The sequence below is a fragment of the Bos indicus x Bos taurus genome, chromosome 11 (genome assembly GCF_003369695.1).
Source record: "Bos indicus x Bos taurus breed Angus x Brahman F1 hybrid chromosome 11, Bos_hybrid_MaternalHap_v2.0, whole genome shotgun sequence".
Lineage (NCBI taxonomy): Eukaryota > Metazoa > Chordata > Mammalia > Artiodactyla > Bovidae > Bos > Bos indicus x Bos taurus.
The window spans coordinates 44,676,670-44,748,758 of NC_040086.1; the positions used below are offsets into that span (position 1 = coordinate 44,676,670).

Below are 72,089 nucleotides of genomic sequence, written 5' to 3' on the forward strand. Positions count from 1 at the left end.
AGTGAAGAGACACCGAATGTTTGTGTAGACTGTCAGGGTCTATTTTACAGCTGTATGGAGACAGATGTGGCCCGTCTGCACTTGGCCATCTGAAAGAGGACCCTGAGGCTTTGCAGAGCCTCCTGATCTCCTGGAAGCAAACACTCCACATTCTGCTCCTCGGCACCCCCAGGGCCTTGCTCAAATTTCTCCAAATGCACAGAGTGTGTGGTGCCAGGTCCTGACTATTTACCTTTGTGATGAACCCTTAATGCAAATGGCAAGCCATCCCTAGGGCGGCTGGCATTCGTGCCCGCACTGAGTGGGCTGGCAGCAGTGTGTGAAACGCTGATGTCAATGGCCATTAATGCAAATGAAAATGAACATTTTTCATCAGAGTCTTACAGCATGCCTGCAGGTGGGCCAACCACGGGGCCACCTGTTTACAGAAACACGCTGCTAATCAGTCAGTAAAAGCCCGCAAATAGCTGTGATTCGCCATTAGATTAGTCTCAATTAGTAAAGCTAATGTGTGCAGAAATATCGAACATTTTATTTTAATGGAAAGCATCCTGCTGGGTGAAGAATATGGTTTCTATCTGAAGCCCCTATCTCTAGCACAGGCTGTGGATTCCCTCTCTTGAAAGGTTAATCACAGGTTTATTGTAATCAAAGCACCGATGTTGGATTTTTTTTTTTTTTTGATTTCTTACGAATCATTAAAAAACTTGATACTCATTTCTCCAGCGATGAAGCTCCATTAGGAAGGGAGTGACCTAGTTTGTGAGTTAGCATTTTATCTTTTCTCCTGTTGGAGCGACAAAAAGAAAGCTGCTGCCTTGTGAATGTTTTCTATCATCTGAATAGTTTTCATACAAATAAAATGGAAAATACAACCAGGCACGGCGGGGGTGGACTCATGCTCCTGCGCCCTTGTTCCTGTACGCTTGGCTCTGTTTTATTACTGCACCTGCGGCCTGATTTCTGGGGTGGAGGAGCCCCGTGTAACAGAATGCCAGAAGAATTTCAGTTCCCTGTGATTTTAGATGCCAGCTTTGTTCTCTTGAAAATAAACTGAAAGAACTACAACCAGGTAATGAGAAAATACGTTTTATTTATTGGCAGATGTTTCTATGTTGACATTTACAGGGATTTCGGTTTTCAGCCATCACTGAAGCTCACAGATTCAGTGACTGGTGATTTCGGATCTTCCCAAAGATCATTGCAGTGGGAGGTGGACAGGTGGAGGTGACAGGTGGAAACATGTGTGCAGCATGCAACCAGCTACCTGGGCTAGTCCCTGGGATCACAAAGAGGTGGACACGATGAAGTGCCTATCACTTTCACTTTTCATACAACCATCAACAAAGAAGATTCCACCAGGAATCAAGTTCAAGGGAACAGCAAATAAAAAAACATCAAGATAAATGTCATAAATCAAAGATAACCATGTATTCTCATCCATCATGCTACAGAAATAATGATGACTCCTGGTTGTTTATCAACAAAAGATATAAAAATTAAAAAAAAAAAAGTCAGATGCTGGAGCTCAGGAGGGAGTGGAACAGAAAAGGGAGAAAAGGGACAAGGGTTAGCTCAGGGCTTCTGGACATATTGTTAAAGCAAGTGTCATAGTCCAGGTGCGGGTTGGAAAAGAATTTCCAGACGTGAGACAGAATGAGAGGGCAATAAAGTTTATTAGAGTGGGAGACACTGTTAGAACAGCCGGCCAGCTCAAGGGAGAGCTGACATTGAACAGGGGTCCTTAGTCCACTTTTATACCCAGGGTACAAGGAGTGGGATAGGGGTCTTGCAAGTCATTTGCTGATTGGATGAGGCATGTATACTGGGTGGGGGAAGAGTACAGCAAATACCTTCTCCCTATGGGGTAGGAGGGGAGACAGGTTATACTGTTCCATTAATAGTTACAACATGGGGGAGGGAAGGACGATAAGGGTTTGGTTTTTCCTTTCTTGCATTCCAAGACCCTCCTTGGTTTTATCTGCTCTTTCTTCCTTGGGTTACCACAGCAAGTCTGTGCGCCCTATACACCGTGGGGCCAAACTGAGGCCAAACCCAACACTGAAATGTTGGGTGCATGGAGCAGAGAAAGATTTGTTGCATGCGAGGAGACTAGTGGCTCAAGCCCTAAAAAGCCCTGAAGTACCTGAAGGGTTTCTGCAAAGCATTTTTAAAAGCAGGTCAGGGGAGGGGTCTCAGGGTGGGTGATCAGCTCATGCATAACCCTCTGATTGGCTGATGGGGAGGCAGCAGGTGGTGTTACAGGGTGAACATCAACAGTCCTTAGGTTCCAGGAGGCCTGGGGCTGTGTGCTCAGGTCAAGTAGTTAACATCTTCCATTTGTAGGAGGAGAGGGGTTTCTTATCTGCAAAACAACTCAGGAAATGAGCATCAAATACTGTCATCCAGGTGCTTCAGAGAGGAGCTGCAGCAGAGGATGTGGGATGTAGGGGAAGGCCCTTGTGGCATCCTGCTCAGTTACAGTGTTAGACCCCAATCCAGTGCCCTTTGTAGACAGACTCACATTTCAGTTGTGTCTCTGATTCCTTCTCTGTTGGAACCACTCATTCTGGAGGAATGGAGTCCGTGTTCATAGACATGCTCCAGGGAATGCAGTGGGCAATATTGACATGTGACTGTGGGCCCACGTTCACGATTTCCTGGTTCTTACCAGGGTCCCCAAACTCACAGGTTGAGGCCATAATGGCCAGTGTGCTGGTGTTGAGAGGGGGCTTGGGAAGAGCACAGGTTCTTAGTGAATCTAGAGACAGTGAACAACTTTTATTAATATGATTATTTATTATACACAATTATCTGAGAGTACAGAGAAGGCAATGGCAACCCACTCCAGTACTGTTGCCTGGAAAATCCCATGGATGGAGGAGCCTGGTAGGCTGCAGTCCATGGGGTCGCGAAGAGTCAGACACGACTGAAGCAACTTAGCAGCAGCAGCATCTGAGGGTAACTCTTTGAAGCCAAGACCTTCCTCTCATCATCCCTCTTCTCTTTGGATCATCAATAACAGACAGAGCTTTCTGTCTGAGTTCTTAGCCCAGGGCCCCCAGCCTTACTCTGCTGCTGCAGCTCAGCTCTTCCATTTCCAAAGCCACATTTGGATTTTTAAAGGCCCAGAATTTTGGCACAACTTTTTAGCCTTGGCCTTCATGCTGAAACAGCACATGGCCAAATTGTTTATCCAAATGCCAACCTTTCCCTCCATCTGTCTGGGAACCACTCTCCTACTTGGAGATTGCAAACACTATGCAAACTTACATGAAATAAAATCACACCTCCAAAATAATTAATTCCACATTTTATCTGTAGATGTACATAATATTTTCTCATTAAAAAAATAGGCTTATTTTTACAGGTAGCTCCCAGAGAAAACTCATCCCATAATTTCACTTTCTGTTTTGTATGCTAGTTTTCTAGTCCATAGAGTAGAAAATGGAAACAGCAACACAACCAAGTGTCTTTCCCCTCAGTCTGCCTAGTACATTTGGGGTCAGCAAGTGTCAAAGATAGCTAGTATATGCTGAAAGGTGATTATCTTGTAGACTGTCTCTACAAAATATGCCCTGTAGTAGAAACTCCCTTTTGAAGAGAGTCCCCCCCCACTTTTTTTTTTTGCTGCCCTGGGAAAGCAGAATTCAGGATGTAACCCAGGGAAGCAGCGGGCTCTTTCCCTGAGAGCTCAGCTTCTCTGCTCTGGACTCCCCAGAGATGAGCTGCTGCTCTGGGTTAATGCAGCCCTAGTTTCGCTCTGTCCTGCTCTACTGCCCTGCCGTGGGCAGTTCTCACCCAGGGGTTTGGCCTCCATCCTGGGAAGCTACACAGGAGGAGAAGTAAGTCCATGTGATGGTACTGCCACTTATGTGTCTGTCCCCAGGCAGGCATTCAGCCTCTGTAAGTGATGAGCTTATTAAGGGTTTGCTCTTTCAAAGGGCCCCCAGGGACAGCTCTGTCTCTCTGCTATCTCTGCTCAGAATGTGACAGACAGCTCCCCCGCCTTCCCCTCCTCCCACTCAGCCAAGCTTCTGGCTGTGCCAGCTGTATCCATCACTTCTGCCTACACACCAGGTCAGGGCTTCTCAGATGCCTCAGTGGTAAAGAATCCACCTGCAAAGCAGGAGATGCAGGAGAGGCAGGTTCCATTCTGGATCAGAAAGGTTCCTTGGAGTAGGAAATGGCAACCCACTCCAGAATTCTTGCCTGGGATAATCCCATGGATAGAAGAGCATGGTGGGCTACTACCCATAGGGTCACAAAGAGTCAGACACAACTGAGCATGCATGCACTAGCACACACACACCAGGTCTGCTGGGGGAAGTCAGAGATGGAGGCTGTTGGTGCAGCATCTAATTGAGGCAAGTCCCTCTTCCTGGGGCCGGGTGACTTTACAGTGAACAGAGAAAAGTCAAATTTAAGAAATTGTAAAGCAGTACAGTTTGGTGAAGTGCTTAGAAGTAGAGACACTGAACTTACCAAGTCAAGTTAGTTTGGGGCTCTTTGGGGATTTTTGGTCTTAATATCCCCTGTCCCTTCTGGGGTCACTGCTCAGTGCTCTGGTAAATTTCTAGGAATCACAGTGGGTGCATTGTTATGAGAACCTCATAAAGCCATAAGCATATGGGTTTTAGCAGAAATATTGCTTCACACTTTTTGAAATGAGTCAAGAGGTCAGGAAGCAACAGTTAGAACTGGACATGGAACAACAGACTGGTTCCAAATAGGAAAAGGAGTACGTCAAGGCTGTATATTGTCACCCTGCTTATTTAACTTATATGCAGAGTACATCATGAGAAACGCTGGACTGGAAGAAACACAAGCTGGAATCAAGATTGCCGGGAGAAATATCAATAACCTCAGATATGCAGATGACACCAGCCTTATGGCAGAAAGTGAAGAGGAACTAAAAAGCCTCTTGATGAAAGTGAAAGAGGAGAGTGAAAAGGTTGGCTTAAAGCTCAGCATTCAGAAAATGAAGATCATGGCATCTGGCCCCATTACTTCATGGGAAATAGATGGGGAAACAGTGGAAACAGTGTCAGACTTTATTTTTATGGGCTCCAAAATCACTGCAGATGGTGACTGCAGCCATGAAATTAAAAGACGCTTACTCTTTGGAAGGAAAGTTATGACCAACCTAGATAGCATATTCAAAAGCAGAGACATTACTTTGCCAACAAAGGTCCATCTAGTCAAGGCTATGGTTTTTCCTGTGGTCATGTATGGATGTGAGAGTTGGACTGTGAAGAAGGCTGAGCGCCAAAGAATTGATGCTTTTGAACTGTCGTGTTGGAGAAGACTCTTGAGAGTCCCTTGGACTGCAAGGAAATCTAACCAGTCCATTCTGAAGGAGATCAGCCCTGGGATTTCTTTGGAAGGAATGATGCTAAAGCTGAAGCTCCAGTCCTTTGGCCACCTCATGCGAAGAGTTGACTCATTGGAAAAGACTCTGATGCTGGGAGGGATTGGGGGCAGGAGGAGAAGGGGAGGACAGAGGATGAGATGGCTGGATGGCATCACTGACTCGATGGATGTGAGTCTGAGTGAACTCCGGGAGTTGGTGATGGACAGGGAGGCCTGGCGTGCTGCAATTCATGGGGTCGCAAAGAGTCCGACACGACTGAGTGACTAAACTGAACTGAAGAGTAAAAAAAAAATACATCCAATATTAACATAATGGCAAAATTGGCCACAGAGGCAGCTAAGTCCCTAATACCCTCTCCTTTTAGGTTAATGTTTCAATGTTGCAGTAAATTACCTGGATGAAAGAGAAGATAATGTCACAATCCACATTTTTATTTACCGTCAATAAGATGACAGTCTAAGACTTACAAATAAGTATAAGCATATCATCTTCCCTGGTGGCTCAGATGGTAAAGTGTCTGCCTACAATGCAGGAGACCCAGGTTCAATCCCTGAGTTGGGAAGATCTCCTGGAGAAGGAAATGGCAACCCACTCCAGTATTCTTGCCTGGAAAATCCCATGGACAGAGGAGCCTGGTGAACTACAGTCCATGGGGTCTCAAAGAGTCGGACACAACTGAGCGACTTCACTTTCACTATAAGCATATCCCTATAGCTTTATCTTTTTGTGTTATTTAGATAACAAGAATATACAGCAGGTTCATTGTATATAATGAAGTATTACTATATTTATGGTGTTAGCTCTCAGGTATGTCCAACTCTTTGAGACCCCATGGACGTAGCCTGCCAGGCTTCTCTGTCCATGGGATTCTCTAGGCAAGAATCCCCTTCTCCAGGGGATCTTCCTGACCCAGGGATCCAACCCAGGTCTCCTGCATTGCAGGCAGATTCTTTACCGTCTAAGCCACCAGGGAATAGCATTAATATATTTACAGTTATATATTTCTATGGCTTCTAGTTGGGATTATAGTAGTAAAAGCTTTTATGTATAATTCTTAGAGCAAATTACAGTTAATGAAAGAGTGAGATTTTAAAAATTAAGACTCAGTTCAGTCACTCAGTTGTGTCGGACTCTTTGGGACCCCATGGACTGCAGCCAGGCTTCCCTGTCCATCACTAACTCTTGGAGTTTACTCAAACTCATGTCCATTGAGTTGGTGATGCCATCCAACTAGATTTTTAACTAGTCTCAAAAATTAAGACTAGTCACAATCAAAGTAGTTGGTAGAATTAAAAAGAAACTTGCAACTTCTATTCATCAAATGGTAATTGATCACATAATCTTTATCCCCATCATAATTATTTTATTTTTTCTTTTCTTTTTACATAAAACCACTTTGGTTGTGAATAGTCTTAATTTTTAATATTAAGTTTTTACTATGTTTTAAAATTGAAATGCAGTTGATTTACAATGCTGTGTTAGTTTTAGGTGAATAGCTATTGCTGTTCAGTTGCTCAGTCATGTCCAACTCTCTGCGACCCCATGGACTGCAGCACACCAGGTTTCCCTGTCCTTCAGTAACACCTGGAGTTTGCTCAAATTCATGTCCATGGAATCAGTGATGCCATCCAACCAATTCATCTTTTGACGCCCCCTTCTCCTCCTGCTCTCAATCATTCCCAGCTTCAGGGTTAATGAGTCAGGTCTTTGCATCAGGTGGCCAAAGTATTGGAGCTTCAGCTTCAGCATCAGTCCTTCCAATGAATATTCAGGGTTGATTTCCTTTAGGACTGACTGGTTTGATTAGTCCAATCAAACTTGATGTCAAAGGGACTCTCAAGAGTCTTCTTCAACACCACACATAGAAAGCATCAATTCTTTGGCACTCAGCTTTGTTTATGGTCTAACTCTCACATCTGTACATGATTACTGGAAAAGCCATAGCTTTGACTATGCGGGCCTTTGTGGAATAGTAGGAATTTCTAATTTTTGAGTAAGTTGACTCAGGAGTCAGCGAGGACCCCTCACTTATATCTTTCAATGTGCTCAGAAGAACACTTGGAAAGAGGCAGTGGGTAAGCATTAAGCAGAGTCCAGAAGTTTTAAGTGCATCTTTCAGGATACCAGTGGGTCTCTTTTCCTGGGGGAAATTTGAAAGAGGAAAGTCAATGATACTGACTCCAGCACCACCAACACACCTAGCTTCAGGGTCACAGGTCATGCTTATTGTCCCCTGCCGGGAGCAGGAGCTCTGCCCCTGGCAAAGGTCATGAGGAAGGAGGCTCGGCATACGCAAAGGCGGGATCAAGCCTCAGGAGTCCCCCTGGAAATTCTCGAGCATCTGCCCCCAAAACCAGAGTCTGCCTACTTTCTGCTTTGTGCTCTCACCTACACCTCTGACTTTACGGGGGGCTGTCCCCCACTACCTCTCTCTGAAAAAAGTTAACTTACAGCTCCAGTTGATAATTCCTGGGAGTGACAGTGTTTCAACCTACAAACTCCTTTGGAAGTCCTCTAGTCTGCCTGCATAGGTTTTTCCGGCCACATGTGATTGTTCAGAGCCTCCCAACTGTGAGAGGCATGAGATGTTCTAAACTGTCTGAATACAGATTCCTTTGAGCAGTTAAAAGATTGATTAGAAATTGTATTGGTGAAGGGTTTTTCACTTGTTGGGCCGATGTTTGCTGCTAAGTTTCCATATCACTTACCTGCTGTGTCCCTGGCAGTGTATTGATTAATATAATTGGTGTAAGTAGTAGCTTTAATGTTTGTAATCTTGGACCCTTGAGTTAATTCTTTTTCTTGTTACAGCCCACCACACCTTTGCCCTATAGGAATGCAACTTTAATGCTTTTGGAGGGTGGCGCCTGACTAGTCACCTTTAGAGGAAAATAAGTTTTCTGAAGAAAGGGTCTTAAAATGTTAACAGGCCTCTGGGCCAGAAGATGATGCAAATCACCTAAATTTTCGCATATGATAAGTTTGCAGGAAGAAAGCCTGGCTTACTGCATGACTCTACCCCTTCCCCCATTATCCTCTATGCATGACTTAAGGTATAAAAGCTACTTTGGAAAATAAAGTGCGGGCCTTGTTCACGGAAACTTGGTCTCCCCATGTTCTTTCTCTCACCTTCTGGCTGAATTATTCAGCCTCTTTTCTCCCCTGAATTTCCTCACTGAGCTATCCTTATTTCAGCCTCTTTTCTCCACTGAATTTCCTCACTGAGCTATCCTTATTCTATTACTCTTTATATCCTTAATTAACATTTAATTAAGCAGTTGTTTCCTGATCCTCGCCGACGCCGTCCCCGCTTCAAATTCCCTGGATCCACCGGGGCTGGGCCCCGGCAGTCCCCCTTCTCTGCCAGTCATTCTAAATCTCCTTCATCCAAATCAAGATACAGAACAGATCCATCACCACAAGGTACTCTTCCTGCTTGCATAATTCTTCACTTCACATAAGGCACTGAATTTGAGATACTAGAAACTAAATAATTTGAATAGTTCTAGGATGACACCCCACTCCAGTACTCTTGCCTGGAAAATCCCATGGACGGAGGAGCCTGGTAGGCTACAGTCCATGGGGTTGCTAAGAGTCAGACACGACTGAACGACTTCACTTTCATTTTTCACTTTCATGCATTGGAGAAGGAAATGGCAACCCACTCCAGTGTTCTTGCCTGGAGAATCCCAGGGACGGGGAGCCTGGTGGGCTGCTGTCTATGGGGTCGCACAGAGTCAGACACGACTGAAGCGACTTAGCAGCAGCAGCAGCAGGATGAGTAATGATTTACATCTGGACTGATATGGAGGGTAGCTGTAGATTCATGTGGCTATTAAATTTCATACCAGAGATGCCAGAGAGGTGTTTGAAAGATCATCATTTATAGAAGATGATTTGAGACCAAGATAGGTCAATGAGGTCATTTAAGGTCAAGCAGGAGCAAAACCAAGAATGAAGTGTTGCATCTTCTAATTCCTTGGCAGAAGTGATAAATGCTGGATGATATAAGCCCTACTGGGTCATCAAACAAATGTTGAAAACTTGCTTTTACTTCATGCATCATTGTTTAAAAAGTCTCTAACTTTTTTCTTAAGTTAGAAGATAGAGTAAACAAAAGTTAATTTTAAAGATTTTTAGTCATACTTCTAAATACCAGTGATTTTAGAATTGTTTTGTAGATAATAGTTCAAAAAGAATAGAAGACTGAATTAAATGTGAGTGGGGTCAGAAACTGATGTTTTAATGTTATAGTAAGTTTTTAAAATCTCTAGTTAGCTCTGAAAAATGAGATGTGGGTAATATTTACCAAATATAGCATCATTTAATAGAAATTTTACTATAAAAACTAAAGTGAGTGAAAAGGGAGGTGCTGTAAAATGGAAGCCTATGTAGGTTAGATTTTTTCCGAAGGCTTAATTTTGACTTACTGTTGATTAGCAGAAAATAGAGGATACAGTGTCCATTGTATGTCTTCAAGCTCCATGAACACAAACAAATGTGGTGGAACTGTAATTGTCTCCTGTGAATTCAACCCAATTGCTCCCTGCACTTAACTCATAGCTTATGTGTTATGCCCATGGCCATTCATGCTGGGACATTTTAACCTATATAGAGTACTATGGTTTGCAGTACTTTCTTGACCTTGATGCCTTTAAATTTCTTGTTAATTTTTACTGGTTTCCATCAGCACTGTTTCCCATGCCTACCCGGGCATATACATTTATGGGCTTTGAAGGTCAGTGTTGATTGGTATTTGAAGAACAAAATTTGCTTTTTCCATCACCTATAAGTTTTACTACCGTTTTACTTCCCTGGTGACTCAGATGGTAAAGAATCTGCCTGCAGTGCAAGAGACCCGGGATCAATCCTTGGGTTGGGAAGATCCCTTGGAGAAGGAAGTGATTACCCATGCCAGTATTCTTGCCTGGAGAATCCCATGGACAGAGGAGCCTTGGGAGGCTGCAGTCCATGGGGTCACAAAGAGTCAGACATGACTGAGCAACTGAGCAGAGGCACACGTACATCCATTTTCAGGCTAGAAACCAGAAGTCTGGTTCCTGAAACCCTTCTTGTGCTAGGCTCACTTCTGCTGCACTCACAGCTTTGTGATGGGGTAGTTTCAATTATTCCTTTCATTAAACCTCACTGCTCTAACTCTATCATTAGGTCTTCAGTCCTAACTAATTTTTAACTACTTCTAGATCAAAAATTAGTGAACCAAAACAGCATTTTGGTTTCAAAATGCATAATACAGTACTTCTTTGAAATAGTGAACCATAGTTTTCCAACTAAAAATCAACATAAAATTTCCACATACTCTTAGACTTCAGAGAATTTAATAAGAGAAGAATGTTTTCACTGTTTTGGAGTTTCTCTTGAATTTAAAAATTAAAAAAAGAATTTAGCTTCAACGTGGGCATGCAGGATCTCAGTACCCTGGTCAAGGATGGAACACACACCCCTGCAGTGGAGGCATGGAGTCTTAACCACTGAACTCCAGGGAAGTCCCTGGAGATTTTCTTTAGATGATTGTATAAAAAAGGAAGAAATAATCATTTATCAGGTCCCTGTAGGTCCCTGGATCTCTCTCACAGTATCTGTCTTGGGAAAATGCTGCTGCTGCTGCTAAGTCACGTCAGTCGGGTCCGACTCTGTGCAACCCCATAGATGGCAGCCCAACAGGCTCCTCCGTCCATGGGAGTCTCCAGGCAAGAACACTGGAGTGGGTTGCCATTGCCTTCTCTGGAAGAAGGCATATACCAGCTCCAATATCATATTCTCAATTCTCCTTTCTAGCTCTTAATAATTTCCCTGATATTATAGATTTGTGTAAAGCAAATATATGTGTTCTCCAGAAATGTGTGCATATGGCAGGCAAACTGATGTGATATTTCCTGCCCAAACTACTTATCTCTTTCTTCCTTCATCCTCAAGCTAACCAAGCCCCCTACTCCCTGTATACATCTGTAGGCTAGTGACTAAGGTGGAAGGGACTTAGGTTCCTCTGAGGAACCTTCCCTGAGGAAGCTTCCCTGGTGGCTCAGTGGTAAAGAATCTGTCTGCAATGCAGGACAAGCTGGTTAGATTCCTGGGCTGAGAAGATCCCCTGGAGGAGGAAATGGCTACCCACTCCAGTATTCTTGCCTGGAGAATCCCATGGACAGAGGAGCCTGGTGGGCTGTAGTTTATGGGTTTGCAAAGAGTTGGACATGACTGAGTGGCTAAACAACAACAACAAAGACCCCTGAGGAGCCCCTGAGATAAGAAATATGAAGTATATCCTTGCAACACAAAGAGAACCAATTCATCACCTAACGATTGGGGGTGTATCCTAAATCACCAATGAGCAGAATGTTATCATGGTTTTTAAAAGCAGATCTTCTTGATATTAATGGAATAGATATAATGTCTATTGATTTCTTTGGTTTAAAGAAAGAGCTGTGTACAGTGATAGAACTTCTTTTCCAAGAAAATTAATTCTCATTTGTTTTTTTGAGCTATGATATCATGTATTGCCCCAAGATTTATGCCTGGTGTTATATTTCCATTTAGTGTTTTCATGTGTTCTGGTAACAAGATGGTTTATTTCAGTTTCAGTGCATAACTGTCTTTTCTTAAAACTTTTTATTTTATATTGGAGTATTGCCAATTGATAGTTTCAGATGAACAGCAAAGGGACTCAGCCATACATATACATATATCCATTCTCCCTCAAACCTCTCTCCCTCCAGGCTGCCACGTAACATTGAGCAGAGATCCCTGGGCTATACAGTAGGTCTATTTTAAATAGAACAATATGCACAAGTCGATCCCAAATGCCCTAATTATCTCATCCCCCCATTCTTCCACTCTGGTAACCATGTGTAGGTTCACTATGTCTGTGAGTCTGTTCTGTTTTGTAAATAAGTTTACTTTTATCTTCCTGTTTCTCTGACTTTCTTCACACAGTACAATAATCTCCACGTCCATCTATGTTGCTGCAAGGACGCACCCTCTATATTCCTTTTAAGAGGGGCCCCCAAAAGCCAAACCTAGGCGGTAGTAGCCTGAATTGCACCAGCACAATTTAATATGATGCCATTACACCTAAAACATTTACAACAGTTGCAAATCTACTTATTTTAAGCACAGTTTATATAATACTTTGACAAACAAAAATATACATTTAGAACTATTATATGTATCTATCTGCTCCGTAGCAAACTTACAATAAATTATACATTATACCAGAGTACATTTTCCTAAAGGCTAAAAAGAAAAAGCCACATTTATGTTTAAAATACAACGCTAGCTCATTATTATTATTATTTTTTTAAAAACTAACAGCCATTACATAAGATTCACTCATTTCAAGCTTACATTCATTTGATATTCACATCAAATTCATTACTTATAAGATTGGCGATGAAGTTGGCTTTTAACACTGTTTGGAAGTTTGTTCCTGACATTTCAGTTCAGCTATGAGCTTGTTATTTTGAAAATTATGTATGAAAAGAAACATGAAAATGACACAAGAAACACGTTACACTCTTTGTAAAAGTATGAAAATAAAATCTGTGTTTTATTCCTATGCTTTGTCCACAGATATCACCTCCAAAGACTGATACAGTGGTGTTTGAGATGTTGCTGTTTCACTTTCATTGAGAATGGGTTTTTGAAAATTAGGTCCACCAAGGAAAAACAGAAGTTTGCAAAGCTGTGAATGCTTCCCATAATGTCAAGACAGAGCAAGTGATGAGCACAAAGCATTGTCTACCACATCTCACAACTTGGTTTTTTCCTTGGAAATTGGGGAGTTTGTGTGTAAATGAGCCTAAATAAAGACATTATAATTGCTATTTCATTCCTTTGGATACTCAACTTTTTTTGTCCTTTTAAAAGAATCATCTTGCTAATGTTTAAGCATTTACAGGTGTGTTTTACACTAATCTAGATTTTATGTATATCTGGTTTGAAAGTAGGAAAGAAATAGTAAGTTAAATAAAAACAGAATATTATTTATTAGCTTAAAGCATTTAAGCTTTCCGGTTTTTAACATTTGGGACAAGGTGAATGCTCTTCCCACTTTATCTTTCTACTATTACAAAATGAACAGAATGGGAGAAAATTTCACTATTTGTATTTATTCTTTTTCACTGGATTTAAATATGGTCATTAGACAACTGTTACCCAACAAAATTGTAAAATATAATATCAGTAGAGACACTACTTCTCTATTTCATGCTACTATAACATGGGTAATGTGTTTTTACAGAAGACTGACTAAAGGGGTTGAAACAAAAATTTACAGTGATGAAGTGGGTGAAAATAATTATTTACACAGAGTGCTGGAAAGAGAAGTAGCATACTTGCTAGGAGCTGCAGTGCATCAGTTAACTACCTTTACATGTCAGAAATTCCCACCTTTGTAGTTTTTTAAAAAAATGTGTGGCCTCTTCCTGGTTCTTCTCTCAACCCATGTACAAGAACTTTGGGACTCCCATACTTACTGGTCCCCAAAATGTGCTTCTTTTCAAGCACTCCATAGAACAGTGGACATAGAGCAGATGCTGAGCAAATAGATGAGTAACAACAATTCTCTTTTCATTTAGGTTATATTTTATGTTTTGTAAAAGTTCTGAATGCAATGTCTTATTCACCATCATGTTTGGATAAATCATTAAAAATATGGGTGAAAGTCAAAGTGTTAATCACTCAGTCATGTCCGATTCTTTGTGACCCCATGGACTGGAAATATGGGAATGACAATTAAAATATGGGAATGACAAGTAAAGTTACTTATTTTCATATTTAAGAATTACCCTGTAAATTAAATTCATGTTTAATAACATGGAGAAGGAACAGCAACCCGTTCCAGTATTCTTGCTTGGGAAATCCCATGGATAGAGGAGCCTGGTGGGCTATAGTTCATGGGATCACAGAGTTGGACGTGACTGAACGACTTTCACTTCACTTAATAACAAAGGAAATTATTATTTGTTGCCTTTAGACAATTACAATAAACAAGGAATTCTAGCTTCCTAAACACAACTTGTGGACTTAAAGTTGACACTGAATTCACTTCACTTTGTCTATGAATTGCCAAAAAAAGAATTTTTTTTTTTTTTGAATAATTGTGTTAGTTTGAATGACTCAGACTGTTTTCCTTTATTGGATCAAATGTTCAGATAACTTTTCAGCTGATTAGTTCATTCTGTTTTTGTAGAAGTAGCTCCAGTTATTTCTATTGTGTGACTGGTGGAAAAACATTTAAAATTCTAAAATGGATACAAACCATAATGTATAAATATACACATTTTTTTTAACTCCAGAAAAGAAGTAAAACAGTATTCAATGACCAACCTCATGAAAGTTATGTAGATACCAAATGTTAAAATTGATGGCTTCTTTCCTTTAGGATGTATTTTTACTTTCTCCTTTCTTCTGCATTTTAAAATCCACTGTATACCACTTGTAGTAGTGATTTGTCTAGTACCTAAGACTGGCTTCTGCAAAAACATGCTGCAGAGTAGCTCTCCTGACACTCATTAACAAACCAGCCTCATTAACAAACACTCAAAATTGAATGGTTTTACTTTTCTAGTTTTACTACTTTCAGTAGTGTGGTTTGTCTCTCACTTTGATAGGCCCTGTAGCTATCTCACCTTATAAGTGGCTCAATTTCACTTCTAGTACAAACAGACGGTCAAGAGATAACATTTTTGTCATGAAGCAAAATGTTCCAAACCTCAGATGAAGGTAAAATTCACTGCTGTTCCTGGCACTTTCTACTTAATGGCCTTCTTGATTTATCACTGCCAGATTGCCTAATGATCACGCCTTTCTCACTGTACGTACTTTCCCCAATGCATATGGTAGTTGTATGGTAGTTTTAGATACACCCAAAGGAGCCAGGAATACTCTACCAAGATGCACTCTACCTTACTATTACCTTGCATGTCAAGACATGCTGCTACACAATATTTTTTTGTTTGCTTTGCCTGCTCTCAGGATAACACACATCACCAGTAAAAGAGAAACAAACTGCATATTCAGCAAATGTTATAGTTAACAGGAAAGAAGAAATTACTCATCACACCAGAGAAATCAGCTGACAAATTCATTGTACCATCCAGTGGAGTGACAGGAATTATTCTTATAACTTCAGTGTGATAGTTAAATCACACTCTCAGGGCATTCTCCAACAAGGTCAGGATCAAGGCTACTCAAACTCCTTGGCTTTCTCATATCTAAACTTCCTTTTTCCATAATTAAGGTGAATACTCTATTTGGCTTTCTGTTTTTTGAGTGGGATTTTAGTCATGTTCAGATACTTAACAAAACTGCCAAGAGTCAAAATTAAATGAAGATGAGACATGTCCATGAAGGAGAGAGAGGTGCTGCTTCAAGGGTGCTTCCTTCTGACTTGTCTTGGATCTGTGCAAGCTAACTACTCTATGGATTTTTGTCCTGCTCATTGTTATTTTTTTTTTTAATATACTGTATATGCTGCAAACCACACTTCCAGGACTAGTCTGCTCTAGTGTCTCATCTGAGAAAGCAGAGTTTTATGCAGATGTGGTTACTGTAAATTATCCTCAGTCCCAGAGCCCTCTGGACTTGAATCCATTTCCAGGAGGGCCTCCTGATGGGTGAAGGTCGAGCTGAGAGTTATGCTCTGCCGTGGCTTCACAGGTGCGAGTTCATCTAGTTTAATGTTTTCATTTCTAACCAGAATCGTCTTGTCCATGTTTTCTTCACTGTGCCTTGCGACAACAGCATCGAATACATCCAATTTTGGTGGTAAGGTTCCACTTTCAAACAGGTATTTGGCTATATAGGAGATGCAAATGTTGGATAAAAATGATGTCACCATGGCGAGGGTTTTAAATGGGAATCTCTGGTTATATATGCCACCTTTATCAATGTAATAGCCAGGGTAAAAGATCAAAGGCTGCAGGTTCAGGTAGGGCTCCCCGCCAGTGACTCGCAGGAAAAGGCCCGAGACGTAACCTGCCGCGGCTCCATATGTGTTGGTACCCTTGATGAAGAGCACGCAGAGCAACTGCGGGAAGATGATGATGTAGACCAGGTCAGAGCTGAGGTACCAGAGCCCATACACCGTCTTCGTTAGCAAGGCCATGGTCATCGCAGAAGCTCCAAACACGAATACTGTGATGCGCATGACCCAGACAATCTCCTTGTCAGAAGCCTGTAAGAAATTGCCATCGAGTCAGTTTTTCTCAGAAAGTGCGGGCTTCTCCAGGAGGAGAATGAGATGCCTTCCTGTGCTTTAAAGCTGCCCTAAAGAACAACTCTGGTTCAAATGGCACAGCCTACAGGTAAAACCAGCAGCAAGGAACAGAGCAATCTAGGTGGCCTCCATGGTGGACCTGGGGAGGAGTTTCAGTGACCGGTATGGAGGAACCAGAGCGCACCTTTGCGCTGCTCGCTGAATGTCAGAAAGAGACCCAAGATGCTGCAATGCGGCAGTGAGGGGGCGTGGCCTGTCTGGCTTCCTCTAATAACCGCCTTACAAAACAAATGGGACCACTTAGATGCTATGTGGCAACACTTGTAAAACATCGTATAAATATTGTTTTCAAAGAATAGTTTATAAGCTTTTAAAAAATCATGAAACTAAAAAAGTATTATGGGCTTCCCTGATAGCTCAGTTGGTATAGGATGTGCCTGCAATGCAGGAGACACCGGTTCCATTCCTGGGTTGGAAAGATCCGCTGGAGAAGCGATAGACTACCCACTCCAGTATTCTTGGGCTTCCCTTGTGGCTCAGCTGGTAAAGAATCTGTCTGCAATGCGGGAGACCTGGGTTCCATCCCTGGGTTGGGAAAATCTCCTGGAGAAGGGAAAGGCTACCCACTCCAGTATTCTGGTCTGGAGAATTTCATGGACTGGATAGTCCATGGGGTCGCAAAGAGTCGGACATGACTGAGGATTTTCAGTTTCACTTTCAAAAAAGTATTATACATTGTGTATTTAAGTGAAGGCTGAGAAAGGAAATTTGAAAATTGAAAAATTAGGAATTGAATGCAGATTAGAATCTAAAGCAAAGCATTGCTCTTATCTCTTCTCCGCCATCCTATGTGCGGTTGAGTTCTCTTCTCAGCATGTCTTCTCACAAGACTTTCAGGATCAAGCGATTCCTGGCCAAGAAACAAAAGCAGAATTGTCCCGTTCCTCAATGGATTCAAATGAAAACTGGCAATAAAATCAGCTACAGCTCCAAGAGAAGACATTGGAGAAGAACCAAGCTGGGTCTATAAGAAGCAAGCTGGGTCTATAACATGTGTGGCACACATGTTAAGACCACTTTTTTAAGCAGCCAAACCACAGTGAGAACATCACTACTGTAATGCTTGGCTCCTGATGTTATTTCCTCACTATCAGTCTGAGACTCAGTAATAAATATGAAACGATGGAACTGTTAAAAAAATAAATAAATAAAGCAAAGCATTGCTAATAGCAACACAAAGGGGTACGCTGGAGGATTAATTCCTTATGTATCTCATTTCACTGTTAAGCACAACCTTATTCATCTGCAATTAAAAAACCATACATAATCAATAAATTATTGTTTGTGTATTTTGTAAAAGTTATTTTTTTTGCCTTCAATTTAGAAAGATCATTGTGTTGGTAATAACAAAGATTTTCACACACAACACAAGAAGTGAGACCACTGTGTGAACTATGACCTAGAAAACTTACGGAAAGCCAAGCCTGAGTGAGGGAAGAAGGTGTAGAGGGCTACGGGCCCCTTGGTGACCATGAGTGTGCTGCTCTATGCCCTCAGATTCAATGAGGAAAATCAAATTGAGAGGCTATTTCCTGACAAAGGAGGACTTGGGGTTCAAGTGAAGAGCAAAACAAGCATGACACTGGTATCTATGAAATAATGACTCACTATGTTCTGCCTACACCAGGGTTTCCTGAGTTTCTTACTGTATTTAAACTGGAAGTTTTTCTAAGATATTTTAGGTTTTGTTACTCCTTCATTAGAAAGAGAAGACATTTAAATTATTGCAATATGACTGCACCTCTTGGGAAATAGTTATACTGATGCATGTCCTTCAGTATTAGAGTGAATAATAGCATGCATTAAAAACCTTTATGTATGTATTAGTCACTCAGTTATGTTCAACTCTTTGCCACCCTATGGACTATAGTCACCAGGTCTCTTTGTCCATGGACTTGTCCAGGCAAGAATGCTGAAGTGGGTGGCCATTTCCTTCTCCAGAGGATTTGCTCGACCCAGGGATAGAGTCCGGTCTTCTGCATTGCAGGCAGATTCTTTACTGTCTGAGCCACCAGGGAAGCCTTCATATACAACATATATGAAGGACCTTCACATACAACGTAAATAAAATGCATCATCATTTAACCTTGTGTGCTGAATCAAAGTAGGGTCAGATTTTCACAAAGACTATTAATAATATAGAATAACACCTACACAGTAAGTGCAAGGATGAGAACAATAACAACAATGTAATGTTAAAGAAAATATAACTATTCTTACATTTTGTCTGAATGAAAGCTGGTAGATGTTGCGAGCAAACATCGAACTTGCTGACAAGATGGAAGAATCTGCTGAGGACATGACAGCAGCAGAAACGGCTCCAAGACCAAAGTAAGAAATGTACACGGGGCAGAGATACTTGAGGACAATCGGCAAGATCATGTCTGCCTCCTGTTTCTCCCTGGGAGCAAGAGGCCCGTATGCAGTCTGGTTCCAGGCTGTTGACAGAAACAACAAACACAGCCAAAGAGCCATCTATCCATCCATCTGGAGTCCTTCTATTCACTAGGTAGCTTTCGAAATAAATTCAGAACATGTGACGTAGTCTAATCGGTGGGAAATCTAATTAGTCCAGTGGGGTATGTTAGTTTAATTAGGTGGCAAGTCCATGTATTGGTCCAGTGACATTGTCTCCTATATTCTGGTGTCTAATGGGTTTTGGTTACACTTAGTCTTATCCACAGGACCTGCACAGGATATGGTGGTGTGAGATTTTTTAATACAAATTTCTCTTCTGCAGTGTTACAATGGTGTTATCTCGTGCAGACTCATTGAAATTAAGTGTTCTCAAGCTGAAGCCTAGAGGGTTCCCCCAACCACACGGAGATGTGAGAGAACACTTAGTGTTTCATTGCTCAGTTATACTCATAAGTGGATAAAGGCAACAGTGGGCCTCTTCTCACCCACTCTCTTCCTGGATAAAGCCTTGTGGTAGGAGCTTCCTTGGCGTTATTTTTCTCTCAAGTAAATTCCTTCTTGCACTGAATTTCACTTATTAGAAATAAACATGAATGGATCAAAGACAGTCCCTTTTTATTGAATAAAAAGTGCAAGTACAGGGTTGAAATTTTCAGGCAGTTTTTGGACTCTGTGGTAGAAGGACTTGAAATATAAGCTTATCTTTGGATATAAATCTTTACTGTTTAGTTATACTAGTATGTAAGAAGAATACAGCAGAAGCTTTAACAGTTGTTTAGTATAGCTCCTTTTATATTTGTTGAATGTTAATGTCATGATTATAGGACCATATAGGGGTGGTTTTCCTTGGATCCTACCATTTTTCCTCCCCTCATTTTCTATTACAATTGTTCAAAGCCATGCTTTTATGTGGCCAGTTTTATAGCATTAACTGGAATATTATGGGACTAGAAATAATACCCAAGGGTCAGGAGTAATTAGTAAGTGCAATCAAATTAAGGACGAAACTTAAAAAATGTTCAGGATAGAGGCTAAATGGGAGGTAAGCAAGTCATAAAACTCTTTTTACCAATTTTGAGTAAGATATTCTCTTAGTGTTTTAGTTTATCTTTACTTACAAACTTATTGATTGATTTCTCCAAGAAAGAAAACCTTTAATTAACAAACTATTGAAACTGTAAACTGAAGCCTCAAGTTCAAAGTGATCCTTGGGTGGTTATGGTGATGGCAGGTCAACTTCTACTTTTTTTCCCCCATTAAAAAAATTGGAGTATAACTGCTTGACAATGTTGTGTTAGTTTATGCTGCACAACAGCATGAATCAACCCTACATACATATATATATATATCCCCACCCTCTCTTGAGACTCCCTCTCAAACTACATCCCCTTACCCCTGCATCCCACGCTTCTAGGTCATCACAGAGCACAGAGCTGAGCTCCTTGTGCTGCATAGAAGCTTCCCACTTACTGACTGGTTTTCAGGTTTGACTTACCAAGGGAACTTTTAAAAACACCGATCTCTGACTCTGTCTTAGGGCACTAACAGAAAATCCCTGTGGAGTAGGATAGAAACGAGTATTTTTTAGTCCCTCCACCTCCCTGGATGATGACGGTGTGCATGTTGGTTGAGAACCATGGCTGACAAGATCCCAGATACACAGCTGATAAATATCCCAACAGTGGGGCTGGGGGCTGCTCACAAATGTCTTATTGGTGAGGTGAGCAGTCACACAATGTCTGAACTATAAGACGATCTGTTGACATCTTATATAACAAAGGCAGATACACAATGGGGGTAATGGGGAAAGTGGGGGAGAGAGGGCAGCTGGGTGCTCGCTGGTAACTTGGGTGAAGCCTGAGTGAGTCAATCAGTGAAGCTGCCAGAGGTTTACCTGTCGATGCGCCAATGGCTCCAATGAGCACGGCTGGCAGAGCCATTACCAGGCACCCGAAAGCTGCCAGGAAAGACAGCACCTGAGCGTAGGTGGCGGAGGATGAAGACAGGACCCTCTGGAAGTAGGCTTGCCACGGGATTCCACCCAGCATCTGCATGGGAGCCATGGGGACCCAGGATGAATGGAGGCAAATAGCATCTATTAGTTGTTTTTATTTTTTTTAAATTTCCTGTTTTATTTTTATTTATTAAAATTTTTTTAAATTGGGGGATAATTGCTTTTCCATGTTAGGTTGGTTTCTGCTCTACAAAAACATGAATTAGCTATATGCATACATATATCCCCTCCCTCCTAAGCCTTCCTCTCCTTGACATCCCACCCCTCTAGGTCATCACAGAGCGCAAGGCTGGACTCCCTGTGCTGTATAGCAGCTCCCCACTAGCTGTCTATTTTACACATGGGAGTGTATATATGTTTACTGGGTATTTTTTAAATGAGATTTTTTTTTTAATAATCACATTCAGAATAGTGACAAGCAAGACTCTGAAGTATAGAAAATGGTTCTACATGCCACTCGTCTTCACTGCTGTCATTGTCACAGTTTCAACTGTGCAGATTTCTTCAAGTTCTTTTCTTTCATAATTACATAGCACAAGATTTTCTTTTCCTTAACTTACCCACTTTAAGCTGTGTTAAAACTATCCAGAAACCTTCAATTTGTTCTTATCTGGAAGTTCCAACCACCACAAAATTGTCTCAAAAACATTAATATTCTGAAACCATGAAGTGTAATTTGAGTCAAAACAACCCAATGAATATTTCTTGATCCCAGTCATGTGCCAGGCAATGGAATGGTTTTGAAGCCCAAAGATGAGTGAAAAGTGGTTTCTACTCTTGAGATCACTGTCCTCTGGGAGAACTAGAGCATTGAGGTATTTTCTAATATAGAGAAGATTCTCTTAGAAAATTCTCTTAATATAGAATTTCTCTTTATACTCATTTCTACCTTGTACCTAACTGTGAGATTGTTGTTTTATTAAGTGATCTACACAATGTGTAGTACAGTACATATAAGCAATCTATGCCTACACTGGGGTTGTGCTTAACATTCTTATTGAGAATATATTATAAAAAAATTGGAGACATTGAACTGGAATATAATTTGTTGATGCTCTAAAGAGGCACTATGGGAACAATAATGAACATCAAAGCACTTCCCTGGTGGCCCAGACGGTAAAGTGTCTGTCTACAATGTGAGAGACCTGGGTTTGATCCCTGCATTGGGAAGATTCCATGGAGAAGGAAATGGCAACCCACTCCAGTACTCTTGCCTTGAAAATCCCATGGGTGAAGGAGCTTGGTGCAGGCTACTATCCATGGGGTCGCAAAGAGTCGGGCACGACTGAGCGACTTCACTTTCTTTGGACATCAAGGGGTGTCAGTGGGTGGAGATGGAAGGAGGAAAGTCCTTAGGAAATAATCCAACATGAAAAAGAAAGAAACCAAGAGGCAGCCATAAGACCACCATGTATTTGGTATAAGCAGAGGTCAGGGTGTGTGGGGGTGGCTAGAGAGGAGACTGGACAATTCTCTAACTGACATAGAGTCAGTGTTCAGTAAATATTTATCATGTGAGTGAGTGAATTGATGAGGGAACTTCCCAGATCACAATGTACTGAAGTTGCTTCTTTGACTGTTTCTCTCATTGGCTCCAAATCCTGGGATATCTGCTTGTTTATCAGTATCTCACATATTGGCTCCAGAAAAATTTCCGTCTTATAAAAGCCATACAAGCTCAAAAAGTTGGCTTAAAGCTCAACATTCAGAAAACGAAGATCATGGCATCTGGTCCCATCACTTCATGGCAAATAGATGGGGAAACAGTGGAAGCAGTGGCTGACTCTATTTTTGGGGGCTCCAAAATCACTGCAGATGGTCATTGCAGCCATGAAATTAAAAGACTCTTACTCCTTGGAAGGACAGTTATGACCAACCTAGACAGCATATGAAAAAGCAGAGACATTATTTTGTCAACAAAGGTCTGTCTAGTTAAGGCTATGGTGTTTCTAGTAGTCATGTATGGATATGAGAGTTGAGCTATAAAGAAAGCTGAGCACAGAAGAATTGATGCTTTTGAAGTGTGTTGGTGTTGGAAAAGACTCTTGAAAGTCCCTTGGACTGCAAGGAGATCCAACCAGTCCATCCTAAAGGAAATCAGTACTGGGTGTTCATTGGAAGGACTGATGTTGAAGCTGAAACTCCAATATTTTGGCCACCTGATGTGAAGAGCTGACTCATTTGAAAAGACCCTGATGTTGGGAAAGATTGAAGGCAGGAGGAGAAGGGGATGACAGAGGATGAGATGGTTAGATGGCATCACCAACTCAATGGACATGAGTTTGGGTAAACTCCAGGAGTTGGTGATGGATAGGGAGGCCTGATGTGCTGCAGTTCATGGGATCACAAAGAGTCGGATACGACTGAGTGACTGAACTAAACTGAACAAGCTCAAAAGCAAAAATAAACAAAATAAAATAAAACAAGGAGAAATTCTAAAATTCATAATCCCATGCCTCACTCTATATGCTTCCAAAACTTTTCCCTTTGTTTTGCAACCTGTAAATCAATCTATCATTAACATCTTCCATGTTGAAAAATATTTCATCAATAGTTTCAATGACTGTATGAGCTGATATACATAATTTACATACCTATGTCTCTGGACACATAGGTCATCAAGGTTTGTAAGTCAGGTACAATCTGGCCTCCGCTGATGAACAGAAGCTCTGATGGGAAGGTGGAGCAAGGAGTGGGAGCCCACTCACCAGGGTGTCCAGGGGTGGTGATGAGCACTGAGATGAGGATGGACATGTGTGTCACTTACCAACAACAAAAAGCTGTCAAGCCACGTGTAGATTTCAAATGGCTCGATGGTCCCCAGCCAGGGCTTCTGGTACTTGGTGTGCAGGGCAGTGAAGCCAATGTCAGCAACTGCAGAATTGGACAGCGCAAACGGCACGCTGATCCACTGCAACCAGAGTTCGGGAAAGCATTAGTGTGGCTATCTGGGACATGCAAGATTTCATGTATTAGTTTTTTTTTTCTTCTCATAGATGGCACAGCTTGGTCATTCCTCTTGTTCAGGGGAGGACCTAGAAGCATGTTCTCTATGGACACCATGGAACACTGATTTAGAAAAGTTAGAGTAACACGTTGTCAGCTTCTGAGCTAATTATGCCATATCACATTGACTGCAAAACCTTTGGGAAGAAAACATTGAATTCGAGAACTTTACATATGTTTATACAAAACATGAATATTTGTTAGCATATATATATATAAAACATGTATTTTCTTAGAATTAGAAGATATCCATTCCTTAAAGTGACTGGGAAGATTTGAATGAAAATAATTTCTAGGAGCAGTCTCATGGCATAACCATAACTAATGTATAGAAAGGTTAAGAGACAAACACAGATCAGGGTCACGGTTTAAATTTTAACTCTGACAGAAGTCTTTGAAGGAAGATCACACATGTTTCCATCAAATGTAGGCGTGAAGGAAAGGAGCCCCCAGAGCTTTCTAAGAGCTAACTGAGGGCACTTTTCTGTCAAAATCTCACAATGTGATTAGAGTTTTTTCATCCAAGTAATCCATACAGAAAAGCAAAATTTCCAATACTGTATGACTTAATGTGTGTTACTCATGATGGGGAAATAGGACTTCTATTAGTTTTTGCCGAGTTAGTATGAAATACCATGTCATCTCTTACAAAAGGAGAAATGAAGGAAGGCGGGAGGGAGGATGAAAGGAAGAAGGAAGTCTGTGAATGGCCCTACTCACCAGGCCCACGAAAATGCAAAAGAGCTGAACGACATCCGTGTAGGCCACAGAGTACAGCCCGCCCACCAGGGTGTACAGGGTGGCGATGAGCGCAGAGACGATGACAGACATGTGCACACTGGCCCTGATGATCACGCTGATGGTGGCTCCTGCAGAGATGGGATGGGAACAGCCCAGCTGAAGTTCCACAGTCCAGCTCTTCCTTCTCACTCCTAACCTGAGTGTGCCTGTGCACATCTGTGTTTATATACACATATACACATACAGTCTAAAATGTTCTTTCTGAAATTAGTGCTTTGCTCACTTATTTATGAGGAAACCTGAAACTCATGACTTGATTACAGAATTCCATGACATAAACTGAACTGAACACTACTATAAGGTCTTGCAATCATTTCACCGACTGCCTAAAACTCTGACTTCGTTGAACACATGCAGTGTATTTACTCACATCCATGAGAAAAACAAGCCTTTATGATGAGCATAACCACCCAGCTTCTCATTTTACAATTAGCATTGATTTGCTCTTTTGCATTAACTCTGACCTCTGTCAGCTTTTATTAGATGACACACGGTCTAAGGTATCAGGGTTTGAAATAAATTCACAGGAAAAAATAATAAAACTGGTAATAAAATTGCACTTTCCAACTTTTTCAGCTTTATGAAAGATTACTTTTATTTTATTTCCTTTTCCTGCAGCATTCCAATCTTGTTCCTAGGATACAAATGTACTGAAGAGTCATAGATTTAGCATCATTTTTAAGGGTTTTTATATTCCCTTAAAAATTTTTTTTATTGGAGTATAGTTGCTTTACAATGTTGTGTTAGTTTCTGCTCTGCAGCAAAGTGAATCAGCTATGTGTACACAAACATCCCCTCTTTTTGGATTTCCTTCCCATTTAGGTCACCACAGAGCATGGAGTAGAGTTCCCTGTGCTCTGTAGTAAGTTCTTATTGGCTACCCAGGCCGGACACTATAAACTCCTAGAGGAAAATATAAGCAGAACACTCTCTGGCATAAATTGCAGCAAGATCCTTTTGACTCACCTCCTAAAGTAATGAGAATAAGAACAAAAATAAATAAATGGGATCTATTGACCTTAAAAGTCTTTGCACAGCAAAGGAAACCACAAACAAGACAAGACAACCCCAGAATGGGAGAAAATATTTGAAAACAAACCAACTGACAATGGATTAATATCCAAAATATACAAACAGCTCATGCAACTCAATATCAGCAAGCATTATGTTTTATAGTGATTTTCATCACTATAAATTCATCAAAATTGTAAAGCCACTTTAGAAGTCAGTCTATGCTTTTCTAACTTTATGATTTTGTTTATTGTGTTTGCTGATGTCTACATTTCTAATAGAATATTAATATCATGGTATGGATAGCTGGACCATTGTGGAGTTTTGGGCTGCCAGTTCAGCATTCACTTGTTGTTCTACACACCCTTTCCTGTTGTTCTCAAGAGTGGTATAGTTTATATCTTGTATTATTAAATGTAGCAGTGATATTCCTCTCACACTAATGTACATGCAACACGTGTGATTTGAGTTATTAACTGCAATCTTACATTCTATCCTCACTTCTCAATTGCATGCTAATAGCATATGCAGCCCATCTGAGATGAAAATCCATTATCTAAAGAGCAGTATGAGATATCTCAGATACTGTTATCTGAGATAACAATGCAAAATATTTTTCAAAAGAATTTTCTGCTTAGTGCTTTGGTTTAGTGAAAGTGTAAGTCACTCAGTCATGTCTGACTCTTTGCAACCCCATGGACTATATAGTCCATGGAATTCTCTACGCCAGAATACTGTAGTGGGTAACCTTTCCCTTCTCCATGGGATCTTTCCAACCCAGGAATTGAACTCAGGTCTCCTGCATTGCAGGCGGATTCTTTACCAGCTGAGCCACAAGGGAAGCCCATGGTTTAGTATCAAAATTAAATTACTTTCTTTAGTAAAAACCAATTGAGAAAAGGAAAATCTTAGTAAATAACTGGGAGCAGAAGACAAAGGAAAGAGGTTGGTTATTTACAAGTGACTTTGGACAACTGACTTATTGTTGTATGGATATTTAACAAGTTATTTTTTTTTCTCCTAAGACTATTCACTTCATGTTGAAACTTTAGTTGCAATTCTTTGCCATTCACCTTTGGTCTAGCTCTCTACTGTAATAACAATATTTTAAAGTTACAGCCCATGAATTATGAAAAGTTCAATTATTACTCTACTTCTTTTGAATACTGTTTAATTTTCCACCCTTTAGTGCAATTTCTATTAATCCTACACCTCCAAAGGTAGGGAAGCTGCATGTTACAGAAGAAAGGTCACTGGATGAGGAGTCTAAAGATGTAGGGTTTAGTGTGTGGTGGCTCAGATGGTAAAAGCGTCTGCCTGCAATGCAGGAGACCCGGGTTCGATCCCTGGGTTAGGAAGATCCCCTGGAGAAGGATATGGCAACCCACTCCAGTATTCTTACCTGGAAAATTCCATGGATGGAGGAGCCTGGTGGGCTACAGTCCATGGGGTTGCAAAGAGTCGGACACGACTGAGAGACTTCACTTTCAGTTTTCACTTTCAAGTCACTTCAGTCATATCCAACTCTTTGAGACCCCATAGACTGTAGCCCACCAGGCTCCTCTGTCCATGGGATTCTGCAGGCAAGAACACTGGAGTGGGTTGCCATTCTAGTAAAAGCTGTCATTTGGCAGTAACTCCGTGGCTTTAAAGAAGCCACTGACTTTCATTTCACTATTAAGCTTGGAATGAATTTTTTTCTCTAAAATATTTTCTAAGTCATTCCATCATTTGTAGTGAGTAAAACCAAACCTAGACTTCCAGAGCTGCTGTGAAATATTAATTTACTCATGCAGCCAGAAAAATAAATATACTGAAAATAAAGTTATAAAAATTCTCTGAATTTGATCTGTTATGTAAATACACATTTCTTTAAGAAGCTGTAAGGATGTTTATATATATCGAGAAGACAGTTTGAGATACTCCTAAGTTTTACAGGTGAGCTATGCACATTCATAGTAAGGTGGTAAAATATCTTGTCCCAAGCTATTTCTAATAAACACTAATTTTGAAGTATATCCAACTATTATTTTTGAAGAAAACAGAGCTGTTGTTAAATTGAAATATACTTTTTTTTTTACTAGAACATATATTTCAAGAATAGCAGTCATGTTTTCATAAATGTTCTTTGATACATGTGTATGTAAAGAGAGAGACATTAACATATTTTACATGTATGTTGACATACACACAGATGTAGACACGTAATTGCTAAAATAACTAATTGCAGCAAAGTTCAGAGTTTAGCTATTATGATTTATATTTCCAAAGTACTTTAGAAATAATAGGTTTTCATTCTATTCTCCCTTTAGGGCTCTGTTATATGAATTGATCCTTACTCAGCGAGAGTGAACATTTTGTATTCTGTTAGATATTCAGCCCACTCCTTTTTTGATATCTCAGCAGGCAGTTTGTTCTTAAAACCAAAATTTTCTGGCTTTGAAACCAATGACAAATAAACTACCATTGCTAGTGAGAGCAAGGTGGGAAGGGAGCTGTGTGTTTATGTAAAACTTCATGAGGATACGGCAGGGATGGTTGTAGAGCATGACCACTCAGTGCCAGGAAAGTGCAATATTTTCACTGAATATTACAGTGAAAATTATTTACCTATTAAATTCACTTCTTTTCTACATTAAATCTTCCTTCATCTGACAGTTGGAGACCAACAAAATAAGATACAATTATACAGGAGTCTAGAGAGAAAGGAGTGAAGAGTGGTGTAAAGTATTATCTGATGTTACAGAGACCAAATCTGATGACAACCCTGAAAGCAGAAGAGTAGCCTGTAGTCTAATGCATAACACAGGAGCTTCATGTCATCTGACTTTTCTTTGGGCCACTTAAAGCCTGACTGTAGATGTAAGCCCATTGCTTCCATTTGTAAGAGGAGATGGAGATGACAGTGTCCTGGATGTCACACAAAGACACAGCTCATAAAGGGAGGACAAGGAAGGCCTAACCCTGCGAGTCTTCAGGAAGGAGCTCAACATTCAGTGGGATGGCTTAGACTTATTCTGGATGAAAAGGGAGGGTGCTGAGCCTGAAGCTTGCCCACAATCCCACTGAACTCTCTCACTTCCTAGGTTTTATGAGTGGGCTGAGAACTCAAGGACAGGTTGTCCTTAGCATGGATGGATCTTGGAAGTAAGTTAGACCCCAAAGAGTCTAAGTTCAGTTTTCAAATCCCTGAATACGTCTACACTCCAACACTCTGGATGAAATGGGATTCATTGAGAAAGGAAAGACTGCTGTTTTCCTTTTCTCCTTTGAAGAAAGTGTAGCTATGGGTGATTCATTCATTCATTCATGTGTAATGGGACAATAAGTGTTAATAAGATGCAGGCCCTGCCTTCAAGAAATTCATAATTCCTTTTGTGACCATTTGGAAACTGAGAAATAGATAAATAGCCATATAAATACAAAGTAGTAAATCCACTGAAAACAAACTTTCTGGTTCTTACAGAATCCCAGAGGAAAGGCATCTGGAAAGTTCAGGATGACTGCCTGGAGGAGGTGACATCTGTAGAAGATTTGAAGGCTCTTCCTGGCTGGTTTGAAAGGAAAGCGGGGGCTGTGCATCCTAAGGAGGGGTCACTGGGCTTGCAAAGTTCTGGAGGAAGGGAGAAGGAAGAGTCCAAAAGAAGCTTTTCCAGCCCAGTTTAAAGGTCTGGTTTTAATCAGTAAAGGGGTGTGGTTGGATTCAATCTAATATACTGTGTGAAGACCATGGGAGAAGGGTGGCCTTGTAAGCAGCAGGGTGGTGGTGTTAATCTAGGTAAGCGACACTGGGGCCTGTGGCTGAAGATAGTAAAACTGTGTATCTAATACTTGTTCAACCAGAGTGCATGGGCATGCTAAGTCACTTCAATTGTGTTTAACTCTTTGCAACCCTATGGACCATAGCCCGCCAGACTCCTCTGTGCATGGGATTTTCCAGGCAAGAATACTAGAGTGGGTTGCCATTTCCTCCTCCAAGGCATCTTCCTGACCCAGGTATCGAACCCATGTCTCCTGCATTGGCAGGTCGGTTCTCTACCACTAGCACTACCTGGGAAGCTCCCTGCATGCAGAAGGATGTTTCATTGGTTCTCACCTAAGGCTGAGAAGATGGCTGCTGCCCAGAACATCTCTCCCATCAGCGCAGGGATGAACAGCAGCCCACCCATGCGCTTCCCATAGATCTGCTGGAAGGGGTCTAGCATGGTCACGTAGCCCTTGGAACGCATGGGTTTTGCGAAGAACAGACCACCTAAAGGAAATTCAAACAAGCGTTAAAGAGAAAATTGAAAATCTGCAATATAAAAGTCTTTGCTAACCTTTTACTGTGTATAATTTCTCAAAGGAAATGAATTTTTTAGAATACTTCTATGTGTTGAGGAATCAGTCTGCAAAATCCTGTGAGTACAGGACCAAGAAATATTTAGCAATAAATGGAAATTCCTTAACACAATGACCGTTGTAGGCATCCAAGGCTGTACATAGCATGGCCAAATCATTTGGGCTGAAAAACGTGGACCAGCTCAGCACTCCCTTAAATGTCTATGCACCTGTATTATTTGATTAAGCACAAGATCCAACAAAAGTATTCTAAGAGCAAAATAATAAAACAAAAATAGGAACTGTGTTAAATAATATTCTTGATCTTTTATTAGTTTGATTTACAACAAGATATTCAGGTACCATTCAAATTGATTCATTTTTAATGATATGTCCACACTATTTTGGAAATAAAAAACATCATTACACTAAGAAATTCACTGTGCTGATTGCAAAATGATCAAGGGAATTTTTTCTACATATTCCATAATCAAGAGATCCAGTCAGCTACACATTCGTGTTACCACTTCCTGATAACAGTGACTTCGGTGGGATTTCCGGTGGCATTTCCCACAATAGTTATGCTGTTTGACTTATTCTTTCGGTTGCTATTTATACTCCTGATCTTTATGCTTTACTGACTGAGTCACTCGGGTATAAAGCTTTTCTTACCTAAAATCAGACTAAGAGAATATCCAATGGGTGCCTGAGCCCACGCCAAGCCGTAATCTGGAACATACACGGCCTCCGCTGTCCCGTTGATGTAGCCTCCTCCAACCCAGGTGGCTGAAACAGGATGAGGAGCGAAGGGGAGATGTATCATGCCTGTTGTCCCTGAGACCCGCTTGGCCCCACAGGGTGCCCCTGAGCCCCGAGAGGCCTGTGGGACTGCCACCAGACACATGGCTGGTCTGGGTGGAAGTGATTGAAGAGTGAAAACTGCACTTTGGATTTCTAAGACTCATCATAGAAAAATAAGTGTTAAGACTTCTTAATCTTTTTTGTACTGGTTACACAACAAAATTAAAACATTCTCAACATACTGAGTTAAGTAATTCTATTATTTACATTAATTCACCTATTTTTTTGTGCTTTTTAAAAAGTGATATGTAGAAAATTGAAGATTACATTTGTGGCTTACATCATATTTCCACTGAACAGTGTTGCCCTGGATATTTTCTAAATCCACCGAGTCATGAACATTTTGAAATGATATTATAATATCACAAAGTCTGAGATCATATGTGATATATTTCACGACTGCCTCCATTCTTAATAATGCTACAATTCTTCCCCTTGCTTCCATAACATGGAGTCAAGTGTCTTGATTTCAAGGGCCTTTTATTTTAATTGTATTGATCTTTCCTCATTGATAATGACTATTGTCTTCAAGGAGTGAAGTGTGTATGTGTGTGTGTGTGTGTGTGTGTGCATGTTTGCATGTGTGGTTGTGGGTGTGGGTGCTTTCCATTAATAGAGTCACTTCATAAACATGCATAGGGTTTTGGCAAATCTATTTTAAATGATAATGTAGTTGTACTTACTACCTTACACTGTTAAGGAAGTGGAGGGAGGAGGGTGCCAGGTGATGTAATTGAGCTTAAATTGCTTTTTCCTTCTCTGTCTCTGGATAGAGACCTACACTTAGGTGTAGGTCTGACCTACACCTGACCTACACTTAGGGTTTGGGTCAGCCTTCAGGAGAATTAAAATGTTGACTGCATGCATGCTCATTTGCAAGTCTTTGTTCTAATCTGGGTCTTTCAGGCAGACATTTGATATTTCATAAAGAATAATAAGAACTATGTCTTCTTCAGATATTATTTAATAACATTATTGTAGCATAACAGCTGAAGAAGGGAGGACATAGAATCAAAGAAAGCATGTTTTGATTAAACAACTTTGGGTCCAAAATGATCTATAAACTCTATCGTTTTCTCTGAGAAGAACTGTAGTAGTTGATTTTTGCTGAAATGCTAAAGTTAATGGAACACTCTAATCTTGGCAGTTTATACCCTTTGAAAAGTATTGTCAAACTATTTACAATAATCCCTGGGTATAATTGCTGTAAAATTATGAGGAATAGAGGCTGGCATGAAGCTTACCAAATATGAGACTGAATTCTGGGCTGCAATGGGGAATAAAATTTGACTCTGAAAAATTCTCTGAAATTTCACAGTTAGAATGTTCATAAAACAAATAACTTGTTTATGAAACTGCCAAAGACAAGTGTTTCTTGCCAAAATTTATCTGGCATTTAATCCAAACCCAAAGCAAAGGAGAGAGAGCCTTCAGTGGTTGATCCAATTTTTAAAAGGTCAATATGAAAAGACCTGCCTGCAAAGGAACTTTACATACACAAATGGAGAGTTTATACACAAAATCCTCAAGTGGACAAATGATATTTAGCAGCTACCCCATCTTCACAGCAGCTTTTCCATGGTGGTGATCAATAACAAATGCTATGATGTGCTTTTCTTATCCTAAACCTGGTGAAATTTTAAAGACTTTCCTTCCCAACCTCCCACAAATGGCAAGTAACCAGGACCTAGAGCAATGACTTCTCACAGCACAGCCCCTGAGACCTCACCTTTCTGTCAGTCATCTGTGACTCCCAACACCACACAGGAAATGTTTTGCCACGTTAAGTAAATGCCTGTTGGTCTTATTAGTGATCTTATTGGGTCTTAGTAGCACAACATTTATTAGTGATCAGTTTTCATTGTGTAGGTCTCCTCTCCATTTCCAGAAAGAAAACTGGTGCTTGAGTTAAAATATCATAATTACAAACTATTGTCTTAAAATATTATAATATAGACAGGCAGACTTGGGTACTTTTTGTAATTAAAGTCCCTCTATTGTTATCAATATGGTCATTTGCATGTTCATATATTTTCACGTCAGATTCTTGAGAACAAGGATTCTTTTAAATCATATGCATTTTTATTTTCAATTTTTATTCCTTATCAAATAACACAATCAATGAATCTGACAAGTTTAGATAATATGGTTCAGATTTTAATTGAACTATGATATTGATCAAGGCTCTGTTTGGTTCTGAGAAAAAATCTTTAAAAGCTAAGTTCGAGCAGGACACGTTATAAGAAATATCATAATTCAAATTTTTTCAATATAGTTTAATAGCCTATTAGATTAAAATCACTCTAAATGATAAAAGAACAAATTCTGAGATATTATCTTTATGAACATAATTAATGTATTATTTAACTAGAGTATTAGAAAGTTATTATAATTTACAATTAATAAAATACTTTCGTATGCAACAGTTTATTTATTCTTTTCAACCATTTGAGGGAAATAAACAACTGTCATTTTATTTTGCTTTTCTTCTTATTTTCTTTGTCAAAAGAGAAATCTGAGGGAGATATAATTACAATGCTTTAAATCACTTCAGATACCAGTATTCCATGTGGGTCTTTGTTTGTGCTCTAATGAAAACTGAAGATGAAGATACAAAGGTGCCTGTATTGTTCATCAACAGCTGGATAATAAGAAAAAAAAACAAGAAAATCTGCACCAACGTTTCAGTAAACATCTGCAGGTGATAGGTAAGTGGGTGATTCTTATTCTTCATGTTTTTGTATTTTTTCTGGTTTTGTTTATTATGCATCATAGAAAATATTTTGTAAAATACATTTTTTTTTCTGTATGTGTGTTTATGTACAAAAAATGAGAAACAGAGGGTAAAAGAGAGCTCTTTTCACCCTGGGTACCTTTATGGAGAAGTGGGGAGAGGTTGGGTGTGGTTCACTGTGTGGCCGCCAGACCTGGCTCTGGTCCTTACTAACCACACGAGTCTGGGTCCTGAGTAGCCCAGAGCCCTTCCGAGTGCTGTCATGAAGATCGAACAAAACCATGTATGGTTGGCAAAGAGTAAAACAAACAAAATGTGACTATCTGAGAGGCAGAATCGATCATCAATAAATTATTCTACGACACTGTAGGTTTCAAATGGCCAAACAGGGATGCAGTCTGCCCAGATTGGTTTGGAAAACTTTTTGAAATACAGGGTTAATGATTTTTAACTAGCACTTCAGGACTGAAATTTGGTTATCATTCTGATATGGTTTCCAGTGGGATATTTCTCCACTGGGCACTCATAGTAATTCTGTTGGTATGGATTATATTGATAATATTTAAAAACCTAATATAACTCTAAAATGAAATGTGTGATGTTAGTGAATATGTATCAAGTGGTAGTATGGATATAATTTTAAATTGTTGTTTTTCAGTATTATTTGAAGATATTAACAACCGAGAAGAATAGAAAAGAAAAACAAGCCACCACTTAATCAGAAACACCTTTGGGCAAAGGAGGACAGACTCTGGGGGCTTCTGGCATGGAGGGGTTTGAATGGGTGATAGCTGCAGTTGGTGGCTGAAGGATTCTTACTAAGACACACCCTGGTGTTTCCCTTTTGTATCAGTATTCCTGAAACCTTTTCCTCAGACCCGTGGATTCATAACACGTGATCATCTTCCTGTGAGTAAAATTACTTCACTACATGGGAGAATAAGGTTTCAAGACAGGACATCAATCAATTTGGAATTGGGCTGCCTCCAAAGTGACTTACTTAGTTTTAAAACCATCACTGGTTAGTGTTCATCAACTAGTTAGCATCCATTAAGATAGCTCGGTCACAACTTGATGCCTGTAGTAAGGAGTAAAAGGAGGTGCTGCCTACATCACATCGATGAACAGAAACACAACTTGTGAGACTCAGGCACTTCTGCACATTCCCCCGCCTCTTTGTTTTCACTGCTTCCACCCACCCAGCAGCCCAGAGCCCAGATTTCTCTCACTGATATTCTGTCCAGTAACTGATAATAACATCATTTGGTCCAGTGCTACTGGGTTGAAAATATTTGAAAAATATATAAGTAGTGAACACAGAGACTTACTCAAGGACAAAGAATGAGGTTTGCTTTGTTCCCCTGAAGAGCTATGGCAGGGATGGCACAAAGGTGGGCGTGAGGGGACCCACCTGTCATGGTGAATCCACCCACCAGCAGCCCGATGTCGCGGCCGCCCACGATGATGGCCTCGCTACGCTCCTCCGCACTGCCACTGTTCTTGGTCCTCCAGGCGGCCCAGATGCCGACCAGCAAGATGAGAAGGTAGAACACCACGATGGCTACCAGCCCTTCCACCTGGAAATCCATTGTCACTGAGGGCTCTGGGCTCTGCCGCGGCAGCTACTTCATTAAGACTTCTGCGAAAACACAGATGCCTTACAAGCCAGCCAAGCAAATACAGGCAGCCCGGGTACACCAGCTGGCTCCTGAGCGGTGGCCACTTAAAGAAGAAGTGCATTGAAATCCGAAGTTTACCTGTGGCTACCAACAAGCCTTCATTTCATCACTCTCTTTCTGTTCAACAACTGAACCTTGTCTTGGGTTTGCAAGAAACAGAGAAAATGGGGGTTTTGCTGTTTAAGGAATGTGCTCATTTTGTATTAAATTCTTGCAGTGTAAAATTAACCTTGTCGTGTTTTAACCCGGTAACTTGGGCAAGAAGTCACTCACAATCAGCAAGTCTGTATTTACTTTGGAACCACTATACTGTTCAATCCAGAATTGTTCAGTAGTGTAGATGCATCATAAAGGATCACTCTGAGAACCCATGCATAATCATTCATTCATTCAATCATCATCCCATCCCTCCTTTCAAACATCTTCAGGGAGTGGTTCCAAAAGTAACCTGCCATGCAAATATCTGGGGAAAAAATTTAGGAAGATCAACTTCAAAACAACATGGACCTCCAATTTTCAACAAGTGCAGGAGGATTAAGTTATGGCAGCCACTAAAGGCTTGTGCTATTTAGAGGGTCTCCCTCCTTCAACCCTTCCCACCCAGTGTCTTCCCTCTCTCCCCTGCTCCCTCAGTGGCACACACAGGGAAACGACTTAATAATACAGAAATGCTTGAAACAAAGCGGAGCGTCACAAGCACTAAAAACAAGACCCTTAGAAGAGACGCGTCAAGTTCTAATGCCTTTAATTTCTAGAATTCTTGTTCTCTCGTATCTTCCTCTCGTGCCTGTGGCTATCCATTCTCCTCAATTGGCACGGACAAGTTTTTGGGCAAGCCAGACCTCCGTGCATGCAGATGGGCGACAGATCTTGGACTAAAGAACCAGCCTCCGTCCCTTGGGCTCAGAGAAGTCAAAAGGAGCGCGAGTGGCGAGTGAGGGGTGAGCTTTGCCTTTGCAGCCTTAGCACCCCGTGTTCCCCTCCCCACCCGCAGGTCTCCCCCTATCCTGCTCCGGGCGGATCCTTCTGCGCCCCAGGGTCCCTCCTGAGCCCGCGGCGTCCCCGGCGCCCCCACTGCACCCCGACTTCACAGCCGCTCGCACCCAAGGACTCAGGCTGCGAGACCCGGCCCGCTGGGCGTCCCCGCGGGAGGGAGGCACAGAGCCGCGTCGGAGGGGTGGCCCCGACGCGCTCCTACCTGGAGTGGCCGCCGCGCAGGGAAGCGCTCCGCGGGTCCAGGCTCCTCTCGGCCGAGACTGCACGGGACACTGGCGTGTGGTCGGGGCGCAGGGCGGCAGGCCAGGAGGGTCCGCTCCCGAAGCTCCGCACCCGGAGTCTCCAGAATCGTTGCGCGCGCGAAGTTGACAGGTGTGGGCGCGGCTCGGGGCGCTCGGCGCGGCCAAGAGGCGATCGATCCAGTATTGGCCACAGTCCCCTTTATAAGGGCGGCCGGTCGTCAGAGCCGGGGAGGCGAACGTCAGAGCAAAGTGCCCCGCGAGCCGGCGGGCGTGGGGCGCAGGGGACGCGCCGGAGCCGCGGGCCGGGCTGCGCTCTGGGCGCGGGGCCAGCGCCGCCGCGGGGTCCCGGCCTGACGACGCGGGCGAGGCGCGGCCACTCCCGCTCCCTCCTCCAGGAAGCGGGGCTCGATTCCCCGGAGTCATTGCCAATTCCTACTTTCCACGACTCTGGTTGGAAGCTGGGAATGGGGAGATGGGGAGGGTCTCAAGAAATTGTTTTCAGGTGGAGTCTCTGGAGGTCCGGCAGAGGGGAGGGGTCTAGGGAGTCTCGCCTCCCCCAGACTTTGGTTTCTTGAGGCGCCACTAGCTGGTGCGTGAGGACCCCTCCCCGGGCCCCGGTGGAGGCTGATCCTTGCTTCTCTGGTTCTTTGAAGAAGACATCTCACAAAGGTTTCGAGAATCAATTTTAAATCCATACCCTTTCTACACTTTGGAGTGGTCTGAAACAATGGGGGTGTCATGTCAGCCAGCCAAGGTTGAGCTGAACAGGTTGCTTGCCCACCAATGTACATTTTCCAGTGCTGTAAAATTTTGCTGCTGCTGCTGCTATAAAGTTTTAAATATCTATCTACACCTAGACATTATATCTGATACCTAGATTATATATCCATGGGTATAGTTGCATGTCTATAGCTGTATTTACATCTAGCTATATTTCTGCATCTATGGAGATAGATCTCTAGATAGATCTATCTTTCGATAGATCTCAATCTATGGAGATAGATATAGTTAACTGTGTGTATTTCTATAAGTGTGTGAGTGTAGGGGAGAGAGGAGGGAGAGGGGAGACACACAGAGAGAAAGACAGCCTCTCTGGCTACTCTCTCACTCAGCTCCGTATTCCACCATCCATGCCACTGAATTAAGCAGTGAAATATGAAAATCTAATAATTAATGGAATAAGTAATCATGTTTGTTAACGACTGTCCACCTCTCTTGATGCAAAATTTCAGCACATCCCCCGTTTTTGTACACTGGATTTGGAAATGAACTTTCACATTCCCATCACTACTGCTTTTCTTTGTTCTCTATAAACAATGATAGCATCCAACCACCTTGTTTGAGATAAAGCCTGGGGAGGTCAAAGTCTTCAGATAGAGAAGGACCTGTGAGTAGTTATCTTGTCTGATTTGTATGATTAACTCACAGCTTTCCTGGAAAATGATCACATAGCCTGTCAATATGACTCCATTTTTAAACAGGTAAGGGTTATAAATTTAAGCAATTTTAAGAAACTCATGGAGGGAAGACAGAGATGAGATTTCATATAATTACTGAAATGCTCTTAGTGGAGATTCATTCATTCATTCATTTTGTTTTTGACAGTTATAACTCAATTTCTGCTTCTGGGCTTTGGCCACAGGTTAACGTCTTCCATACCAGAATGTACTTCAGGTGATGATGGCAGAAAGCATGTGACTGTAGCAGTATAGCAGGACAGGTATGGATAGTGGCTGTGTGTGAATTGGTGTCCACGGCTAAGGTCAGTCTCAGATCCAAGGAGGGATGAAAAAGAGGCTGTCCTCAAAGAAACATCACCAGGGCTTAAGGGACAAGTGTCAGAATGCAGCCAGGGTGAGAGCTCTCCTCGGGGCCCACCTAATCCACTTTAAGATGCGGGACTTGCCAGACTCCAGAATTGGAGCCAGATCTGGGAGGTACAATGACCTTGAAGATGGCCAGACAGATTCTGGCCTGGCAGAGGAGCTGTCTGTCCTTCATGACGAAGAATGCCAGCTGAAAATAACAACCGCTGACGTGTTGAGTCCACTTCTGGGGAGACATTTGCTCATCTGCCGGGTCCTTGGAGCTCCAGTGTCTGATCCCAGGATGACGCTGCTGCGAATTTCTGCTCCAGGATGTGTTCCCTCTGACACTCGCTCCTCTGTTGTCATCAACGTGCCTCTCGCTCTCTGCCCACCTGGGAATGCATGATCACACACACGGTTAGAGAAATTCGTGTCAAGGGAAGATTGATTATAGCTTTGTTGGATAAAAAAGCAGTGATTGCCTTTCCAAATCATTCACTTAACAGACTTTTCCAGAGTGTCTTCTATGTTCGGAACATGGTCCTGAGTACAGAGAAATGTGCAGACAATGATATAGCTCCTGCTCTTGTGCAGTTTATTATTAGTGAAAGGAAAGCAAAAAAACTAGCAAAAGCTGTCCTCCTGTACGTACTTATAAATGCTGGGAAGAATGTATCATATCTGTGAACGTGGATTTTAGGAAAAACAGAAACAAAAGGCCTTAAACAGAAGAGGGTTTTCTTCCTGGAGAAGGGAGAGCAATCATTCAACAAACTCACTATGTGAACACCCACCGTGCATCAAGAATTGTGATTGGTGGTAGGTATATAGACAAGTGATTTGAGAGAGAAGACCCGTACTCAATGGGCTTGAGCTTTCCAGGTGGCTCAGTGGTAGAGAACCTGCCTGCAGTGCAGGAGACGTGGTTAGACTTCTGGGTCGGAAGATCCCCTGGATGAGGAAATGGCAACCCACTCCAATATTCTTGCCTGGAAAATCCTATGGACAGAGGGGCCTGGCAGGCTACAGTCCATGGGGCTGCAAAGAGTTGGACATGACTGAGTGACTGAACAACAACAACAACAGGCTTACAGTCTGAAGCCTTGCTACTTGAAGTGTGGTCCTTGGAGCAATAGCACTGGTACCATCTTTTCTCTTAATAACTTTGAGAAAGGTCACTTGGCATACACATTCTGAACATGACTCAGATATGGATGAAAATGCACAGTGAGATTTTTGGGGATCCATTTTCCTTAAACCATTGCCCTTTATCTTGCCCTAGTTTCCTCATTACAATTTCTGCTTGAGCCTTTCACAATTTTTAGTTGATTACTTTCATCTTCAATGGCATCATTGTCCTGTCATTTCCAAACCAGGATGATGATCAGAATCACAGTGCTTTAAGAATTTCAGGCCTTAGGGCTCCACAATAAGAATTCTGGTTTGAGAAATCTTGGGTAAGAGATGAAATCTTTTTTAAATAGACTTTCTTTTTTTTTTTTTCCTTTTTCTTTAAAGTAGTTTTAGTTTCAAAGCAAAGGAGAAGAGAGTATCTGAAATCCTCCCTGCCCTCCATATACATTGTTGTTGTTTAGTTGCTCAGTCATGTCCGACTTTTGTGATCCCGTGGACTGTAGCACACCAGGCTTCCCTGTCCTTCACTGTCTCCCGGAGCTTGCTCAAACTCATGTCCACTGCATCAGTGATGCCACCTAACCGTCTCATCCTCTGTCATCTCCTTTTCCTCCTACCTTCAATCTTTCCCAGCATCAGAGTCTTTTCCAATGGGTCAACTCTTTGCATCAGGTGGCCAAAGTCTGGGAGCTTCAGCATCAGTCCTTCCAATGAATATTCAGGGTTGATTTCCTTTAGGATTGACTGCTTTGATATCCTTGCCATTTCTATGAAGGCCACACATGCATAATCTCCACCATCATCAACATTCCCACCAAAGGGTAGGTTTGTTACAAAGGATGAATCTACCCTGACATGTCATCATCCATAGCCTATAGTTTACCTTAGGGCTCACTCTTGTACAGGCTGTGGGTTTGATCCCATGTATGAAGACATGTGTCCACTATTATTGTGTTTCACTGCCTGAAAACTCCTCTGTATCCCACTGATTCATCTCTTCTTCTCTACTAAGCTGTGGCAATACTGATTTTTTTACTGTCTCCATACTTTCCACCTTTTCCAGAACTTCCCTTATCAACAGTTTCATTTCCTATGGTAACCCTCATCTGAAAATATTAAAAGAAAAAATGCCAGAAATAATTTATAAGTTTCAAATTGGGTGCTGTTCTGATCAGTGTGATGAATTCTTGCTCCATTCCACTCTGGACATGAATCATCCCTTTGTCCAGCAGATCTGCACATTAGCCACTTAGTAGGCATCTGGATTCTTAGATCCTCTGTCAAGGTATCGCAGGGCTTGTCTTCAAGTCACCCTTATTTTACTTAATAACAGCCCCAAAGCATAAAAGTAGTGATGCTGATAATTTGAATATCCTAGAGGGAAGACATAAAGTACTTCCTTTAATGAGAAGGTGAAAGTTCTTGACTTCATGGGGAAAGAAAAAAAATTATATGCTGGGGTTACTAAGAACTATGGTAAGAATTAATTTTCTATCTATGTGATTATAAACAAAGAAAAAGAAATTTGTGCTGGTTTTACAGTTGCATCTTGAACTGCAAAAGTTACTGTCACAGTGTATGATAAGTAAGTGTTAGTCACTCAGTCATGCTCGATTCTTTGAGACCCCAAGGACTGCAGGCCACCAGGCTTCTCTGTCCATGAGATTTTCCAGGCAACAATACTGGAGTGGGTTGCCATTTCCTTCTCCAGGGGATCTTTCCAACCCAGGGATTGAACCCTGGTCTTCTGCACTGCAGGCAGATTCTTTACCGACTGAGCTACAAGGGAAGCCCACAGTGTATGATAAGTGCTTGGTTAAGATGGAAAAGGCAGTAAATTTGCACAATAAGGTATTAAGAGGAAGAGAGAAACTACATTCACATAATTTTATTATTCTATTTTATTATTGTATTGTTAAGCTCCTATAGTGCATAATTTATAAATTAAACTTCATCATATGCATGTATTTATAGGATAGAACATAGTGCACTTAAACTTCTGTACTTGCCATGGTTGCAGGCATCCACTGGGGGTCTTGGCTTTACCTTCTGGCCCTGTCCCAGATAAGGGGAGACACACAGTTGTTGGAATCAAAATGTGTGCAAACTTTTCAGAAGGACTTTATTCTTTCAGTCATGTGAATTTAAGGTTTCTCCATGACTTTTCATGGTTTGAGATCAGATCATTTGCAAAGATGTGGGTGGACCTACAGCCTGTCATACAGAGTGAAGTAAGTCAGAAAGAGGAAAACAAATATAGTATCAGATCAGATCAGTCGCTCAGTCGTGTCCGACTCTTTGCGACCCCATGAATCGCAGCACGCCAGGCCTCCCTGTCCATCACCAACTCCCGGAGTTCACTCAGACTCACGTCCATCGAGTCAGTGATGCCATCCAGCCATCTCATCCTCTGTCGTCCCCTTCTCCTCTTGCCCCCAATCCCTCCCAGCATCAGAGTCTTTTCCAGTGAGTCAACTCTTCGCATGAAGTGGCCAAAGGACTGGAGTTTCAGCTTTAGCATCATTTCTTCTAAAGAAATCCCAGGACTGATCTCCTTCAGAATGGACTGGTTGGATCTCCTTGCAGTCCAAGGGACTCTCAAGAGTCTTCTCCAACACCACACTTCAAAAGCATCAATTCTCTGGAACAGAAAATGCTGGTCAAGGAAGTACGAGTATTCATGTAATATTTAAGGGCCAGCAAATCAGCTGATGTGGGTGGAGTTTAGTGAGGTGGAGAGAAGGCCAGAGCACTATCACTATGTTTCAAGGCTCTTTCTTGTACAAATGAAAGTTGTGTGGGATGAAGTGTAGTTGGCTCCTCTGTCTAACAGCTGTACAGAAATGGAAAAAAAAAAAAAAAAAAGCATCAATTCTTCAGCGCTCAGCCTTCTTCACAGTCCAACTCTCACATCCATACATGACCACAGGAAAAACCATAGCCTTGACTAGACGAACCTTTGTTGGCAAAGTAATGTTTCTGCTTTTGAATATCTAGGTTGGTCATAACTTTCCTTCCAAGGAGTAAGCGTCTTTTAATTTCATGGCTGCAGTCACCATCTGCAGTGATTTTGGAGCCCCCAAAAATCAAGTCTGACACTGTTTCCACTGTTTCCCCGTCTATTTCCCATGAAGGGATGGGACCGGATGCCATTATCTTCATTTTCTGAATGTTGAGCTTTAAGCCAACTTTTTCACTCTCCTCTTTCACCTTCATCAAGAGGCTTTTTAGTTCCTCTTCACTTTCTGCCATAAGGCTGGTGTCGTCTGCATATCTGAGGTGATTGATATTTCTCCTGGCAGTCTTGATTCCAGCTTGTGTTTCTTCTAGTCCAGTGTTTCTCATGATGTACTCTGCATATAGGTTAAATAAGCAGGGTGACAATATACAGCCTTGACGAACTCCTTTTCTTATTTGGAACCAGTCTGTTGTTCCATGTCCAGTTCTAACTGTTGCTTCCTGACCTGCATACAAATTTCTCAAGAGGCAGGTCAGGTGGTCTGGTATTCCCATCTCTTTCAGAATTTTCCACAGTTTATTGTGATCCACACAGTCAAAGGCTTTGGCATAGTCAGTAAAGCAGAAATAGATGTTTTTCTGGAACTCTCTTGCTTTTTCCATGATCCAGCAGATGTTGGCAATTTGATCTCTGGTTCCTCTGCCTTTTCCAAAACCAGCTTGAACATCAGGAAGTTCACGGTTCACATATTGCTGAAGCCTGGCTTGGAGAATTTTGAGCATTACTTTACTAGCATGTGAGATGAGTGCAATTGCATGGTAGTTTGAGCATTCTTTGGCATTGCCTTTCTTTGGGATTGGAGTGAAAACTGACCTTTTCCAGTCCTGTGGCCACTGCTGAGTTTTCCAAATTTGTTGGCATATTGAGTACAGCACTTTCACAGCATCACCTTTCAGGATTTGGAATAGCTCAACTGGAATTCTATCACCTCCACTAGCTTTGTTCGTAGTGATGCTTTCTAAGGCTCACTTGACTTCACATTTCAGGATGTCTGGCTCTAGGTCAGTGATCACACCATCATGATTATCTGGGTCGTGAAGATCTTTTTTGTACAGTTCTTCTGTGTATTCTTGCCATCTCTTCTTAATATCTTCTGCTTCTGTTAGGTCCATACCATTTCTGTCCTTTATCGAGCCCATCTTTGCATGAAATGTTCCTTAACGCCTATATGTGGAATCTAGAAAAGTGGTATAGATGATCTTATTTGCAAAGCAGAAATAGAGCACAAATGTAGAGAACAAAGGTGTCAAGGGGGATGGGAGCGGGGTGGGATGAAGGGGGAGATTGGGGTTGACACATATGCACTATTGATACTGTGTATAAAATAGATAACTAATGAGAACCTACTGTACAACACAGTAAGCTTGAGTCAATGTTCTTTAGTGACCAAAATGGGAAAGAAATCCAAAAGTAAGGAAATATATGTATACTACCTATAGCTGATTCACTTTGCTGTACAGCAGAAACTAATACAACATTGTAAAGCAACTATTCGTCAATAAAATTTAATAGAAATGATAATTGCAAGGATTTTATCAAAACACTGTAAGAACAAATAAGTGAATTCAGCAAGGTAACAGGATATAAGATAAATTGCAAAATACTAATGAAAAGAATCAAAGACCTGATGGAGAGACATGTCATATTTACAGACTGGAAGACGCAACAGAATAAATATGTACACTCTCCCCAAAGTTATAGCACAATTCTTTTAAAAAATCACAGAAAGGCTCTGTTTTTGAAATTTATACAAGCTTTTTCTTAAATTTATATGAAAAACACAAGCCTTAGAATATTTAAAACAACCTTTATAAAAATAAGGTGGGTTAAATCACTTTACTTGATATTAAGACTTAACTGTAGAGCTACTGTAGTCAAGAATATGTGGGATTGTGGAAGGACAGACACAGATCAGTGGCTCAGAACACAGAACCCAGAAACAGATCCACACAAATTTGTCCAACTGATTCTTTGCTAAAGTTGTAGAAGCAGTTCAAAGGCGGAAGAATAGCCTTTTCAATGGATTTCTGAAACAACTGGCCAGCCACAAGCGACAGAAACAGACAAAAAGCTCTATGGTATTTTTAAATTTATCAGTAAATTTGAACACTCTTATAATAAAATGCTGGGGAAAATTGCTCAACAGGTATTGCTTCCAATAGTACAATTTGGTAAAGTTTTAAAGCCAGTTATCTATAAGACCAACTCATTCCATGTTGTATTTGGCCCGTGTGGACATCCTCCCATTTTTATTGAGAAATAACCACTTTGTATATCTACAGAATCCTTGTTAACACTCAGAGGTCTGTGCAATGCTGGTGCTTCAGTCTGTAAGAAGGATCAACATTGCTTCTTCCCATCTTTATTGATATTTCCAGTTGGGATTCCAAATAAACCATGGAAGCAAAGATGGCTGTGGTATCAGCAAGTGGCCAAGAGGTCTGCAGATAAAATTTCAAAGTCTTCTCGTTGATCCTAGTTTTCTGCATCAGGGACCCTGTTGAATTGAAGACAAGTGTGATATCTGGAATAAACAGTTTTGGGGACAATTGTTTAATGCTTTAATTTCCTTTAAAAATCATAGCCCAGTACAAAAAGATCTATTAAGGTAATTGGTTGTAATATAGAGAAAAACATGAGAGTTAGCCAAAATTGTATGCTTGCATTTCATAATGCTTAGCTAAATACCTGACTTTTCTTTCATTGACCTTTTCTAGTCTTCCAGAAAGGTAATTTTAATGAGTTTCAATGCTACTCACTGTTAGCAAATTATAATTACATTTCATTTCTTCACTTTATAGTTGCTTGGTTCTTTGCTATGAAAGAGTAGGCTTTTTTTCTTTTTCAGTTAAACTATCAAACAGAAAATAAGCACTTGTTATACTTAATAATAATATTGATTTTCTTGTCCTCTGTGTAAAAGTGAAGCTCTCTGATTGTACCATATGTTACTTTAAAGGTAGAAAGGTTTTATTTTTCAAAACTAGAGTAACATTTTTCTTTCATCCTTTTGAGAACTTTCTTCATGAAATTTAAATTATACTCTTTGGAGAGAATAGTTTGACATGTGCATTTCTATTTATTGCAAAAGCTTCCATTTGCAGAGAACACAGGAATATGATATGTAATGGATGGACTGCTTGGGAACATCTGGGCTTGACCAGTTTGTGATGGCAGTAGGAACACAGATACACTTCATTTTATTGGGCTTTGGAGATATTCCTTTTTTTTTCTTTAAATAAATTAAAGGTTTCTGACAACTCTGTATCAAATAAGTCTACTGGGCCAATTTTTCCAATGGCATTTGCTCATTTCATGTCTTTGAGTCACATTTTGGTAATTCTTACAGTATCTCAAATTTTAAAATTATTGTTATACATGCTGTGGAGGTCTGTAATCGGTGATCTTTGATGTTACTATCTTCACTCACTGAAGGCTCAGATGATGGTTAGCATGTTTCAGCAATAAAATGTTTTTAATGAAGATACCTACATTGTTTTTTAGATGCTTAGCTGACTTTTTGAACACCTGGTAGCTACTGTATAGTGTAAATATAACTTTTGTGCGTACTCGGAAACCAAAGATGTGTGTGACTGGTTTCACTGCAATATTGCTTTATCACAGTGGTCTGGACTCTGAGATGTGTCTGTACTGGATGCTGACATTGATAACCAACACATTTCTTATCATTGTAAGTATCATTTACAACCGAATAGAGATTCATTTTATCTCAAGTATCGTCAGTAAGGATCTGGGAAATGGTTGGAAGCACAAGCCAGTTTTTGCTTTTTATTTATTTTTAAATTAATTTTATTGGAGTATGGTTGCTTTACAATGTTGTGTTAGTTTTTGCTGTACAGAAAGGTGAATCAGCTATATGTGTACATATATTCTCCCTTTATGGATTTCCTCCCCATTTAGGTCATCACAGAATAATGAGTAGAGATCCCTGTGCTATACAGTAGGTCCTTGTTGGTTATTTATTTTAAATATAGCAGTGTGTACATATCCATCCCAAATTCCCAATGTATCCATCCCCCCACTGTTCCCCTCTGGTAACCATAAGTTCATTCTCTAAGTTTATGAGTCTATTTCTGTTTATTAATAAGTTCATTTGTATCATTTTTTTCAGATTCCACATATCAGTTCAGTTCAGTTGCTCAGTTGTGTCCAACTCTTTGCGACCCCATGAATCGCAGCACCCCAGGCCTCCCTGTCCATTACCAACTCCTGGAGTTCACATATAAGTGATGTCATATAATGTTTATCTTTGTCTTACTTCACTCAGTATGATAATCTCCATGTCCAACCGCGTTGCTGCAAATGGCATTACTTAATTCTTTTTAATGGTTGAGTAGTATTCCATTGTATATATGTACCACAGTATGGTACAGGCACAAAAACAGAAATGTAGCTCAATGGAGCAGGATAGAAAGCCCAGAAATAAACCCACACACCTGTGGTCAATTAATCTGCAACAAAGGAGTTAAGACTACACAATGGAAGAAAGAGAGTCTCTTCAATAAATGGTGCTGGGAAAGCTAGACAGCTACATGTAACAAATTGAAATTAGAACACTTTTAACACCATACACAAAGATGAATTAAAAATGGATTAAAGGCCTAAATGCCAAAAGGCCAATTTTATGCATAACAGTCCCCAGAAGAGAGCATACATATATTAAATGACATCAGGACTGCTCAGTGATGCTGGGAATAAAAGAAACTGCCTTACAAAATATTATAAATCAATTATATTTTAATAAATTAGAAAAAAATAAACTGTCTTCTACAGTTAAGGAATCTTCATGTCTGCTGGATTAAGGCTGGACTCTTCATTCAATATTAAATTTCTCTTAAGGTAAACTGGGAGCGTAATTTCTCTCTGGGCACAAAAATCATGGATGAGAAGTTGGCTTATCTATTTTCCTCTTCACTTCTGTGTAGCAATATTAATAATAATTCATGTGAACAGAAGGGAAAACTAAAGTCCATTCCCAGTTACTCCTCTTAACAGGATTTTAATTTCCTTAAGTGCATAAAATATTTCTTATAAGTAGTTAGGACAGAATCCTTTATCCTAAGAAGGAAAGATAAACAGACTTCAAGAATGGCCTTGGCTACCACAGTTTTGTTTTGTCTTAAAATATAATGTTAAAATCTGAAACCACTACACAAATGCTGGAATAGAACAATTAAGCAAGTGATGGGAAATGATGGAGACCAGGCATCTCACTGTCAGAGGGGGAGGTTGCAGAGAAGCAGGGGAGGAGGCTTGGATGGTCGCTGGGAACTGGACTAGAATGGGGGCATCCGTGTGGACTTGTGTTTCAGTTCAGGTGCAGATGCATGGATCAAAACAGAGGGACACATGTAGACTATTTATAGATATGTTCATAAAACTGATTAGCATTCATACAAGGCTTCTCAGTTAGAGCAGTGGTGAAGAATCTGCCTGCCAATTCAGGAGACACAGGAGTGGGTTCAATCCCTGGGTCAGGAAGATCCCCTGGAGGAAGAAATGTCAACCCATTCCAGTATTCTTGCCTAGAGAATTCCATGGAGAAAGGAACCTGGAGAGCTATAGTTCTTAGGTTCGCAAAGAGTCTGACACAACTAAAGTGACTTAGCATGCATGCACGCATGCTTAAAATTGTGGAATCTTAGGTTTTTAGGGTATAAATATCATAAAAACTGGAAACTATAGGTAGGTCTCCTTGCTAATTTTCTCTGATAATTATCTTGCTATTTTAAAGATGAGTAACTGTAAGCACTGAATTTGATTTTGCAGTAAGCCTGTGTAATGGCCCATTTGGTGGGTCTGTTCTAATTCACAGACGTGAAACGTTAATCATCCCTTAGTCACAGGGAGCATCCTCTGGATTGGTATATTGTACCTGATGGTTGTGATTTATTTACTCGGTTCCTGTTGGATATAAACACATTCTGTTGTGTTGTTTCTGACTTGACTGAATATAAACACATTCTGTTGTATTGTTTCTGACTTGACTTGACGAAAATAAAAACGAACACTATTTACCACTATTCAACCCATGACTCAACAACTTAATAGATGTAGATGTTCAGAAGATAGCTCATGTAAAAGTTAACAGAAATTAATGCTGAAATTATTTATGTTACAATTAACTCCTTAAAATAAATAAGCAAATAGATTTCCAAATTTTATTAAGGATAAAGATTCTACCTATACTCTTAATGCAGAATAGTTTTAGAGACATCCTGTATTATTAAAAGAAGATTTTTCTACAAAATCTATATGCAAAGATTTCACCTTTGGTCCAAATAATGGTAAAGCAATCTAACCCATAGTTTCTATACATTTCTTTATTGTAGATATTTTTATGTTTTTATTCAGATTAAGTTTTATTAACTGCAATGGTCTAGAATTAATGGATTTCAATATCAGTTCAGTTGCTCAGTCAGGTCTGACTCTTTGTGACCCCGTGGACTGCAGCATGCTAGGCTTCCCTGTCCATCACCAACTCCTGGAACTTGCACAAGCTCATGTCCATTGAGTTGGTGATGTCATTCAACTATCTTATCCTCTGTTGTGCCCTTTTCCTCCTGCCTTCAATCTTTCCCAGCATCAGGGCCTTTTCCAATGAGTCAGTTCTTTTCTGGCTTTTAGATTGCTACATAAGAAGATCCTTATGAATGACTTCCCAGGTGGTCCAGTGGTAAAGAATTTGCCTGCCCTTGTAGAAGACACAAGAGATGCAGTTTCAATCCCTGGGTCAGGAATATATCCTGGAGAAGGGAATGGTAACCCATTCTAGCATTCTTGTCTGGAAAATTCCATGAACAGAGGAGCCTGGTGGGCTAGAGCCCACGGAGTTACAAAGAGTCAGACATGACTAAACACGCACACACACACAAACACCCAGCCACACACATTAGACGACTCAATGATATGTTTCTGTTCATTTCAGTTATAAATGTCTAAGGCTCATGTATGCTCTCTTGCTGAACATGGTAAGAAAATAATCCATTCTTTTAACAATGATTATTGATTACCCACCATATGCCAGGCCTATGTGTGTAATAGCTTTTCAATTTTTATTTTGCATGTTATAAAAGTCGAATAAGAAAAGTCAAATTTTATTTAAAAATACATGTAATTACACAATTGTGATCCTCTGGAAATAAGCACTTTTTCACACTATGCTGGTTTGTGAGCAAAACAAGATATGTGTTATTGTTCATCTCTCTCTTTCCTTGCAGATCCAGAGCTCCTTACTCTTTTTATTATATTTATTTTTTTTAAGATTGTTTTTGATGTGAACCATTTTTAAAGTCTTTAATGAATTTGTTGCAATATTGTTTCTGTTTTATGTTTTGGTTTTCTGGCCATGAAACATGTGGGATCTTAGCTCCAACTGGGGATAAAACCCATACATCCTGCTTTGGAAGGTAAGGTCTTAACCACTGGACCATTGGAGAAGTCTTCTATTTTCTTACTCTTTTAGGTATTGTAACATATAGATTACAGAAGTAATATGTAGCCATGCATTCCTAATTCCTGGCCTAATACTTGCAATGCACTCTTCTTCTTGTTTCTCTACATTTGTTGTTGTTGTTCAGTTGCTAAGTTGTGTCTGACTCTCTGTGACTCCATGAACTGCAGCACACCAGGCATCCCTGTTCTCCTCTATCTCCCAGAGTTTGCTCAAACCCATGTCCATTGAGTCCGTGTTGCCATCCAACCATCTCATTCTCTGTTGCCCCCTTCTCCTCCTGCCCCCAATCTTTCCCAGCATCAGGGTCTTTTCCAATGTGTTGGCTCTTTGCATCAGGTGACCAGCGTATTGGAGCTATATGCAATACAATAAATAAGGTAAAATGCAAAGCATTTTTCTTCATAGGTATTTCAAATAAAAATAAATGTAGCATTATTACAGAAAGAATGGTGTTTTATTTAAAAGACTAAACATTTCAATAACTTGATTCTTTTGCTTATTAGAGGCTATTGGGCTGTGGCTGAGACAGTCCTGACATTTTACTCATTTGCCTTTTATTTTCTCTATCTCATCAAGGTAGGTTGTTCTACCTGGGGAATAAAATCCTGGTCAGATGGATGTGGGTGTTTTTTGTGTTTTTGTTTTTTTTTTTTTTTTGCTTTCCAGGCAATAATTTATACTAGTCATGTGCATCTAAGTCTGCATCACTAATAGAGACACAGTGGTTGGTTTGGTGATGTATCTTCAGTGAGCCTTCAGCCCCTCCTTACTCAGCTCTCCAGCATCATCCAGTTAGATAGAGCCCTCCCAGGAACAGAGAGATGATTCATAAGCTGGGTCAGCCTGCAGGTCACTTGTGTTTGAGTCACAGAATTTTGGCATCTCTAAACACCTTAAAATCAGATTCTGCAAAACATTTAGCCTTCTCCAAGAGCTGACAGGCTCGCCTGGCTGTTGTAAGTTTTCCACAGGAAATGACAGGCCAGGTTAAATGGTCTCTGTTGGCTTTTAGGGCTCACTGACAGCTCTTGCTTTCCTGAGACCAAGGGTAAGGGTCACTTTGCATTGAATTCTGCATCTTTACCTTGCATTTTAGAGTAATGGTTAAGAGAAAAATGCTCTATGTATTGAAAAAATCTCTATCAAAAGTGGGAAAACAGAAGATAGACAGAGGTCAATTGTTTCACTATTTCCTGTTCACTCATTCTACTTTATGCATATTTCACTGGTGACTTCCAGTGTATCCAAACATTATTTTGAATAAATATGCACTTGCATATGTGTGTTGTGGGTTCTATTAGCTAAATTCAGTGCAATGGGCTTTGAATTAATTAGAGTTTACCCATTCTTAGGAACTGAGGGCCCAGAAATGAATGAGACATGATAGGTATTATAAAGGAGTTTGTGGTCCAGGCAACTCTGCTGGAAATCCTTCATAATTATTGCCTCATTCATTTTTCATCCTCTTTTTAATTTTGTACCTCTTTTTATTCTGGTTGCATGAGAATCCCCTGAACTGAGGCTGAGTTCTTCTTTAAATGTTATTAATGTCATTAACTGTTAGCACAAATATGTACTAATTTTTAGATGATGGAAAAATCTAAACTCATTCAAAGATATTCTTCATTTAAGTTGGCAAACAAATTTTCTGGAACTTACTGATAATATCTGTGAAAAAAACTTAAAAACTGTTTTATTGAAGAGGAGAAGATTATTTCTATTGAGAAAAACATAATCCCTGGCAAGAATTATAATACTGAAAGAAAAGGAAAAATTTCATCAGAGGAAAAAATGATCAATTCATCTGTCATTACCTGAACATCAGTCAAATCCATGAATGAATTTATAACATTGTTTGGGAAAGAAAGTGAAAAATGTTAAACACCTATAATTCCAGGCAGGCTTTACCATCACCAACTTTCAACAGTTTCATTATCCACCCTGGGGATTCACAGAAAGACGGTTTCTCTTTCTTAATCTCTCACCTGGAAGATCTCACAGGAGAGACGTCAGTTCATAAGTCACAGTGGCAGGAGCTTCGGCTGGTGCTCTTATAATTCAAACCCTAAAAGAGCAATTGCTCCATTGGGAGCTTGGGCATCCTCAAGACTGAGGTTGAGGGGACTGAGGATGAGGCTAGAGGTGCTCTGGGATCAAGAGACAGAGTGGGGATCAAGAGAAATCCCACAGCTTAGCTCTGAGACTCGCTGTTAGGTAACAATGGGGGAAGTTAGACAAATAAATCGTCAAGGGATTTCTCAGAAATGTACCTTCCCTACAATACAACTGTGGCCTTGTTTTTTTTCTTCCTTTTGAACTATTCCTATTTAGGACTTCCTGGTGGTCTAGTGGTTAAAAATCTGTGTTTGGAATGTAGGGGGCTACGAGTTCCATCTCTGATCAGGGAACTATACCCTATATGCTGCAACTAAAACCTGGGACAGCCAAATAAGTAAATATTTAAAAAAACACCATTCCTGCTTGTAATTTATCTCTCCCCACTTCCCTGGTGGCTTAGATGGTGAAGAATCTGCCTGCAATGTGGAAGAACTGGGTTTGATCCTGGGAAGATCCCCTGGAGGAGAGCATGGCAACCCACTCCAGTTATCTTGCCTGGAGAATCCCCATGGAGAGAGGAACCTGGAGGGCTGCAGTCCATGGCGTCAGAAAGAGTTGGACATGACTGAGCATCTAAGCGCAGCACAGAACAGCACAGCCTTCTCCTTTGGTGATCATATATTTGTTTCCTATGTCTATGGCTCTGTTTCTGCTTTGTATATAAGTTCATAAGTGATTAGGACTCTGTGATAAACATATGCACCTACTATTTATAAAGCAGATAATCAATAAGGACATACTGTATAGCACAGGGAGCTAGATATTTCATAATAATCTAAAAGGGAAAAGAATCTGAAAAAGAAAAGACGCATATGTATGTATAACCAAATCACTTGTGCTGTACGCTTTAAACTAAAACAACATTGTAAATCAATTATACTTCAACAAAAAAGTAAAAAACAAAAAACCCATTCCTGTTGGAAAATGACTAAAACAAAATGGTTGTAATAATTTAGGACCATGCGAGAAAAGCAAACATTTAATCTGATGTCCTTTGTGCCTCCGGAAGGAACTGTAATTTGATTAGTTTTTACCACCGACAGCCTTTTCCTTCTTAGAATGCAGATCACGCCAATAATTCCTAAAGTAATATGACTGAAATATTATTTCTCATGTCTGAAATTGGCAAATATTAAAAATCTTGAAGAGATTTCTTAATTTATTGTGTAAAATCTTTTGCCCGAACTGCCTCTAACCACACTGGGAATTGGTTTCTTGATTCTATTCTTCAAGAAAATGATCTTTGCAAGTTATTTTCTTTTATACTCAGTTTCATCTATAAATTATTTTCATTTCATAGTAGCATTAATTAAGTTATTATTAGATGTCTGGGCAATGAGCTGAAAGTCTCACCTGAGTAAAATATTATGGAAAAGGCTGAGTGCTTAACCAGTGCTCAAAGACAATATTCCTTAATAAATTCATTCTTTCCTCCCTGAGTAACATTACAAAACCTATTAAAGGCTCAGAATCTTCTTGAATAACCAAGTATATCATTCTGTAATCACTGATACTGAATTGGGTGGTGGTCTGACTCCCAAATGATAGAAACTAGCCCATGTATTGAACTTTCTGATCCTTGCTCATTGTTCCACATCCCTAGGACAAAAGAAATGAGAACTTAGTATGTATCAGTAGCTTTATGTTCATGAATTCTTTTAACCTTTCCAAAGCACTTTGGCCACTGGATGCAAAGCCAATTCATTGGAAAAGATCCTCAAGCTGGGAAAGATTGATGGAAGGAGGAGAAGGGAGGGGCAGAGGATGAGATGGTTGGATGGCATCACTGACTCAATGGACATGAGTTTGAACAAGCTCTGGGAGATGGTGAAGGACAGGAGAGCCTGGTGTGCAGAAATGCATGGGGTCACAGAGTTGGACACAAGTTAGTGACTGAACAACAACAACAGCAAAGCACCATGGGGGCATAACATTGCTCCCATTCTGTAGAGGAGAAGGCCTCCCCAGGGTAATTTGCCTGAGATCAGGGAGCTGGTAAAGTGACTGGTGGAACCAGATCCTCCACAACTCTGTGGAGAGTCCACACTCTCTCTGTCCCTGAAGAGTCTCTGAATATCCAGGATGGATCCTTTCTTCTTCTCTCTCTGTGCCAACAGCAAGGTGTCTGACATCCAAGCAGCTTCTTCTCTAGCTGACTGACCACCAGGTGGACATCACGTTCATCTCATTGTCACATCACAGAGATGGAACTTTCCAGACAGCCTCACAGGGGAACACAAGGTCACTTAGGTTAAGAACACGATGTAGAATGTAATTACATCAAGGACTCAGACAGACCAATATTTAATTAATAATAATAGTAAATATACGTACAGTAAAAATAGAGTTCAGTGGATGTCCATTTGATGAAACTTAAGAATGGAAGGAAAGTGAAACCTTATGCCAGTTTTCCTCAAATTGCTATGTATTATGAGAAAAAAACAGGCTTCCTAGGTGGCTTGGTGGTAAACAACTCACCTGCCAATGCAGGAGATGCTGGTTTGATCCCTGGGTCAAGAAGATGCCCTGGAGAAGGGAATGGCAATCCACTCCAGTATTTTTGCCTGGGAAATAACATGGACAGAGTAGCCTTGCGGGCTACAGTCCATGGGGTTGCAAAGAGCTGGACATGACTTAGTGACTGAGCGTCACCACCCTGAGAAAAAATAGTCCCGTGGCCATGTAAGTTTGGGAATTGCTTGTCCAAGACATCTGAAGTGGTTTCTTTAAGGAAGGACATCTGAGAGCTCTTGATATGCTAATATGATGGTGAAAAGTCACCTTCTAAACTTGTAATGTAATGTTAGGTTTTACTTTTTTTTAGAATATTTTAAGAATCTGGCATTTCCCAATTTGGTTTTCTGTCTTTCAGACTTGTTATTTATACCTCTTACATAGTTTCTGTATCTGTCATAGAAACTCTTTGAAATATCCTTTACCATTCTTTAAAATTTCCTGCCTCTATATCTTTGGTCACACGATTATTCTACTTAAGACACCATTTTCCTTCTATTTTTTTCATATCCAAATCCTAGCTATTTTTCAGGGATTAACTAAAATGCCAACTTATCCATGGAGTCTTTTCTAATCCTTTTAACCACAAATAACTCTCTTCAGTGTTCTTAGACCATTTAATCTCACTTCTTTTATCATGTCATGTAGGATGTTTTGGTCATGGGCAACAGATTCTGCTTCTCAATTAGGTCAAAAAGGAAAGATTAATTGCATTCCTCTCACACACTAGCGAAGCAATGCTCAAAATTCTCCAAGCTAATCTTCAATAGTATGTGAACTGAGAACTTCTAGATGTTCAAGCTAGATTTAGGTAGAGGAATCAGAGATCAAATTGCCAACAACTGTTGGATCATAGAAAAAGTAAGAGAATTCCAGACAAACATCTACTTCTGCTTCATTAAGCGCACTAAAGCTTTTGACTGTGTGGATCACAACAAACTGTGGAAAACTCTTAAAGAGATGGGAATACCAGGCCACCTTACCTGCTTCTTGAGAAATCTGTATTTCTTAGACCAAGAAGCAACAGTTAGAACAAGACAATGGACTGGTTTCAAACTGGGAAAGGAGTATGTCAAGGCTGTGTATTGTCCCCCTGTTTATTTAACTTATATGCAGAGTATATCATGCAAAGTGCCGGGCTGGATGAAGCACAAGCCAGAATCAAGACTGCAGAGAGAAATATCAGTAATCTCAAAAATGCAGATGACACCACCCTTATGGCAGAAAGTGAAGAGGAACTAAAGAGCCTCTTGATGAAAGTGAAAGAGGAGAGTGAAAAACCTGGCTTAAAACTCAACATTCAAAAAACTGGCATCCCGTCCCATCACTTCATGACAAATAGGTGGGGAAACAATGGAAATACTGACAGACTTTATTTTCTTGGGTTCTAAAATCACTGCAGATGGTGACTGAAGTCATGAAATTAAAAGATGCTTACTCCTTGGAAGAAAAACTATGACCAACATAGATAAGCATATTGAAAAGCAGAGACATTACTTGGCCTACAGAAGTCCATATAGTCAAAGCTATGGTTTTCCCAGTAATCGTGTATGGATGCGAGAGTTGGACCATAAAGAAAGCTGGGTGCTGAAGAATTGATGCTTTTGAACTGTGGTGTTGGAAAAGACTCTTGAGAGACCCTTGGATAGCAAGGAGACCAAATCAGTCAATCCTAAAGGAAATCAGTCCTGAATATTCACTAGAAGGACTGATGTTGAAGCTAAAACTCCAATACTTTGGCCACCTGATGCAAAGAACTAACTCATTGGCAAAAGCTCTGATGCTGGGAAAGATTGAAGACAGGGGATAAAGGGGATGCCAGAGGATGAGGTGGTTGGATGGCATCACCAACTTGATAGACATGAGTTTGGGCCATCTCAAGGAGTTGGTGATGGACAGGGAAGCCTGGTATGCTGCAGTCCTCAGGGTTGCAAAGAGTCAGGTATGACTGAGTGACTGAACTGAACTGAACTGATAGTAGAGAGGAAGAGGTGGACTGGATACCCAGGGAATAAGGATATAGTGGGAGTGTCTGCAGGGTTGTTCCTCCTTGGAAATACTCAAGGCTGATCGTTTCCCAAATTTGTGTCAGTCCATTAAAACTTAAAACCTCTGGAGACAGTGTGTTATTGAACTGGCTGAAATCAAGCCCCTCACCTTGGGTGTTGAGGATGGGTGGCCTGCATAACAAGGAGTCCCATAGTTCTCCTGCGGAAAATGGGGTGTTCAGTTAACGAAATAAAAGAGAAGGAATACTGGATTGAAGAAAACATAAGACAGTCACTGAACTTTTGTACTTAATTACCTTAGACCTCTTATTATAGATATATTATAGATATATAGGTAAGTATTACCTCATGCATTTATTAAGTTTTGGGTCTTCACCACACCAAGCACATCTCTTACACACACACACACACACACACACATTTGTTCAATAAATATAAAAATATGTAGATATGGCTTCTTATTTTAAGATAGAAAAGCCAAGAAACAGAATGTCTTAAAGTCTTAAACAACATACACAGTACATGTCAGATGAGTTCCCCACCTCCATGTACATTGCTATCACTCACTTCTAGGGTATTTCCTGTTTCTTTTTAAAGTCTTCACTTGTATTATATTTACAATGTTTTAGTTCCTGGGTACTTTGCTTTCTGTTCTTAGAACACTTCATTCTGTAGAATTTATTGAGGTTAAAAGAGGAGCAGAGAGTGAAGAACTCATATCTCCTTCTCCTCCCAATGTCTGTGGTGAATGAAAAAAATGGGAAGAAGAGATTTATAATTTTGTGTTTAGATTGTGAATTTTGGTTTTTAGGACCTTATGGAAAACTTTTAGCTTATTCATTTGAAGGTTTTCATTGTTTGGTGATTAAAGATTTTGCAAGCCTCTCCTGTTAAAAATCATTAGCTTATGAAGGAGGTTCATTTGCAAGGTAGGAGGTAATTCTCAAACAGGCAGAATTATCAGTGGCCCTGAAAGCCCGCTTGGGCAGAACCACTAAGAGACCGGTCAGACTATACCAATATCTCCTGGTCTGTGGTCTCCCCGGTTCTACATTAAGTGGGAAATATCACAAGAGCTTTGTATCTGTACCTGCAGCTGAGGTTTTTTGATTGATTCCCAAGCTGCAGCTAAACATTTCCATATTCATGTTTAATTGTATAATAGACAAAATAACTCTTGGACTGAAAGTGAGCTTGTTTTTAGTAAAAAAAAAAAAAAGACAGGTCTTAATTATTTTTTCAGCATCAATGATATTTAACATGTAATGCAAAGATCCTATTCTTTCACAGGACTTCTCATACTAATCCCTTGACTTAGGATAAATTATGTGACTGCTTTAAGCCCCGTTTTCTTCATCTTGCATCAAAATAATATTTTAAGGATTCAATGAGATGCTAAATGCATTGCTCTTAGTATAGAGTTTTGTACATAATGGGAAATAATGTTTATTGTTATAGAAACCACAAAGCTTTAGAGACCTCTTCAAATATCACTTTAAATTTGTTTTCTTACAACTCATTTTTTTGAGAAGAAAAGCTTACAGTTGGAAGCCAACGAAATTTATATTATCTAAAATCTCAACTGAGTGAATGGCTGGAAGGTTGAAAACACAGTAAAAAAGAAAACAGATAATGATTATTGGATTTTTCTTTTTTTTTTTTCAAAATTAACCTGAGCACAAGTCAGAAACCATCTTTTCTGAGAAGAGATCTGATTTCAATGAAGTATGGAAATATTATCAGAGGAAATTGATATAGTGCTTTTGTTTTCAATTTTCCAGACTCAATAAAAATGGGGGAGAATAGAATGTATGTGATAATTGAGATGCAGAGAAGGATAAGAAATAATAGAATTGTGATACCATGAAATGCTACTCCTTACCTTCAACTGTTTCCTCTCATGTCCTCATGTTGCAGGAAAGCGGACCCCTTCCAGGGCCCGAAACTGGGCTCTTGTCTAACACTCGGAAATGAATTGTCCAAGGAGACACATGTGCTGACAAAGCAAGATACTTTATTGGGAAAGAGCACCCGGGTGGAGAGCAGTAGGGTAAGGGAACCCAGGAGAACTGCTCTGCCGTGTAGCTCGCAGTCTCAGGTTTTATGGTGATGGGATTAGTTTCTGGGCGGTCTTTGGCCAATCATTCTAATTCAGAGTCTTTCCTGGTGGCGTATGCATCGCTCAGCCAAGATGGATGCTAGTGAGAGGGATTCTGGGAAGTGGACGGACACGCGGTGTCTCCTTCCGACCTTTCCCGAACTCTTCTGGTTTGTGGTGGCTTATTAGTTCCCTATTCCTTATCAGGATCTCCTGTCATAAAACAACTTATGCAAATGGTTACTATGGTGCCTGGCCAGGGTGGGCGGTTTCAATCAGTGTGCTTCCCCTAACACTCACTGGGAAAGGAAACTCATTCATCATCTGAGTTTGGGAAATGCCCAGAAAGCGGCTCAGCCTCCAGGTCCCTGACCTTCTCTGCTCCTGCCCAGCAGTCAAGTGTTGTCAGAACAACAGGGATCAGCCCTGGAGGCCACAGAGTCAGAACAGAGGAAGGTATGCTAGAGTTTACACCCTTGATGATGAACTATCTAGGATATTCAGCAGAGAGGAAAAGAAGGAGAGTGAGACAAAGATGGGCACACACTCATGGGCTCCTGATACCCACAGGTCCTGACCTAGGTGTTTGTGATACAGTAAAGGGACAAAGCAGATGATTAGTTAATCCCACTAGGTAAATAAAGATAAAAGGATGGGAAACCCCTGGAAGTTAATGATCAACTCAAGAAAGCACTTTAGAAATGCAAATTCTCCCCCGCCCTAATTTCTGCATCAGAAACTCTGAAGGCAATGGCACCCCACTCCAGTACTGTTGCCCGGAAAATCCCATGGATGGAGGAGCATGGTAGGCTGCAGTCCATGAGGTCGCTAAGAGTCAGACATGACTGAGCGACTTCATTTTCACTTTCCACTTTCATGCATTGGAGAAGGAAATGGCAACCCACTCCAGTGTTCTTGCCTGGAGAATTCCATGGACGGAGAAGCCTGGTAGGCTGCAGTCCATGGGGTCGCAGAGAGTCAGACACGACTGAAGTGACGTAGCAGCAGCAGCAGACCACGTATTCTCGAGGCACCTGTCTCCAAGGCTCTGCCCAGGATGGAACAAGGGCAGGCATTAACAAAGCATCCTCTTTCCTTCCCCTGGAGCAGGGCAGTGTGCTAGAATCTTATTCTACCAATGCTTCCTCCTCTCTCTCTTCTCTCACACCATCAGTAGACTCCGTTTTTTTAGAGCAGAGTAGATTTATAGAAAAAATGAACAGCGACGACAGAGTTCCCACATAGCCTCTTCCCATCACTCAGTTTCCTATTATCTTCCCTTACTTTGGGCTTCCCTGGTGGCTCAAATGGTAAAGAATCTGCCTGCAATGCAGGAGACCTGGCTTCGATCTCTGGGTGGGGAAGATCCCCTGGAGAAGGAAATGGCAACCCACTTCAGCATTCTTTCCTGGGAAATCCCATGGACAGAGGGTCCTGGAGAGCTACAGTCCATGGGGCTTCAGAGTTGAACACCACGGAGTGACTGTCACTTCCCTTATTTTAGTATATTTATTAGAACTAATAAACCTATGTTAACTGAGTTTCATGATTCACACTAAGGCTCACTCCACCTGTTGCACTATTCCATGGGTTTTGGCAAATCCACAGTGTCATGTACCCTTTGATTCACTGTCACATACCAAACAGAGCATAAGACTTCACTTTAAGTAAATAAATATTTACAGATCACGAGGGTTTCGAGAGAAAAAGAGTTAGGCAAGTAAAGTCCTTAATCACCATTAAATGCTTTGAGAAACAAAAACCATTTAAAACAGTTTACTACCAAAAGAGACACTACGAAAACACTCTGCATTAATAAAGTTCAAATTGACTAATTAAAAGTAGGCTGGAAGCAAATAACATGATTTAACTGATTAACTTCGACTACAAGTCAAACAAAGTAATGGTCTTAGGTTCTCCAACTTGATTGAAAACTAAATTCTCAGCTAACTTAGCCTGCAAAGAAAGCAGATCCTTTGTAAAAAAACCAAGTATTTTCTTAATTATATTGAATTGATTCATACTGCTTTCAAGGTGTATTCTATCCTTCTACTTTTCTGTATATTCATTGTATTAATTTTTGTCAGTTTGATATTGAAACTCTGTTAATTTATCTACTTAAAAAATAATTGTGATATATAGTGGAACTATATGTAACTTGGTTCTGTTTTTCCAAGTCTCCTGTAAATGTGTCATCATACTTTCATAATTTAAAAAATAGAAAAGAGAAAAAAAAAGCATTTTGATGTTAATTCTGAAACATCTTCTGCAAGAATTTTCATAATAAATAATGTGACTTTAACATACTTGTTCAAGTCAGACTTTGGCATTCCTTGGAACACCTACAAAGTAGTAATACGTTTCACCTCTGTGTCCCACACAACACACAGCCTGTCTCCTTTACCCAGAAGGATACACACATGTACTCTGTGACCTTAAGAGCACCTCTGACTGCTTTTAAGGATGATAAATGATCAATATGATGTAATCAAGTGGATTCTGATCTTTCTGGCCACTGTTTAAACGGTTTTGTTGGGAGAGAAGAGAAAAGGTATTGGAGGCCCTCTGCCGGTGAGCCCATGTAATGGCAGGTTTGGGGCTCTCCACACTCAGTGCTTTTAAAGAGTTACAGGATGGGAACTCAGAGGCACGAGGGATTGTTCTTTGGGTCTGAAAGGTAGAACACAGACTCGGGTGGGAGGGCACAGCTGTTAAAACAGTGAGGTTGACAGCTGGGACTTTTTTCAGCTTTATTGAGGTAAAGGGAAAATTATAATGTGTTTATGGTTGTTGTTGTTCAGTCACCAAGTCATGTCCGACTCTTTGTGACCACATGGACTGCAGCACGCCAGGCCTCCCTGTCCTTCACCATCTCCCGGAGTTTGACCAAGTTCATGTCCATCGAATCGGTGATGCCATCCAACCGTCTCATCCTCTGTCGTCCCCTTCTCCTCCTGCCCTCAATCTTTTCCAGCATCAAGGTCTTTTCCAGTGAGTCGGCTCTTCACATCAGTTGGCCAAAGTGCTGGAGCTTCACCCTCAGCATCAGTCCTTCCAATGAATATTCAGGGCTGATTTTCTTTAGGACTGGTTTGATCTCCTTGCTGTCCAAGGCACAACATGATTATGTAATATAGTTATACATTGTGGAATGATTTCTACGAGAGAGTTGTTAACACATCTATCACCTCATATACTTACCTTTTTTTTTCATTTGTGAGAACACGAGTTTTGTTCTCTTGGCAAATTTCAATTACACAAGAGTGTTATCAGCTATAGTAACCATGTTATACATCAGATTCTCACACCTTTTTCATCTTATAACTGAAAGCCTCTGTGCTTTCACTAGTCTCCTTCTATTTCCCTACTCCAAGCCCCCTGCAAGCACCATTTAACTGTTTCTATGAGTTTTCTTTTTCTCTTCTAAATTTCAACCAATGTCAGGGAGGTGAGCCCCTATGTTTTCTTCTAGGAGTTTTATGATTTCAGGGATTACTATCAAATCGTTAATCCTTTTGAGTTGATTTTTGTGTATGGTACAATATAGTCCTGTGATCCAGTTTCATTCTTTTGCATGTCTATCCAGTTTGTGTGTGTGTGTGTGTTAGTTGCTCAGTCATGTCTGACCTCTTTGCGATCCCAGGGACTATCGCCCACCAGGCTCCTCTGTCCATGAAATTCTCCAAGCAAGAATACTGGAGTGGGTTACCATTTCCTTCTCCAAGGAATCTTCCCAACCCAGGGGTTGAACGTGGGTCTCTTGTATTGCAGGCAGATTCTTTACTTTCTGAGCCACCAAGGAAGCCCATCCTGTTTCAATTCAGCCCAGTTCAGTCGCTCAGTCGTGTCTGACTCTTTGCGACCCCATGAATCGCAGCACGCCAGGCCTCCCTGTCCATCACCAATTCCTGGGATCCACCCAAACCCATGTCCACTGAGTCAGTGATGCCATCCAACCATGTCATCCTCTGTCGTCCCCTTCTCCTCCTGCCCTCAATCTTTCCCAGCATCCAGTTTTCTCAACACCATTTATTAAAGAAATTATCCTTTCCATTTTGTATATCTTGGCTCTTTGCTTGAAAAAATAATTGATCATATAAGCATGAGATAATTTCAGGGCTCTCTGTTCTGTCTCATTAATCTTTGTGTCTGTTTTTATGTGAGTATGGTATTGTTTTGATAGCTGTAACTTTGTATAACTTTGTAATATAGCTTTATATCAAGACATGTGATGATTCCATCTTTGCTCTTCTTCCTCAAGGTTGCTTTAGCTATTTGGGGTCTTTTGTGGTTCCATATGAATTTTAGGCTTATTATTTTTATTTCTGTGAAAAATACCATTGGAATTGTGATAGAGAATGCATTGAACCTGTAGATCACCAGTGGTAGTGCAGGCATTTTAACAATGTTAGCTCTTCAAATGTATGAACAAAATCCATTTTTTGGTGTCTTCTTCAATTTCTTTCATCAATGTATCATAGTTTACAGTGTACAGATATTTCATCTCTTTATTTCTAAGTAATTTGTTATTTTAGGTGCTACTGTAAATGGGATTGCTTCTTAATCAATCAGTTCTGTTTATATGTACTTTATATATATAGGTGCTCCACTGTTGGATGTGTGAATATTTGTAATTATTATATCCTCTTGGTGAACTGAGCCCTTTATACTTATATAATGACCTTTTTTGTCTCTTGTTACAGGTTTTACGTTAAATTTATATTTTATATGGTATAAGTACAGCTACTACTGCTTTGTTTTGTTTTCTCTTTGTGTGACATTTTTTTTTCCATTTCTTCCCTTTCAATCTACTTGTGTCCTTAAAGTTTAAGTGAGTCTCCTGTGGCAGCAAAGAGTTGAATCCTGTTTTTTATCCCTTCAACCATTTTATGTCTTTTGTTTGAAGAATTTGATTTATTTATATTTAAAGTAATTATTGATGGATATGAACTTACTGTTGCCATTTTGTTAATTGTTTTCTGACTGTTTTATAATTTGTGATTTGATGATTTGTGATTGGAAAGCCTTACAGTTGTACTCTTTGATCTCTTTCTCTTTGTCTATCTACTGTAAGTTTTTGCTTTGTAGTTATTAGGAAGCTTACATAAAATAATTTATATTTATAATAGTCTGTTTTAAGCTTGTCTTAATTTCAAAGGCAACAAAATCTCTACACTTTTATCCTTCCCTCCATTTTATGTTTTTTATGCGACAGTTTACATCTTTTTATATTATGTATCCATTAAAAATTATTCTAGTTATTTTTAATATTTTTGTATTTTAAAATTTTATACTAGCTTTACAAGTGATTTACCCATCATTACAGTATTAGAATATTTTGAATTTAGTTATATATTTACCATTAATAATGAGTTTTATATTTTATATGTTTTCTGGTTACTAATAAGTATCCTTTTGTTTCAGCTTGAAGAACTCTCTAATGTCTAGGCTGGGATAGTGGTGAACTCCTTCAGTTTCTCTTTGGGAAACTCTCTCTCTCTCCTTCAATTTTAAATGACAGCTCTGCTGCATAGGGCATTCTTGGTTGGCAGTTTTTTCTTTTTAACACTGTGAACGTGTCATTCTACTTCTGCTCACAAGGCTTATGCTGAAATGTTCTCTCACTGTCTCACTGGGGTTCCCTTGTATGTAACAAGGTGAATTTCTCTTGCGGCTTTTAAGATTCTTTCTTTGTCTTTAACTTTTGCTACTTCAGCCATACTGTGTGTGGTACAAGTCTTTTTGGATTCATCTCTCCCGGTACTTCTTGAGCTTCCTGGATGTGGATGTCTGTTTATTTCTCCAGATTAAGGGTGTTTTTAGCCATTATTTTTTTGAATAAGCTTATTGTTCCTTGCTCTCTCTCTTCTCCCTCTGGATCCCTGTAACATGAATTTTGGTATTCTTAATGTTGTCCCATAAGTCCCTTAAGCTATCTGCTCTTTTAAAAAATTCATTCTTTCTTTTTGTGCCTCGCATTGGATGAATTCCACTGTCCTGTTTGTGTTTTGTCAAAACCACTGTTTACTTCTTAATATTGCTCTCATTATAAGGCATTGCTACTGCTGACTTGTATTTGTGGTTTCTGTACCATACTGAATTTCTTGAGTGTAAAGGTCACTTCTTATTTGTTTTTGAAAGCTTATAAAAGTGTCTAGTATGATATGTATGATAGATAAATGGTGTATAAGTAAAAGTGAGAGTTCACTGCAAATCATAACCATGGTTTTTATCAATGATAGTATGACAAGACATGTAACATGGGTTTTCCTCTTAATTCAGGGGCCATTAAAACTCATATACAAAGCTAATGTGTAAAATAACCCATTATGATAGTTGACAATTAATACTGAACTAGCATTTGCTGCCACCACCAGCTCTTTCTGGAGCTAGACTTTGCATCTTACTTTGCTGTGTATTTCTTTTTTTTTTTTTTAAACTTTACAAATTGTATTAATTTTGCCAAATTGCTGTGTATTTCTAACTTCATCTCTGAGAGGTCACTCTGGTACCCTATGATTCTGTGTTTAAAAATTCACTCTCTTAAGGTGCTTATTATTGAGTGTGTGTTAAATTATTTAGTAAAGCCCTCAAAAACTTGGTAAAGTGGAGGTAAGTTTTCACTCCCTCCCCAACTCACACATCTCAGTAACAACAGGTATGATACAAGTGCATAACACGAGTGCTTTTTCCTTCTGTTTTTCCTTTCTTTCAACTGGAAGCACAACACTTCCTAAGAGCTCCTTGAACTTAATTGACACAAAATTCATCTTCCTCTCCTCCTGTGGGTTTTTTTTTTCAGAGGTTCCCTTAGGTTCCGAGGAGCTTGGTAAAAAGTGGGGGCTGTGATTATGTAGCTGTCATTTAGATCATTTAGACCACAGCCTGTCTCCCTTCTGACACATCCACCCAGGTCCTTGAAACATGTGTTTTCTTTGTGTGACTCACCTGGTTCTGCCTATAAAGCTTTCCAGTCCTGACTTTCTGGGTCAGAGATGTTCATACCAGCACATTCGGACCTGGTAATAAATATTTCTAATTTCTTTAAAGATCTGATTATTTGTATTCTGAAACAATCTCCACAAAAATACAGTTAATGCCCAAACTGAAACAAATATGAGCTTCAATTGCAAGATACTTTGACCTCTGGCATACAAGTCCAGGGGGCTCTTGGTTTTCATTTTTTCCACTCAATTTAAAGTTTTACCAGTAACTTGTATTTTTTCTGTTTTGTTGCTGTTGGCTCACTAGAGGGAGACAGCGGAAAAGGTTTCAGAGAAGCTGAGCCAGAAATCACAGAAAACCCAGTATCTCATAGGCCAGCGTTCTACAGCTTTCTAAAAACAACTTGGCATCAAATGCCAAATTTAATGATGAAGTAAATTAAGACACTTGTTTTTCTGTGCTCTCTTCTTGAGGATAAAATTGTGATGGATAATTCAGTCAGTGCATCTTTGACTAGGAGTTGATTACTGATTGGATGTGATGTCTTCTGTTTCTATGTCATTAAAGGCATTCACAAATAATGTATATATTTTTTTCTTCTGCTCTCTCTCATTTGATTTTTCAGTAGAAATATCCTAATGTGATCATTTTCCTATGAGTCCTCCAAATTGTTCCTGCTTATAGCTTGAGGGATGGCATTTTAAAAGTTTAGATGTTGGGACTTGGTCATCAACGCTGTTAGGAATCAGAACATAAATATAGTTTCTGTGCACTCACTGTATTTGATAATATAACTTCCCACCAGTTCCATGACTGGATTGGGTTCCCTTCTGGGGAATGGATTGTTTTAGAGGTTTTGTGCATAGTAGAATCTTTTTGGATACAAGTGTGTTTTTATCCAGAGGGCTAAAACTTTGCAGGTGACATTTTGGCCATTGGGGCAAAACCACTGAGTCAAGTTTCTGAGAATGCCTTTATGTGTCTCTTCTCTCTACATTCAAAGTCAGGTGAGGTCTGTTGTTTTAGTGGATCTCACTGTGGGATCACAGAAGTGAGTTATTCTCCGTGAAATGATCTCTTCTTTCTTCCCTCATCCAGGCACAGTAAACCCTTATCAGCTTGGCTGAAATGATCTAAAAAGAAAACAAAAATTGGGCCTTGCAGAGAGACGTTGCATGGGTTTCTTGTACTCCCCCTGGGGTCTGAGGCAGACACACATGGGGCAAACTTTGAATAGCCTCGACAAGAATGTGTAAAGGGCATTGTGGCAAAGTGAACGCAGGGCCTGCCCCCTGCTCCACAGCATTAAAAGGAGCAGGAAGGAACTGTGGCAGAGAAGGGACAATGGCGTGACCTGGGGTAAGCATCCCTGCCAGGAAGCTGAGCATGAAACACGAAAGGCAGTGGCGGTGTCACCCTGTTTCTGTTAATTACAGAACAGCCGCACTTCATTTCATTCTGAATGGAATACTGTTCCTCTGTCATTAAATATGTACGTTCCATAAAATATGGATTAGCCCTGGGCTTTGCTGGCGCTCGATGCATGGCAGACTTTCCAATCTGACCTAAATTATTCGTGTTGGTTTTATGACCTGGAAAGCAAATGGATGCATTCCAAAGACTCTGGCTAAGATGGTTTAAATTATTCCATTGTAATATGGAACAAATCCTTACATGTCAACCCTGGGAAAAAAAAAAGAAAAAGCAATCCTGTTATACTGCAGAAATGAACTAGTCGTTAATTCAGACAAGAGCCTGTGGCTTCATCACACATCTGCCCTTCATTTTATTCAATGTTGTCTGCCCCTGCTGGCTTTTTTCCTTTTCATATTTATTTATTTGCTGTTCTGGGTCTTAGCTGTGGTGTGTGGGATCTAGTTCCCTGACCAGGGATCGAACCTGGGCCCCTGCGCTGGGATCATGGAATATTAGCCATTGACCACCATTCTATTCTCTCAGACCTTGTGGCTTGTTGAAGCCTGGATGACTTGGTATATTGTTACCTTTCTTAAAAAAGGGCTTCCCTGGTAAAGAATCTGTGTGCAATACAGGAGACACAGATTCAGTTCCTGGGTTGGGAAGATCCCTTGGAGAAGGAAATGGCAACTCACTCCAGTATTCTTGCCTGGGAAATCCATGGACAGAGGAGCCTGGTGAGCTACAGTCCACAGACTTGCAAAGAGGTGGACATGACTGAGTGACTAATACTTTTTCCTAAACAAATGAGCTGGGATTTGTTTAAAATATAAGTTAACTAATTGGTTCTGTGCAGAAATGATGAATTGAAAATGCATTGAAAATGGCTTTCAGTGAGGAAAAAATGGCAGAAAAGAGATAATAAATGATAATAATTCATACAATCATAAAATGTGATTAAATCTAGCACTATGAGTTAATTCTAAAAACCAGTCAATGTAATCAGTATATTATTTTTATGATCTCATAGAGGAAAATGTGTTTCCTTTGGTAGAGCTTTCTAGTTTTACTGGCTCTGTCTAGGTTAATCAAAATGTAACATATATTGGGAAGAGCCCACTTTCCCCTCCTCTTGATAAACTAAAACTAAAATATAAAATGCAGCTGAAGATTAAAAACACCATCTGCTACATGGAATTGTACCAAATCAGAAGTCATGCATCATTTTGGGGGTACTGATGAGAGGAAGCCTAGGGTGTAATTTTCATGGCTTTTATTAGACGAATGAATTTTTTTATTCCTGAATAACGTGCAGAGAAAGTTTGCTTTCACATGGGACACATTCTCTACAGATGTATTTCGCTTATTCATATTTAAAGACATTGGTCTCTTCATAACTTCCTTTAATGTTTATGTGTAATTAACATTTATATAAAGCTTTGCATTTATGAGACAGTTTCAAAATGCATGAGCTCATTGAATCTTCATAATAACTTTAGAGGTAGGAGTCACTAGCCCTGTTTGACTGATGTGTGCTCAGTCGCTCAGTCCTGTTTGACTCTTTGCGACCCCATGGACTGTAGCCCACCAGGCTCCTGTGTCCATGGGATTTTCCAGGCAAGAATACTGGAGTGGGTGGCCATGCCCTCTTCCAGGGATTTGAATTATGATGGCTCAGTAACTTGGAGATGAAATCTCTCCTCAATCTCCCGTGGCAATGTGGGACACGAACCACAAATTCAAGTCCCTCCCCCCACCCACTAGTGTCACCTGCCCTTCAGACCCTTCCATCTTCCGTCTTGGTTTTGCCCTGTGCTTTACCTATAAGCACCCGCCCAGCTTTGTTTCCTGGAAGCTCACCTTTCCCAATCTGTGTTTCTGGCCATGACTCTTTCTGAGCACCTTGTGGCCAGGACACTAAATGTGGATTCCTGAGTGTTGTGCAACCTCAGCTGGACCCACCCCTGCAGGTCCTTCCTGTGTCCACCAGCTTCCTTCCACAACCCTTCGACCTCCATGTCCTCTCAAGCCCATCCCTTTTCATCCTTTATAGACACCAAACATGGTAAGTAGACTCAGGAAGGCTCCCTAAATTCAATCTCCTTTCCATCATGACTTGCACTGTGTTGATGCTCTTCCTTGTCACCTTATCTCAGCTCGATCCCATCATCCACCTGCTAAGTGGCTCACCTTACCAGATGTTTGTGCTCCATGCCACAATTATCTTATGCAGTATCAGAGTTTTCTTCTACAAAAGTGTCTGGTTATACACCACTAATGCTTTAAAATTTGCATTGACCTCTGGTCCTACAAGGGAAAAAAAACATGGGTTTATTTTTGTGCCATGTGAGCAACCAAAGCACAGAAAATGGGCGGGAGGTGAAGCGACTGGATGGGAGTAGGGGGACGGCAGAAGGTACTATGAACATATTTCTGTTTTACTATGTGGAGAAGTGAATGATTCTGCCCAAATTTAATAAAACTCCAGTAGACAAAACTAAAACTCTTAGTTTTAGAAGATCAAATTATATTGAGATCTGAAAAATAGAATATAAACTAATATATTTTTTCAATAATAGAATAACGTATAAATAATGTAAAAATTGTCAGAAAGTGTGGGGAGAGAGGTAGATGAGGTGTGTTGAGGTACTTATTTTACAGTACAGGAGGTAATAAATGCAATTCAGATTTAATATATCAGGGAACAGAAGCATAATCCATGGCTGAATAATGTTAATCAGTAGATGTGCTGAAAGCAGAACTCATTGAAACACTGGGGCTGTTTGAAAGTCTTAGCGATGTGAGTATACTGATTCTAAATTTAAAATAACACAATTTAAAAACCAAGTGTTAGCAAGAGTGGGGTTGTGAATATAAATGGAACCGTCTTTCTGGAGGGCATTTTGGCAATATATATCTAAAACTATTCATTTTAAATTATCCTACCCAGTAATTCTGCTTCGAAGTATTTATCCTAAGGAAATAATTAAAGATGCAAAGATAAATTTATAGTCAAGAATATTAATTGAAGTTGGTTTTTTATATAAATCAATTAAAATATTTGAAATACCAGAGTAGAAATCAGCCATATGAAATATAGAACATTCAGATAAAAGAATACAAGATTCTATTAAAATTGAATCTTTTAAATTCAATTAAATATTGAATATTATTAAATATTATCCAGACATATAAAAAATGAGCATAATATAATGATACATGTAGTCATGGGAGGAGGCTATTTCAAGAGCGTGCCCCCAATTATATTAAATATATATGATTATCAAAGAGACACCATTGCACCTTTTCATACCCATAAGGACAGAATGGGCTTAATGATCAGATTTTCTGATAAAAAAGATGTTGAGTCTTCTAAAAGCCTTCATGGAATAATGTTAAAGAAAATGTACATTATGTAAGAGCATGTGGATTTTGATAATAATTTGTAAAAGAAGAGTCCAGTGGTTAAAAATATCCATAGAACAGATTAAGTGAAGGAAAAAAAATAGGTATTTGTAAAAAAAAAAACAACAAAAAATCTTCAAACTATTAATAGAAAAAACTTCTGGGTACTGGAGCAGTGGGTACTGTTAGATTGCTTCTTGATTCACATCCCAAATTCTCCATGAAGGAAAAAAAGCTTTTTTTCCTTTTTTTGTGAACACTGAGCATCTGTGTGTTTTTTCCCCCCCAGAAAAGGGCATTTGATCCCTTTCTGGTAACCGTAGCTTCCTTTCCCTGTGGGAAGGTACCCAGTCCTCCACTCACAGACTGTGTCGCTTTAGTGAAGTGTCTTATCCAAGATCTAAAGGGATTTCCTGGTGGCTCAGTGGTAAAAGAATTGACCTGCAATGCAGGAGACTCGGGTTCAATTCCTTGGTCAGGAAGATCCCCTGGAGGAGGAAATGGCAACCCATTCCAGGATTCTTGCCTGGAGAATCCAATGGACAGAGGAGCCTGGCAGGCTGCAGTCCATGGGGTCAGTGGACGACTGGGCAACTGAACAACAACAAAGCATTCAGGATAGACCCTGGCTGAGTCAACACAAGCCCAACAACTGTGTTAACTTCAGTCAGCATCAACATGGACATTGTGCATCAATAAGTGAGCCATCTTAGCCTGATTTCTGAGCCCTCTATTGGATATAAGCATGTGGGGTTATCCAATGAGAGAAGATATGGACATATAGTTCAAAATATTACAGACCTATTAACTCTGGGCATTTCTCTAGTTTTGTTAACCCCAGTGGGCAATCTCCTGATGTCTGTTGGTATGAGTCTTACTTTTCACACGTGTATGTGTGTGTGTGTGTTAGTCGCTTAGTCGTGTCCAGCTCTGAAACACCATGGGTTGTAGCCCACCAGGCTCCTCTGCCCATGGGACTCTCCAGGCAAGAACACTGGAGTGGGTTGCCACTTCCTTTTCCTTTCACCCTTTTAACTCAAGAGATTTCGGTTCCCTGGAACTTTGCCTTCTGGTTGAATACCACCAGAATTCCCCAGTATTTCCTAAAAAAATCCATGTGCCCCTGTTTGCATTTTCCCTGTGTGCTTGTCCAGGGCAGCTCAGTGCTTTTGAAGTCACCAAGCATTTTAGGCATTGGGGTGTGAATGAGGTGCCTGGGGATGTGTGAGAATCAGGCCTACTGGGTTTTTCTTGATTGGGCTGAGCTACAATCTGAATCTGATTTTACAAAGAAGTTAGTCCTTTAAGAACCTGATGATTTTCCTTTTCATGTCTGAATAATACAGCTTGATGGATGGCTCCCTGGTGGGATTAGAAAGTAAGAAAGGCCTTGT

General features: G+C 40.3%; 1 protein-coding gene and 1 pseudogene across 1 annotated transcript; one reads left to right on the top strand and one right to left on the bottom strand.

Annotated features, from left to right (window-relative positions):
* Positions 1 to 12,493: 12,493 nt before the first annotated feature.
* SLC5A7 (solute carrier family 5 member 7) lies at positions 12,494 to 37,046 on the bottom strand. Its single transcript, XM_027555437.1, has 9 exons — positions 36,713 to 37,046; positions 35,247 to 35,474; positions 30,913 to 31,026; positions 30,017 to 30,172; positions 24,829 to 24,977; positions 23,870 to 24,013; positions 20,983 to 21,136; positions 18,891 to 19,108; positions 12,494 to 16,568 (listed from the first exon to the last, which is right to left on the bottom strand). The coding sequence occupies exons 2-9, from the start codon at positions 35,422 to 35,424 to the stop codon at positions 15,939 to 15,941; spliced, it is 1,743 nt and encodes a 580-aa protein (XP_027411238.1). The 5' UTR covers positions 35,425 to 35,474; positions 36,713 to 37,046; the 3' UTR covers positions 12,494 to 15,938.
* On the top strand, positions 17,334 to 17,681 carry LOC113901258 (annotated as a pseudogene).
* Positions 37,047 to 72,089: the final 35,043 nt, after the last annotated feature.

Coding starts and splice junctions, on each gene's coding strand:
- SLC5A7 (XM_027555437.1), bottom strand. CDS start 35,424: ATGGATTTCCAGGTGGAAGGGCTGGTAGCCATCGTGGTGTTCTACCTT. Junction 21,137..23,869: donor TTGACAGCTTTTTGTTGTTG/GTAAGTGACACA, acceptor GCTCCCATGCAG/ATGCTGGGTGGAATCCCGTG. Junction 19,109..20,982: donor AGCCATTGGCGCATCGACAG/GTAAACCTCTGG, acceptor TTCTGTCAACAG/CCTGGAACCAGACTGCATAC.